Source organism: Triticum urartu, chromosome 7 (genome assembly GCF_003073215.2).
Source record: "Triticum urartu cultivar G1812 chromosome 7, Tu2.1, whole genome shotgun sequence".
Taxonomy (NCBI): Eukaryota; Viridiplantae; Streptophyta; class Magnoliopsida; order Poales; family Poaceae; genus Triticum; species Triticum urartu.
Genome location: NC_053028.1, coordinates 538,731,516 through 538,803,052, shown reverse-complemented (window position 1 = coordinate 538,803,052; position 71,537 = coordinate 538,731,516). Strand labels below are relative to the sequence as shown.

The 71,537-nt window shown below is 47.1% G+C and overlaps 4 protein-coding genes across 4 annotated transcripts; 1 reads left to right on the top strand and 3 right to left on the bottom strand.

Moving 5' to 3' along the window:
- Positions 1–40,185: 40,185 nt before the first annotated feature.
- LOC125522861 (4-hydroxyphenylacetaldehyde oxime monooxygenase-like) lies at positions 40,186–42,254 on the bottom strand. The gene is made up of 3 exons (XM_048687900.1): positions 41,751–42,254; positions 41,037–41,623; positions 40,186–40,945 (listed from the first exon to the last, which is right to left on the bottom strand). Exons 1-3 carry the CDS (start codon positions 42,109–42,111, stop codon positions 40,340–40,342), a joined length of 1,554 nt encoding a protein of 517 aa, XP_048543857.1. The 5' UTR covers positions 42,112–42,254; the 3' UTR covers positions 40,186–40,339.
- A 6,324-nt stretch (positions 42,255–48,578) lies between these two features.
- Positions 48,579–49,465, bottom strand: LOC125518498 (MAPK kinase substrate protein At1g80180-like). Its single transcript, XM_048683322.1, has one exon. The coding sequence runs from the start codon at positions 49,261–49,263 to the stop codon at positions 48,826–48,828; it is 438 nt and encodes a 145-aa protein (XP_048539279.1). The 5' UTR covers positions 49,264–49,465; the 3' UTR covers positions 48,579–48,825.
- A 1,923-nt stretch (positions 49,466–51,388) lies between these two features.
- LOC125518497 (protein OVEREXPRESSOR OF CATIONIC PEROXIDASE 3) lies at positions 51,389–53,172 on the bottom strand. The gene is made up of 4 exons (XM_048683321.1): positions 52,926–53,172; positions 52,228–52,599; positions 51,766–52,080; positions 51,389–51,653 (listed from the first exon to the last, which is right to left on the bottom strand). Exons 1-4 carry the CDS (start codon positions 53,085–53,087, stop codon positions 51,507–51,509), a joined length of 996 nt encoding a protein of 331 aa, XP_048539278.1. The 5' UTR covers positions 53,088–53,172; the 3' UTR covers positions 51,389–51,506.
- A 4,963-nt stretch (positions 53,173–58,135) lies between these two features.
- Positions 58,136–60,225, top strand: LOC125520600. Its single transcript, XM_048685555.1, has 2 exons — positions 58,136–58,594; positions 59,749–60,225. The coding sequence occupies exons 1-2, from the start codon at positions 58,360–58,362 to the stop codon at positions 59,751–59,753; spliced, it is 240 nt and encodes a 79-aa protein (XP_048541512.1). The 5' UTR covers positions 58,136–58,359; the 3' UTR covers positions 59,754–60,225.
- Positions 60,226–71,537: the final 11,312 nt, after the last annotated feature.

Genomic DNA, 71,537 nt, shown 5'->3' with positions numbered 1-71,537 from the left:
CTGATCTTCAACACCTCCTTCTCTTCAAAGGACTCGACGTTCCCCTCGACCACATCATCTCCAGATTCATACTGCACACATTAATGACTGACATTAATACATTATGCATTCAAAAACTATAAACATGTAATACTAACTCAATGCACAAATAACATTTCAACTAGGCCTTACCTCGTACGGCTCATCTTCATCAGAGTCATCTGGGTAGAACCCAGTCTTGTCCCACTTCCTCTTGTTGCCCACAAGATCCTCCTCCTGCTGCTATATTGTCAAACAAGCACATCAATTACAATGAATTGAATTACAGTTCATAGAATGTCATTACAAACAAAATTGTGAATGTGAACCACATTGGTATGTTGCAAGTGACCAAATGCTTTCCTTATAAATACAGAATCTAAGCAATCAATCAATAGACAAATGATTTCCTTCATAAATGCTAATGAAAATGCAAGTCGGATTCTTGACATTCCCTGGATTAACCCAACACTTTTCTTTGAGGGAATTCCCCCGCCCCCACACTACTTAATGGAAACATATAGTATATTTTGTTGCTAGGATCCTGCCTTGGAATGTTTACATCACACTTTACATATAGTATATACTAATTACAGAAGCCAACTACAAATTTTAATATGCACAAATTACTGTTTTTGGGATAATGCAACAAAGCTCCTACACATATTAACATAATGCAGTAGTTAATTAGGTACAACTTCAACTATAAATGCATACATCTCCAACAAAAATCTAAAATTTCATTACTTACCTAAACAACAACAAATTATACTATAGATGAATCTTGTATCATCTAAATCAATTCATTGGCACATCAAAATTAATGCATTCCAAATCAAATATGTTTCCATCCAGTATCATTGAACCACAGATCAAATCAAATAATCATAAATGTCAGTAGCATAGAAATACAGATCTAATAATCATATGACATCTATCTTGAAGGAAATATGCCCTAGAGGCAATAATAAAGTTATTATTTATTTCCTTGTATCATGATAAATGTTTATTGTATTAACCGGAAACATAATACATGTGTGAATACATAGACAAACAGAGTGTCACTAGTATGCCTCTACTTGACTAGCTCGTTGATCAAAGATGGTTATGTTTCCTAACCATAGACATGAGTTGTTATTTGGTTAACGGGATCACATCATTAGGAGAATGATGTGATTGACTTGTTGTAACGCCCCGAGACCGATGTGCCAGGTGTCGTCCAGTTATTCGCTGTTGTTGCCTTGTCATTACTTCCCTGTCATGCATTGCATATCATGTCATCATGTGCATTTCATTTGCATACATGTTCGTCTCATGCATCCGAGCATTTCCCCGTTGTCCGTTTTGCATTCCGGCGCTCCTATCTCCTCCGGTGGTCCTTTCTACTTTCTTTTCGCGTGTGGGCATTAAACATTTCCGGATTGGACCGAGACTTGCCAAGCAGCCTTGGTTTACTACCGGTAGACCGCCTGTCTAGTTTCGTATCATTTGGACTTCGTTTGATACTCCAACGGTTAACCGAGGGACCGAAAAGGCCTCGTGTGTGTTGCAGCCCAACACCCTTCCAATTTGGCCCAAAACCCACCAAAACCTCCTCCATCATCTCAGTCGTTCGATCGCGATCGCATGGCCGAAAACCGCACCTCATTTGGACTCTCCTAGCTCCCTCTATGCCTATATATAGCCCCTCCTTCGAAATCTCGGGTCCATTTCGCCCCTAACCCTAAAAATCCGCTCGCGCCGCCGCCGGACACGTCCATCCGCGCACCGGACGCGTCCGCCCGCTGCGCCCAGCCAGCCACACGCCGCCATGTGGCATCCCGGCGCCCGCCACCGCCGTGGCCCGCGGAAGCCCGGAGCCAGCCCTCCCGCCGTCCGACCGGGCCCCGAGGCCATCGCCTCTCCTCCGTCGTGCATCGCCTCTCCTCCCGCGCCGGCGACGAGCCCAGCCGCCACCGCGCCGACCTACGCCTCCAGCGCCGCCCCGTCACCTTGAACTCCGGCGCCGCCACCGACCGTCGCATCGCCGCCGCTCGTGGTCACCTCGCCGCCCCGACGCCACCACGCCCCCGCGCCGCCACGTCTCGCCATCCCCGAACCCCGGCGAACTCCCCCGGCCACCACGACGTCCGGCGGCCGTCGCCATGAACTCCAGCGAGCCTCGGAGTGCGCGCTGCTACAGTACTCCGGCCAGATCCGCCGCCGCTTTGAAAACCATGCAAACCCTAGATCTGTAACATTGCATCCGTAGCTGCGTTTTGTGCGTATAGCATATCAAAATGTTCGCCTCAGAGAGTAGATCATTTCATCTCATTGCATCATTTTCATTTGATCTCATCTTGATGCCCTAAATGCTCTTGGAAGAGTGCTATTTGAGTTAATTGTCAGATCTGCTGCACCAAATAGCTATTTGTTATTTTTGCCATGATTATTGTGTGCATGATATGCTCCTGAGCTCTACATGTGTTTTGTTATATGCTTTGCCATCTTTCCAGAGGTGCTATCCATGTATTTTTGTGATGTGTGTAGTGACTAGCACAAGCTTGCAAAGTGGTGCATTCGTTAATGCTGATTTCAGGGACTTAGTAATTCCACCAAGTCCTTAGACTGTTTTTATCAATATGCCATATGTTCGTCTACGTCTGTTTGTCTTCTTCATGGACTCGTTCTTCTTCCTTGCGGGATCTCAGGCAAGATGACCATACCCTCGAAATCACTTCTATCTTTGCTTGCTAGATGCTTGCTCTTTTGCTATGCCTATGCTGCGATACCTACCACTTGCTTATCATGCCTCCCATATTGTTAAGCCAAGCCTCTAACCCACCTTGTCCTAGCAAACCGTTGTTTGGCTATGTTACCGCTTTGCTCAGCCCATCTTATAGCGTTGTTAGTTGCAGGTGAAGATTGAAGTTTGTTCCTTGTTGGAACATGTTTACTTGTTGGGATATCACAATATTTCTTATTTAATTAATGCATCTATATACTTGGTAAAGGGTGGAAGGCTCGGCCTTATGCCTGGTGTTTTGTTCCACTCTTGCCGCCCTAGTTTCCGTCATATCGGTGTTATGTTTCCGGATTTTGTGTTCCTTACGCGGTTGGGTTATAATGGGAACCCCTTGACAGTTCGCTTTGAATAAAACTCCTCCAGCAAGGCCCAACCTTGGTTTTAGCATTCGCCATTCGCCACCTAGCCTTTTCCCCTTGGGTTTCGCGGACTCAAGGGTCATCTTTATTTTTAAACCCCCGGGCCAGTGCTTCTCTAAGTGTTGGTCCAACCCAGAGCACCGTGCGGGGCCGTCCCTTGGCAACTTGGGTTACGTTGGCTCCCGTACGCTTAGCTTATCCGGTGTGCCCTGAGAACGAGATATGTGCAGCTCCTATCGGAGATTTGTCGGCACATCGGGTGGTCTTGCTGGACTTGTTTTACCATTGTCGAGGATGTCTTGTAACCGATTCCGAGTCTGATCGGGTCTTCCCGCTAGAAGAATATCCTTCGTTGACCGTGAGAGCTTGTGATGGGCTAAGTTGGGACACCCCTGCAGGGATTTGAACTTTCGAAAGCCGTGCCCGCGGTTATGGGCAGATGGGAATTTGTTAATGTCCGGTTGTAGAAAACCTGAAGTTGACCTTAATTAAAATACATCAACCGCGTGTGTAACCGTGATGGTCTCTTTCCGGCGGAGTCCGGGAAGTGAACACGGTGTTGGAGTTATGCTTGACGTAGGTTGTTCTAGGATCATCTTGATCATACTTTTATCGACCGTGCCTTGCCTTCTCTTGTCGCTCTCATTTGCCTATGTTAGCCACCATAAATGCTAGTCACTTGCTGCAGCTCCACCTCATACCTTTACCTTACCCATAAGCTTAAATAGTCTTGATCGCGAGGGTGCGAGATTGTTGAGTCCCCGTGGCTCATAGATACTTCTAAAACCAGTTTGCAGGTGCCGTTGAGACCGTGCAGGAGACTCAACCAAGCTCAAGGAGGAGCTCGATGAAGATCTTGTCCTTTGTCTTGTTTCTTTTTCAGTTGATCATTAGTGGAGCCCAGTTGGGGTCGATCAAGGGACCTTGTCGCATTTGGGGTTGTTCTTTTATTTTGTTCCGTAGTCGGACCTTGATTTGTATTGTATTTGGATGTTGTAATGCTTTATTCATGTAATTGTGTGAAGTGGCGATTGTAAGCCAACTATGTATCTCTTTCCCTTATGTATTACATGGGTTGTGTGAAGATTACCTCACTTGCGACATTGCTTTCAATGCGGTTATGCCTCTAAGTCGTGCTTCGACACATGGGAGATATAGCCGCATCGAGGGCATCAGAAGTTGGTATCAGAGCCTTCCCCGACCTTAGGAGCCCCCACTGCTTGATCGTTTTTAGCAGCCGTTATTGAGTCGAGAAAAATGTTTTGAGTCATTTAGGAATTATATATCAGAGAGTTTAGGAATTCTTTTTACTCCTCAGTCCCTTCATCGCTCTGGTAAGGCATCCCGACGTAGAGTTTTGACTCTTCTCTTCTCAAATTTCACTAAAAAAATTTTAGGATCACGCGGGTATCTTGGAATCGTTCCAATCGATTTGTGATGAGAACATTGTTCTTGGTGCCTCCTGTCATTTAGGGGTTGTGGCAGTGTCCCGGGGAGTTGAGCTCCGAGGTGTTGTCGTCACAATTTTATCGTTGCAGTTCTGGAATACCTGAGTTTAGGTTCCCCGACATCGAAAATCTCTTTTATGCAGTTGTTGGTGAGATAACCTCGACACCACCTAGTACTGGGGCGGGAGTTCGGGAGTATTGCCATAACTCGTATAACGGATGCTTTTCGAAGGTTGAGGTAGACGATTTCCGAAGGTTTCTTGGTTATGTGTTGAAGGATGGATACACCTGGATGTAGGATTTGCTAGTTTTGGGTGAGATATTATGCTTCCCCTGTATCCCCAACACCTGATTGCATAACCGGAAAGTTTCGGGAGTTTATAAGTGGGAATTCAAGTAGCTCTTAGGAAATCTTTCCGACAAATGTATGATATGAAATTGGGGTTCGACGTCTAGTGGTCCGCCTATTCACGGTTGGTTTTACAGTGGTCTCGTTGTGTCTTAAAGAGTCCTTGGCTATGCCGACTCGGGGACGCTTCATATGTCATGTGCACTACCTTGTACATGATGGTGTTGTACGATCGAGCCCGTGTAGGCCCCACCACGAAAACTTCGGACGAAATCTCTATCATATGTTTATTCTGGCTTATTCTGCAAGCCAATCCTTTGTTTTTGTTTTGAGTTGTGGTATTCGAGTTGCTTCGAAGTCAAATGTTGATTCCATACCTTTCCTAAGCGGTGTTCTCATACTCCTATGTTAATACTAATCCTTCTTGATAATCGAGATTGTCATGTCAATCCTTTTTTCCAACCGATGCGCTTCTCTTCGAGATGATCCCATCTTTCTCCCCATCAGCAAGATCAATTATCATTTCTTCTCAACGTTGTTTGTTTCATTCCTCCCAAGCTACCTTTGTTTTCCCGCCCACCCACCCCTTTTTCTTCGAGGACTCGGAATTCTTAATCAAGTATCCTTTTATTCATATGAAGTCTCTCCATTATTTTCCATCAATGTTCTTATCCGGTGATTCTTAGGAAGATGCTAACGGAGCTTCTAGTTCATCATTCTTCGTTCTCTTTTATCCGATGAATTCAATTCAAGCTTTGCCAATTATATCCTTTCCTCGTTGCAAATACCTTCTCATGCCGGTGTACCTCATATTCAGTCATTTCTCGCTATTCAATTGTTTCGGAGTGCTCAAGATATCTCGAAGATTCGTGTTTCCACTCTGCTTTCATTCAAGCTATTTCGAGGTCCTATCGTATTCAAGCTTCTTAATTCAACTGGTGCTTTCTCTCTTTTAAATTGTTCAACGGTGTTTCTTTTGAGTAGGCCCTAACCCACAGGTCTTTTCCCAGGATCTTACCTGACTCTTCTTATTTTCCCGGCGTTACTCTCAAATTCTTTTCCAAGTTTGACGTAAGAATGAGTTATCATCAGTCAAATGCCTTTCTCCAAGATCGGTTAAATTATTTTCATCGTTGGCTCAACTTTTCCATTTTTCATCCCGGAGTATCTCAACAATTTGGTGGTGTTTCTCATCATCATTCTCAGATTTTGAAGACCGAAGAAGAGTTTCTTTTAAATATTGCCCCATTCTCTACCATCCTCTCATAATTGTTTGATTGTGAGAATTCTTTTTATCCATCCAGAGTAATTCAGGAGCCTTTTCAGTTTGTTCATCCGGATCCCATCATCTAAGATTTATTCATTCCAGCTTTCAGCCCTCATACTCTAAATCTTACCGGTGTCTAAATCAAGGATTCTCTAATCAGCTCGTAATCTTTTCGTCCTCATGGGTCTAAATTCTCTCAAGCATCTTTGTTTAAATTGCTAATTCTTCTCGGTGTGTCTTCATGTTTTAATCGTTCATTTCCAATTCTTACGGTGTTTTGATCAAGATTCTTCTTCCTTCGTTATCATATCAATTCTTTCGTTCTTTCAAATCCTACCGGTGGATCATTGAAGGCCTCTTCAAGTTTGCGTTATATCTCTCTTAATCCTTTCTACGAGAATAAGTAGTGTGCCAAATCCTTTATTTGTCATCAATTTAAATTGATGAAGGATACGCATAACGTAATTCTTATTATTGTTTCATCCAAGGGATTAATTCCTTATTCCGGAGGCTCACTAAATTCTCGGTTTCATTTGTTTCAGCTTTTCTTTTCCCGGAGTTTCAAGATCTCTCCTTTATATTGTCGCAAAGCTTCATTCAATCATTGCAAGGCTTCAACATTATTATTTTCATCTTTCTTTGCATTATCCTTTTGTTTACCGGATTTCTTCATGGAGGCGCTACATGATGGTTCATAAAGGATTTAATTCCTTCTCGAAGTGTTCATCAAGTTTCTTTTCAGAGGTGCTCAAGCATTCTTCATCTTGCAATCCGGAGTGCAATTTCTTTCTACCGTATCTTTGGAGGTGGTATTATGTCATTTTCGATAATTTGAGTTCATGTTTCATGATTCACATGTTATTAAGAATGATGTATTCTAAATCCATCAACCTATTCGTTGGAATTATCTTGGGTTATATTTCACCTAAAGCCTTCCCTAAGGATTGTTGCTATTTATGGTGCTTATAAATGATCCAAGTTCTTTTTTTATCCTCCCGGTGAAATAGTTTTATCGTCTCCTTGTTCTTATCAATCCAATTTTTTTCCCATGAGTGGCAGGTTGTCACCTCATAATTTGAGATGTTTTCCATAAGCCCACTTCAAGCCTATCTTTTCATTGTTGGGTTTCCAACAACTCCGTTCGACCCCTCTCCTAAGGATGCTTTCCAAGTTCATTTGTGGTAGGAGTTGTCATTTTCTTCTCCGTTCTTTTGTTTCGATGATCTACCTTTGATTCTTTCATCCGGAGGCATTGTGATGTTGCTCTTTTCAACCCATCATCTCGTTTCGTCAAAGATCATGTTCTTTTCATGCTTATCCTATTTAACCGGAGTGTTGTGTCCTTTTGCTCAAGCTCTTTCATTTTATCAAGTCTTTCATCTCTTTTCAACCGAAGTGTTGTCCAAATTTGTAATTCCTTGTTTCCTCTTCCCTACCGGAGTGCTTTCAACTTCATTTATCTCCATTGTATTCTTTTCTCGATATGGCTTAACCTTTTCAAGGTTTGTGGTTTCACTCGTTTGTCAAAGAAGCAACTTAGCTTTACCTCTCTTCTTTCTCTTTCGTTGTCCCTCCGGTGCCATTCTAGATCTCGGGACGAGATCCTCTTGTAGTGGTGGAGTGTTGTAACGCCCCGATACCGATGTGCCAGGTGTCGTCCAGTTATTCGCTGTTGTTGCCTTGTCATTGCTTCCGTGTCATGCATTGCATATCATGTCATCATGTGCATTTCATTTGCATACATGTTCGTCTCATGCATCCGAGCATTTTCCCCGTTGTCCGTTTTGCATTCCGGCGCTCCTATCTCCTCCGGTGGTCCTTTCTACCTTCTTTTCGCGTGTGGGCATTAAATGTTTTCGGATTGGACCGAGACTTGCCAAGCGGCCTTGGTTTACTACCGGTAGACCGCCTGTCTAGTTTCGTATCATTTGGACTTCGTTTGATACTCCAACGGTTAACCGAGGGACCGAAAAGGCCTCGTGTGTGTTGCAGCCCAACACCCTTCCAATTTGGCCCAAAACCCACCAAAACCTCCTCCATCATCTCGGTCATTCGATCACGATCGCGTGGCCGAAAACCGCATCTCATTTGGACTCTCCTAGCTCCCTCTATACCTATATATAGCCCCTCCTCCGAAATCTCGAGTCCATTTCGCCCCTAACCCTAAAAATCCGCTCGCGCCGCCGCCGGACACGTCCATCCGCGCACCGGACGCGTCCGCCCGCCGCGCCCAGCCAGCCCCACGCCGCCACGTGGCATCTCGGCGCCCGCCGCTGCCGCGGCCCGTGGAAGCCCGGAGTCGGCCCTCCCGCCGTCCGACCGGGCCCCGAGGCCATCGCCTCTCCTCCGTCGCGCATCGCCTCTCCTCCCGCGCCGGCGACGAGCCCGGCCGCCACCGCGCCGACCTACGCCTCCAGCGCCGCCCCGTCGCCTTGAACTCCGGCGCCGCCACCGACCGTCGCGCCGCCGCCGCTCGCGGTCACCTCGCCACCCCGACGCCACCACGCCCCCGCGCCGCCACGTCTCGCCGTCCCCGAACCCCGGCGAGCTCCCCCGGCCACCACGACGTCCGGCCGCCATCGCCATGAACTCCGGCAAGCCTCGGAGTGCGCGCTGCTACAGTACTCCGGCCAGATCCGCCGCCGCTTTGAAAACCGTGCAAACCCGAGATTTCCAGTTTCAAATGCCCATGTTCATCATGTTGTAACGTTGCATCCGTAGCTGCGTTTTGCGCGTATAGCATATCAAAATGTTCGCCTCGGAGAGTAGATCATTTCATCTCATTGCATCATTTTTCATTTGATCTCATCTTGATGCCCTAAATGCTATTGGAAGAGTGCTATTTGAGTTAATTGTCAGATCTGCTGCACCAAATAGCTATTTGTTATTTTTGCCATGATTATTGTGTGCATGATATGCTCCTGAGCTCTACATGTGTTTTGTTATATGCTTTGCCATCTTTCCAGAGGTGCTATCCAGGTATTTTTGTGATGTGTGTGGTGACTAGCACAAGGTTGCAAAGTGGTGCATTCGTTAATGCTGATTTCAGGGACTTAGTAATTCCACCAAGTCCTTAGACTTTTTTTATCAATATGCCATATGTTCATGTTGTTTCCTAGTGATCCGTGCCTCTTTTGATGATGATCAGTAAGGATGTTTTGTTAATCTTGTAGTGCTCTATCCATCCATGTCTTTGTGTGCAATTATGGAGCACCCTAGCTTGAGTCAATCGAGCTCTACTTTTGCTATTTCGTGAATCTGGGCAGATTGTCTACTTGTTAGCGATTTTGCCGAGGATGTTGTAGTTGATCCGTGCATGCTATGTTGTTGTTCTTGCCATGACTAGCTTGTATAATGTGTATTCTTGATGGGTGTATGCTTAGTTTGTCATGCCTTGCTCTGTAGTGAGTGCATCGAGCTCGTAAACATGCCTACTTGATATCTGATTTGCATGCTCCAGTTTTTCACTAAGTCTGTAATCTGATTATGTTTTTGCCATGTTCACATGCTTGCAATTGTATTCTCTGATCCCTTTTGGCTCAAGGTCACTAAGAGACTTTTGTTAAGCTCTTTGAGTAGCTCCGTGCCATGCCTTGCTTTTCCATGTTAAGTTCCTGTAGCATATAGTTTTCATGCTCCAAAGTGTGCTACCTGATTTGAAATTCCAGGCTTGTGTTAATTTCACTAAGTCTGAAACCTGTTTATCAATTGCACTCTTGCCATGATTCTTTGAACCTGTTAATGGATGAATTGGCCGTAGCTCAGTGTTCATCTTTTGTCAAGCATCATGAGTGGATCCCTGCCATGTATTTTGTTGCCATGTTTGAGTGTTGTAGCATGTTTAACTTGTTGCATTTAGATGGCTACTTGCTGTTTATCGCAGACCGGTGCCATATTTGTTTTGCTTGCCATTTCCAAACCGTGCATCCGATTCCGGCGATCTTTATATCAATTTCAACCGAAATCATCCCCCCTTTCCGGTGGCACTCTTGGATTTCCAAGTTGAGGACAGGTTCATTCATTCCTTTGCAAATCATGCATATGCATCGCATCCCGCATCCCGCATATCATATCATGTTCATGTGTTGGTTGTTTTACTATGTTGTGTGCTTCTTTTCCGGTGTTTGCTTTTTCGGGTTGGTTTCGGTAACGTCGCGTTTGTGAGGACCCGTTCGTCTACGTCTGTTTGTCTTCTTCATGGACTCGTTCTTCTTCCTTGCGGGATCTCAGGCAAGATGACCATACCCTCGAAATCACTTCTATCTTTGCTTGCTAGATGCTCGCTCTTTTGCTATGCCTATGCTGCGATACCTACCACTCGCTTATCATGCCTCCCATATTGTTAAGCCAAGCCTCTAACCCACCTTGTCCTAGCAAACCGTTGTTTGTCTATGTTACCGCTTTGCTCAGCCCCTCTTATAGCGTTGTTAGTTGCAGGTGAAGATTGAAGTTTGTTCCTTGTTGGAACATGTTTACTTGTTGGGATATCACAATATTTCTTATTTAATTAATGCATCTAGATACTTGGTAAAGGGTGGAAGGCTCGGCCTTATGCCTGGTGTTTTGTTCCACTCTGGCCGCCCTAGTTTCCGTCATATCGGTGTTATGTTTCCGGATTTTGCGTTCCTTACGCGGTTGGGTTATAATGGGAACCCCTTGACAGTTCGCTTTGAATAAAACTCCTCCAGCAAGGCCCAACCTTGGTTTTAGCATTCGCCACCTAGCCTTTTTCCCTTGGGAGTCGTGCATCCCGAGGGTCATCTTTATTTTTAAACCCCCGGGCCAGTGCTTGTCTAAATGTTGGTCCAACCCAGAGCATCGTGCGGAGCCGTCCCTTGGTAACTTGGGTTACGTTGGCTCCCGTACGCTTAGCTTATCCGGTGTGCCCTGAGAACGAGATATGTGCAACTCCTATCGGGATTTGTCGGCACAGCGGGTGGTCTTGCTAGACTTGTTTTACCATTTTCGAGGATGTCTTGTAACCGGGATTCCGAGTCTGATCGGGTCTTCCTGCTAGAAGGAATATCCTTCGTTGACCGTGAGAGCTTGTGATGGGCTAAGTTGGGACACCCCTGCAGGGATTTGAACTTTTGAAAGTCGTGCCCGCGGTTATGGGCAGATGGGAATTTGTTAATGTCCGGTTGTAGAAAACCTGAAGTTGACCTTAATTAAAATACATCAACCGCGTGTGTAACCGTGATGGTCTCTTTCCGGCGGAGTCCGGGAAGTGAACACGGTGTTGGAGTTATGCTTGACATAGGTTGTTCTAGGATCACTTCTTGATCATACTTTTATCGACCGTGCCTTGCCTTCTCTTCTCGCTCTCATTTGCGTATGTTAGCCACCATAAATGCTAGTCGCTTGCTGCAGCTCCACCTCATACCTTTACCTTACCCATAAGCTTAAATAGTCTTGATCGCGAGGGTGCGAGATTGCTGAGTCCCCGTGGCTCACAAATACTTCTAAAACCAGTTTGCAGGTGCCGTTGAGACCGTGCAGGAGACTCAACCAAGCTCAAGGAGGAGCTCGATGAAGATCTTGTCCTTTGTCTTGTTTCGTTTTCAGTTGATCAGTAGTGGAGCCCAGTTGGGGTCGATCGGGGGACCTTGTCGCATTTGGGGTTCTTCTTTTATTTTGGTTCCATAGTCAGACCTTGATTGTATTTGGATGTTGTGCTTTATTCATGTAATTGTGTGAAGTGGCGATTGTAAGCCAACTATGTATCTCTTTCCCTTATGTATTACATGGGTTGTGTGAAGATTACCTCACTTGCGACATTGCTTTCAATGCGGTTATGCCTCTAAGTCATGCTTCGACACTTGGGAGATATAGCCGCATCGAGGGCGTCACACTTGACCCATTCCATTAGCTTAGCACTTGATCGTTTAGTTTGTTGCTATTGCTTTCTTCATAACTTATATATGTTCCTATGACTATGAGATTATGCAACTCCCGTTTACCGGAGGAACACTTTGTGTGCTAACAAACGTCACAACGTAACTGGGTGATTATAAAGGTGCTCTACAGGTGTCTCCGCAGGTATTTGTTGGGTTGGTGTATTTCGAGATTAGGATTTGTCACTCCAATTGTCGGAAAGGTATCTCTGGGCCCTCTCGGTAATGCACATCACTCAAGCCTAGCAAGAATTGCAACTAATAAGTTAGTTGCGGGATGATGTATTATGGAACGAGTAAAGAGACTTGCCGGTAACGAGATTGAACTAGGTATTGAGATATCGACGATCGAATCTGACCGATGACAAAGAGAACAACGTATATCCTTATGCGGTCTGACCGATAAAGATCTTCATAGAATATGTAGGAGCCAATATGAGCATCCAGGTTCCGCTATTGGTTATTGACCGGAGACGTGTCTCGGTCACGTCTACATAGTTCTCGAACCCGTAGGGTCCGCATGCTTAAAGTTCAGTGACGATCGTAATTAGGGTTTTTGTGTTTTGATGTACCGAAGATTGTTCAGTGTCCTGGATGTGATCACGGACATGACGAGGAGTCTCGAAATGGTCGAGACATAAAGATTGATATATTGGAAGCCTATATTTGGATATCGGAAACGTTCCAGGTGAAATCGGGATTTTACCGGAGTACCGGGGGGTTACCGGAACCCCCCCCCCCCCCCGGGGGTTATTGGGCCTACATGGGCCCCAAGGGAGAAGAGGAGGGCCGGCCAGGGCAGGCCGCGCGCCCCCTCCCTAGTCCGAATAGGACAAGGAAGGGGGGGCGGTGCCCCCCTTTCCTCTTTCTCCCTTCCCCCTTCCTTTTCCAACAAGGCAAGAGGGGGGAGTCCTACTCCCGGTGGGAGTAGGACTCCTCCAGGCGCACCCCTTGGGCCGGCCGCACCTCCCCCTCTCCCTCCTTTATATACGGGGGCAAGGGGGCACCCCATGACACACAAGTTGATCTTCGTGATCGTTCCTTAGCCGTGTGCGGTGCCCCCTTCCACCATATTCCACCTTGGTCATATCGTAGCGGTGCTTAGGCGAAGCCCTGCGTCGGTAGAACATCATCACCGTCATCACGCCGTCGTGCTGACGAAACTCTCCCTCAACACTTTGCTGGATCGGAGCTCGAGGGACGTCACCGAGTTGAACGTGTGCAGAACTCGGAGGTGTCGTACATTCGGTACTTGGATCGATCGGATCGGGAAGACGTACAACTACTTCCTCTATGTTGTGTCAACGCTTCCGTTGCCGGTGTACGAGGGTACGTAGACAACACTCTCCCCTCTCCTTGCTATGCATCACCATGATTTTGTGTGTGCGTAGGAATTTTTTGAAATTACTACGTTCCCCAACAGTGGCATCCGAGCCTAGGTTTTATGCGTTGATGTTATGCACGAGTAGAACACAAGTGAGTTGTGGGCGATATAAGTCATACTGCTTACCAGCATGTCATACTTTGGTTCGGCGGTATTGTTGGATTAAGCGGCCCGGACCGACATTACGCGTACGCTTACGCGAGACTGGTTCTACCGACGTGCTTTGCACACAGGTGGCTGGCGGGTGTCAGTTTCTCCAACTTTAGTTGAACCAAGTGTGGCTACGCCCGGTCCTTGCGAAGGTTAAAACAGCACCAACTTGACAAACTATCGTTGTGGTTTTGATGAGTAGGTAAGAACGGTTCTTGCTAAGCCGTAGCAGCCACGTAAAACTTGCAACAACAAAGTAGAGGACGTCTAACTTGTTTTTGCAGGGCATGTTGTGATGTGATATGGTCAAGACATGATGCTAAATTTTATTGTATGAGATGATCATGTTTTGTAACCGAGTTATCGGCAACTGGCAGGAGCCATATGGTTGTCGCTTTATTGTATGCAATACAATCACGCTGTAATGCTTTACTTTATCACTAAGCGGTAGCGATAGTCATGGAAGCATAAGATTGGCGAGACGACAACGATGCTACGATGGAGATCAAGGTGTCACGCCGGCGACGGTGGTGATCATTACGGTACTTCGGAGATGGAGATCACAAGTACAAGATGATGATGGCAATATCATATCACTTATATTGATTGCATGTGATGTTTATCTTTTATGCATCTTATCTTGCTTTGATTGACGGTAGAATTATAAGATGATCCCTCACTAAATTATCAAAGTATAAGTGTTCTCCCTGAGTATGCACCGTTGCGAAAGTTCTTCGTGCTGAGACACCACGTGATGATCGGGTGTGATAGGCTCTACGTTCAAATACAACGGGTGCAAAACAGTTGCACACGCGGAATACTCAGGTTAAACTTGACGAGCCTAGCATATAACAGATATGGCCTCGGAACACAGAGACCGAAAGATCGAGCGTGAATCATATAGTAGATATGATCAACATATTGATGTTCACCATTGATACTACTCCACCTCACGTGATGATCGGACATGGTTTAGTTGATTTGGATCACGTGATCACTTAGAGGATTAGAGGGATATGTTTCTAAGTGGGAGTTCTTAAGTAATATGATTAATTGAACTTAAATTTATCATGAATTTAGTACCAGATAGTATCTTGCTTGTCTATGTTTGATTGTCAATAGATGGCTCGTGATGTTGTTCCGTTGAATTTTAATGCGTTCCTTGAGAAAGCAAAGTTGAAAGATGATGGTAGCAATTACACGGACTGGGTCCGTAACTTGAGGATTATCGTAATTGCTGCACAGAAGAATTACGTCCTGGAAGCACCACTAAGTGCCAAGCCTGCTGCAGGAGCAACACCAGATGTTATGAACGTCTGGCAGAGCAAAGCTGATGACTACTCGATAGTTCAGTGTGCCATGCTTTACGGCTTAGAAACGGGTCTTCAACGACATTTTGAACGTCATGGAGCATATGAGATGTGCCAGGAGTTGAAGTTAATATTTCAAGCAAATGCCCGGATTGAGAGATATGAAGTCTCCAATAAGTTCTATAGCCGCAAGATGGAGGAGAATAGTTCTGTCAGTGAACATATACTTAAAATGTCTGGGTATCATAATCACTTGACTCAACTGGGGGTTAATCTTCCTGTTGATAGTGTCATTGACAGAGTTCTTCAATCACTGCCACCAAGCTACAAAAGCTTCATGATGAACTATAATATGCAAGGGATGAATAAGACTATTCCCGAGCTCTTCGCGATGCTAAAAGCCGCGGAGGTAGAAATCAAGAAGGAGCATCAAGTGTTGATGGTCAATAAGACCACCAGTTTCAAGAAAAAGGGCAAAGGGAAGAAGAAAGGGAACTTCAAGAAGAACAACAAACAAGTTGCTGCCCAGGAGAAGAAACCCAAGTCTGGACCTAAGCCTGAGACTAAGTTCTTCTACTGCAAGCAGACTGGTCACTGGAAGCGGAACTGCCCCAAGTATTTGGCGGATAAGAAGGATGGCAAAGTGAACAAAGGTATATGTGAAATACATGTTATTGATGTGTACCTTACTAATGCTCGCAGTAGCACCTGGGTATTTGATACTGGTTCTGTTGCTAACATTTGCAACTCGAAACAGGGGCTACGGATTAAACGAAGATTGGCTAAGGACGAGGTGATGATGCGCGTGGGAAATGGTTCCAAAGTCGATGTGATCGCGGTCGGCACGCTACCTCTACATCTACCTTCGGGATTAGTATTAGACCTAAATAATTGTTATTTGGTGCCAGCGTTGAGCATGAACATTATATCTGGATCTTGTTTGATGCGAGACGGTTATTCATTCAAATCAGAGAATAATGGTTGTTCTATTTATATGAGTAATATCTTTTATGGTCATGCACCCTTGAAGAGTGGTCTATTTTTGATGAATCTCGATAGTAGTGATACACATATTCATAATGTTGAAATCAAAAGATGCAGAGTTGATAATGATAGTGCAACTTATTTGTGGCACTGCCGTTTAGGTCATATCGGTGTAAAGCGCATGAAGAAACTCCATACTGATGGACTTTTGGAACCACTTGATTATGAATCACTTGGTACTTGCGAACCGTGCCTCATGGGTAAGATGACTAAAACGCCGTTCTCTGGTACTATGGAGAGAGCAACGGATTTGTTGGAAATCATACATACAAATGTATGTGGTCCAATGAATGTTGAGGCTCGTGGCGGATATCGTTATTTTCTCACCTTCACAGATGATTTAAGCAGATATGGGTATATCTACTTAATGAAACATGTCTGAAACATTTGAAAAGTTCAAAGAATTTCAGAGTGAAGTTGAAAATCATCATAATAAGAAAATAAAGTTTCTACGATCTGATCGTGGAGGAGAATATTTGAGTTACGAGTTTGGTCTACATTTGAAACAATGCGGAATAGTTTCGCAACTCACGCCACCCGGAACACCACAGCGTAATGGTGTGTCCGAACGTCGTAATCGTACTTTATTAGATATGGTGCGATCTATGATGTCTCTTACTGATATACCGCTATCGTTTTGGGGTTATGCTTTAGAGACGGCTGCATTCACGTTAAATAGGACACCATCAAAATTCGTTGAGACGACGCCTTATGAACTGTGGTTTGGCAAGAAACCAAAGTTGTCGTTTATGAAAGTTTGGGGCTGCGATGCTTATGTGAAAAAGCTTCAACCTGATAAGCTCGAACCCAAACCGGAGAAATGTGTCTTCATAGGATACCCAAAGGAGACTATTGGGTACACCTTCTATCACGGATCCGAAGGCAAGACTTTTGTTGCTAAATTCAGAGTTTTTCTAGAGAAGGAGTTTCTCTCAAAAGAAGTTAGTGGGAGAAAAGTAGAACTTGATGAGGTAACTGTACCTGCTCCCTTATTGGAAAGTACTACATCACAGAAACCGGTTTCTGTGACACCTACACCAATTAGTGAGGAAGATAATGATAATGATCATGAAACTTCAGATCAAGTTACTACCGAACCTCGTAGATCAACCAGAGTAAGATCCGCACCAGAGTGGTACGGTAATCCTGTTCTGGAAGTCATGCTACTAGATCATGATGAACCTACGAACTATGAAGAAGTGATGGTGAGCCCAGATTCCGCAAAATGGCTAGAAGCCATGAAATCTGAGATGGGATCCATGTATGAGAACAAAGTGTGGACTTTGGTTGACTTGCCCATTGATCGGCAAGCAATTGAGAATAAATGGATCTTCAAGAAGAGGACTGACGCTGACGGTAATGTTACTATCTACAAAGCTCGACTTGTTGCGAAAGGTTTTCGACAAGTTCAAGGGATTGACTACGATGAGACCTTCTCACCCATAGCGATGCTTAAGTCTATCTGAATCATGTTAGCAATTGCCGCATTTTATGATTATAAAATTTGGCAAATGGATGTCAAAACTGCATTCCTGAATGGATTTCTGGAAGAAGAGTTGTATATGATGCAACCAGAAGGTTTTGTCGATCCAAAGGGAGCTAACAAAGTGTGCAAGCTCCAGCGATCCATTTATGGATTGTTGCAAGCCTCTCGGAGTTGGAATAAACGCTTTGATAGTGAGATCAAAGCATTTGGTTTTATACAGAGTTTTGGAGAAGCCTGTATTTACAAGAAAGTTTGTGGGAGCTCTGTAGCATTTCTGATATTATATGTGGATGACATATTATTGATTGGAAATAATATAGAATTTTTGGATAGCATAAAGGGATACTTGAATAAGAGTTTTTCAATGAAAGACCTCGGTGAAGCTGCTTACATATTGGGCATTAAGATCTATAGAGATAGATCAAGACGCTTAATTGGACTTTCACAAAGCACATACCTTGACAAAGTTTTGAAGAAGTTCAAAATGGATCAAGCAAAGAAAGGGTTCTTGCCTGTGTTACAAGGTGTGAAGTTGAGTAAGACTCAATGTCCGACCACTGCAGAAGATAGAGAGAAAATGAAAGATGTTCCCTATGCTTCAGTCATAGGCTCTATCATGTATGCAATGCTGTGTACCAGACCTGATGTGTGCCTTGCTATAAGTCTAGCAGGGAGGTACCAAAGTAATCCAGGAGTGGATCACTGGACAGCGGTCAAGAACATCCTGAAGTACCTGAAAAGAACTAAGGATATGTTTCTCGTATATGGAGGTGACAAAGAGCTCATTGTAAATGGTTACGTTGATGCAAGCTTTGACACTGATCTGGACGATTCTAAATCGCAAACCGGATACGTGTTTACATTAAACGGTGGAGCTGTCAGTTGGTGCAGTTCTAAACAAAGCGTCGTGGCGGGATCTACATGTGAAGCGGAGTACATAGCTGCTTCGGAAGCAGCAAATGAAGGAGTCTGAATGAAGGAGTTCATATCCGATCTAGGTGTCATACCTAGTGCATCGGGTCCAATGAAAATCTTTTGTGACAATACTGGTGCAATTACCTTGGCAAAGGAATCCAGATTTCACAAGAGAACCAAGCACATCAAGAGACGCTTCAATTCCATTCGAGATTTAGTCCAAGTGGGAGACATAGAAATTTGCAAGATACATACGGATCTGAATTTTGCAGACCCGCTGACTAAGCCTCTTCCACGAGCAAAACATGATCAGCACCAAGGCTCCATGGGTGTTAGAATCATTACTGTGTAATCTAGATTATTGACTCTAGTGCAAGTGGGAGACTAAAGGAAATATGCCCTAGAGGCAATAATAAAGTTATTATTTATTTCCTTGTATCATGATAAATGTTTATTGTATTAACTGAAAACATAATACATGTGTGAATACATAGACAAACAGAGTGTCACTAGTATGCCTCTACTTGACTAGCTCGTTGATCAAAGATGGTTATGTTTCCTAACCATAGACATGAGTTGTTATTTGGTTAACGGGATCACATCATTAGGAGAATGATGTGATTGACTTGACCCATTCCATTAGCTTAGCACTTGATCGTTTACTTTGTTGCTATTGCTTTCTTCATAACTTATATATGTTCCTATGACTATGAGATTATGCAACTCCCGTTTACCGGAGGAACACTTTGTGTGCTACCGAACGTCACAACGTAACTGGGTGATTATAAAGGTGCTCTACAGGTGTCTCCGAAGGTATTTGTTGGGTAGGCGTATGTCGAGATTAGGATTTGTTACTCCGATTGTCGGAGAGGTATCTCTGGGCCCTCTCGATAATGCACATCACTCAAGCCTTGCAAGCATTGCAACTAATAAGTTAGTTGTGGGATGATGTATTACGGAACGAGTAAAGAGACTTGCCGGTAACGAGATTGAACTAGGTATTGAGATATCGATGATCGAATCTGACCGATGACAAAGGGAACAACGTATATCCTTATGCGGTCTGACCGATAAAGAACTTCGTAGAATATGTAGGAGCCAATATGAGCATCCAGGTTCCGCTATTGGTTATTGACCGGAGACGTGTCTCGGTCATGTCTACATAGTTCTCGAACCCGTAGGGTCCGCACGCTTAAAGTTCGGTAACGATCATAATTAGGGTTTTTGTGTTTTGATGTACCGAAGATTGTTCGGTGTCCTGGATGTGATAACGGACATGACGAGGAGTCTCGAAATGGTCGATACATAAATATTGATATATTGGAAGCCTATATTTGGATATCGGAAACGTTCCGGGTGAAATCGGGATTTTACCGGAGTACCGGGGGGTTACCGGAACCCCCCCCCCCGGGGGGGGGGGGGGGGGTTATTGGGCCTATATGGGCCCTAAGGGAGAAGAGGAGGGCCGGCCAGGGCAGGCCGCGCGCCCCCTCCCCCCTAGTCCAAATAGGACAAGGAAGGGGGGGTGGCGCCCCCCTTTCCTCTTTCTCCCTTCCCCCTTCCTTTTCCAACAAGGCAAGAGGGGGGAGTCCTACTCCCGGTGGGAGTGGGACTCCTCCAAGCGCACCCCTTGGGCCGGACGCACCTCCCCCTCTCCCTCCTTTATATACGGGGGCAAGGGGGCACCCCATGACACAAGTTGATCTTCGTGATCGTTCCTTAGCCGTGTGCGGTGCCCCCTTCCACCATATTCCACCTCGATCATATCGTAGCGGTGCTTAGGCGAAGCCCTGCGTCGGTAGAACATCATCACCGTCATCATGCCGTCGTGATGATGAAACTCTCCCTCAACACTTTGCTGGATCGGAGCTCGAGGGACGTCACTGAGTTGAACATGTGCAGAACTCGGAGGTGCCGTACGTTCCTTACTTGGATCGGTCGGATCGGGAAGACGTACGACTACTTCCTCTACGTTGTGTCAACGCTTCCATTGCCGGTCTACGAGGGTACGTAGACAACACTCTCCCCTCTCGTTGCTATGCATCACCATGATCTTGCGTGTGCGTACGAATTTTTTTGAAATTACTATGTTCCCCAACATATCTGACCTTAAATTCCCCCTTAAATAAGGTATTCAACCTCATACTAATTAAAATCTAACAAGCAAAAATTCCACTACTAATCTAATAAGCATCTGAAAAAACCCCAAGATGCTCTTATCTCTGAAGCAACGACATTGCAGAGGATGTTCAATGCTGTAAATATCTCTGAAGCAACGACAAAATTCCACTACTAACCCAAACTAAATAAGCATAGACTGCCCCTTCCCCTCGAGCACGCTTCCCCTCTCCTTCAGAAGCCCCAATCCAACACAAAAAAATCCAGCCCTTGAGAAGCTCTTTTTGATTAACATGACAACACCCATTACATGAGCACATCCTTCACTATATTTACAACCAAACTAATGCACCATCTAATCACCTCGGGTAGACAATTTCCAAAAACACAAGGCCATGCACAACCCATCTCATAGCCTCTGCCTGACAGGCATCAATCAAGCATCAAATAACTGCAACTATGACAACATGCATCAATCAAGCATCTAAGAATTGCAACTATGACAGGCATAATCCCTAGAACTAGGCATCCATTTAATTAATCATCAAGCCAAAGAACTAAAGCAGGCACCAACCCAAACCAATAGAGAAGTATATATTTGACTAATCCATCGTCTAATCCTCAAGCCAAACACCTAAAGAATTGCAAAAATTCCACTACTAATCTAATAAGCATCTGAAAAAAAACCATCCCTCAATCCGGCTACTTCTAACCTAATCTAATAATCATATGTGGTCCACCGTTCTTGCACGAATCAAATATAGAAAAACCCTAATGCAGAGAAAACCCTACCTCCAACTAATCTAACCAAACAAAGTTCTGGCCACAAACCCTACAATCTAAAAACTACCAACTAAATGTGATAAGCAGATACCTTCTGCTCCGCCTCCTCCTCGCTGGAGCCGGCCTCCACCTTCTCCACCTTGTGCGCCTCGCCAGAGCCTGCCCCCACCTTCTGCGCCTCGCCAGAGCCCACCTCCACCTTCTGCGTCTCGCTGGAGATCGCCAGAGCGGGCGCATCTGGCTGGACCGCGCCGTTGCAGCCCGCCCCCGCCTTCTCCAGATCTCCAGCAGAGGGAGCACCGCGCTGGACGCCGGCACGCCCCCTCACAAAGGTGCCCGCAGCGACCTGCCGCGCCTGCTCCACCAGATCTGTGCCCCAATCGGGGCGCTCGCCTCCTGCATCCGCCATGGCGATGGAGAGGATGCGGTGAGGGAGACGAGGAGGTTGGAGAGGAGAGGGAGTGGGGAGTGGGGAGTGGAGAGAGGGAGACAATGCGGCGGGGGGAAATGGTGGGCGATGCGCCCGGAGGTGGTTGCCGTCCACATTTATATGATGGGACATTTTTGGCAACTACCCGTGACACGTGCTGCCCCACGCGCGGGCGGCTTCACGCGTGCACGAAAGGCCGCCGTATACAAACAAATACGTATACGGCCGGGCATACGATCTAATCGGGCCCATACGGGCCTCCCAGGGCTCCTCGACGGCTATACACGGGGGCAACAAAGACGATTGTGCCCCTCATTATGAACCTTTTTTGTTCATCCTGGCCGTCGATGTGTTTTTCCACCTCGCGTTCAGCCCAGGAGGGGAGCACCAGAGCAGAAATGTCATATTTGATGGTTGGAGTAGGCGATATAGTGCACCCTCTGTCCGCCCAAATATTTGGCGCCGCGGTCATTTCATGAAGCGCACCCCCTTTCACTGTCGTTTGCTGCTATCTCCATTGCATGGACCGCAGCTATTTAGCCCTGGTCGCCTGCGCTGAGCCGTTCATGGACCTCCCATGCTTCGCCACAACCCGCGCATGCTTCCCGCCGTCTGGCCGTGCCACCCCTTCCCTGCACGACCTTAAAGTTTTTGACGACTTGCCAGTGGTATTTTTTTCAGCTTTGTTTTTGTTGATTTATTCCAGTGTAGCTTTGTTTTTGTTGGGTGTTCGGATCTCCAGATCCGTCATCTAGTACCGGCTGCGAGTCGGGGTGACATAGTTGCCGGTGAAACTGAGCCGACGGTGGACGATGGCAGCATTCTGCGTTGTTACCTTGATGAAGACATCGTCATGTAACTACTGTCGACCCAGTCGTACTGCTCCGGGGGAAAGGTCTTCTAGATCAGACGGTGGCGGCACTGTGGTCTCGTTTCTCTCTTGGGAGCATCGTTTGTGGAGTAGCGCTGGAAGTCAGAGGCAGGAGGTGGAGCGGCTTCGTCTTGCACGGAGCTTCGGTGGAGATGTCAAGTCATGCCTGGCCGACAGGTGCTACCACGACAGATCTTACAGAGACTTCAAGCTGTGTCGGCTGGTGGTACTTGATGGCATGATGCTGAGCTGTACCGGTGGCGACCAACAGTTCGCACGCAGGGAGGTGGTGCCGTTGGGCGCCGTGGCGGCGTCGACGGGAGCTAGACCAGGCAAGGTTGATGCGTCAGTACAGCTCTGAAGATGGAGTGGTGGCAGTTGGCGGCGGCGGCGGCTGAGAGCGCGCCAGACCGATGTGTGCCCTATACCCAGCAACTGGCTTGGTTGGGGCCTCAGGCCTTAGATGTTAGGGTTGGCTGTGAGGTCTGTGGTATTAGGTCTGGACTATCAGCATCCCTTCATCAACTGAATAGGAGTAGCGACATATGTTGCCTAGACGGTGGCTTCAGACTTCCTGTTGTATTTCTTTGCAAGGTCTTTTGTGAATGATTAATAAAGTGGTTGCATGCATTGTCCAGATGATGCAGGAGGCCGGGAGTCTTCCTCCTTTTCTAAAAAAAAGATGAATCCAATGATAGAGTTTTTTAATGTTATGATTCAGATTCGAGCTCTGAGTCCGAGAGTGAAATCATAGATGTCGAAAGAGATGAGGTAATATTGATGGTTTCATGTGATGCTTTTGCATGACTGAACGGTTGTTCCGTTGAATTGCCGATGACATGGATGCCAATAAAGTTTTCCTCCAACAACGGATAAATGATGCAAGTCTCTTGGGTTTTCTCTCCTAAATGGTAGTCTGATACGGGACCAAGATTTTATTTTCGTTCCTAAAGGTTTTAATCTGGCAGAAAAAGTACCCCAGATATGTAATCATGATGAAATTTATTTTTGTTTAATTCCTTCTATAAAAATATTATGTCACATGACATGCACAAAACATAGTAAAAATGGAGGTCAAGCCAAATAAAACACACATAGAATTAGTCTTAGAAATGTGCAATTACCTTAAGTTTATATAATTAGAACCACCCTTTACGTGATGGTCGTCGGATTGGAAGTTGTGTTCTCTTTTGTTCCTCCATTTTGTTGTACTAGTCGTTTTGCTTTAGTATGTTGTCTATTTTCCCTGAATGTGTATGGATGCATAATGTTGTTTATTTTCCCTTTAGTCGTTTTACTTCTCTGTTGGTTTCATTAATGAAACCTAGGTGGTGGTGTTGGGGAGGGGGCAGATTCCCCTTATCTTTCTGAAAAAAATAGGACCACCCATCATAATAACCATTGTACGAGAGGTGATGCAAGACAAAATAGAACCCAACCCGAACATGGAACAACAAAACTCACAATGCCTCCTCCCTTTGCTAGACCCACAGTTTTTACCTGGTTTTCTACTAATTAATCAGGCAACTCTCTTCTACTTAATTAATGGAAGAGGCAAATATTTTTTCTCCGTTTCGAAAAAATAGATGGAAAGCAAAACAAAGTAGAAAAGGTAAGCAAAAGAGGTATGCTGGCCCTACACTTATATTAACAAGAAACAACTAGTAAATGTAAATATTACACGCATCATGATGTTTCAGATCTAACAATTGAAGAGGTGACTGAGGTTTAAATTATTCTTAGACAGTCTAGAATTGCAGAATAAAAACAAATGCAACACAAACGAAGCACGATACATCCACGCTTATGTAGTTGACATAGATTAACTATATTTTTTTTAACATTTGACATAGATTAACTAAATATGATCTCACTAAGAATTAGTTAAAAAGTGTTTACATATTCTTATAGTCACAAAAAGTTGAAAGGAGAAAAAGATATAAAGAAGAAAAAAACAAAATGGGAAAGTAAACAAAGAATATAGAGAAAAAGGAGAAAAATGGCGAAGAAGCAAGAGTAACCTTCCAACATCCCAGTCCCCCTCCTCCGGCCCAGGCAAAAAGAAAAGAAACAGAACGTGAGCAATGAAAAGGCCCACACCAAAGGAAAATAAAATAAAAATGTCGTGACAATGAATGGGAATCAACTAACCCTCGCGGGGATCTCTAGGGGTCACTTTTGGTGGTTTAGAAGCACGCCAAGTGATGAGTCCAACCGCCACCATCGTGTGCTGGGCGCTTCCTCTGGTTTTCATTTTTTTGTATGCATGTCAAGGTTTTAGATGTTTTTGTTTTTCCTCGGGTTTTCCTAGGTTTCAGAGCTAAAATTTTGTGATTTTTTTAAGGGAAGAAAGACTCGTGCTTCGGCGAGAAGCACTGATTTGTTTCTCGTGAAGGCACTGATTTGCTCCCGCGAGAAGCATAACTGTACGTTTCGAAAAGAGAAAAAAAATTATGTTTCCACAAGAAGCACAGATTTTCTTTCACAAGAGGCACAGAGAAAAAAAAATGTGCTTCTTTTTTTCTTATGGAAGCATAGATTTGCTTCCGCAAGAAGCATTGTTGTGTTTCTCGGAAAGAGGAAAATGTGCTTCCAAATTCTTTTACCTTTTAAAATTGGCAACCTTTTCGTTTTGCTGTTTATCCTTTTTTCCATTCTCAGGTTGTTTTTTATTTTCTTAATTTTCAAAAAAAAAATCCAAATCCTCGCACCATTTTGAAATTGGCAAACCTTTTTAAAATTCACCAACTTTCTTAAAATTCATGCCCGTTTTAAATTCAAGAAATTCTTGAATCGTGAACTTTTTCATATCCACAGACCTTTTTTCAAAACCGGTGAACTTCTTTTCAAATACGATAACTTATTTTTGAATCTGTGAACAAATCCATGAGTGTTTTAAAAGTCGAAAACTCTTTTCAAATCAGTGGATGTTTATTTTAATCCATGATTTTTCTAAATTCGAGAATTTTTTTCAGTTGAGCAAACTTTTTCCAAATTTGCGAACCTTTTTAAAAAAATGCAAACTCTTTTTTCTACTTGGTTAAATCTATGATTTTTTTTAGAATCCACAAGATGCGTGAACTTGTCCTAAAATCTTGACAGAAATCAAATTCATGAACTTTTTTAAATTTGTGAACCTTTTTCATTTTGCAAACTTTTTAAAATTATGAACTTTTCCAAGTTGTGCACTTTTTAAAAATTCATGAACTTTTCTCAAATTTATGATTTTTTTTCCAAATTCGTGAGATTTTCTCAATTTACAAACATGTTTCAAAAAATTATTTTTTGAATTCGTGAACCTTTGTTTTGAATTTTTATTTTTGAATTTGTGAACTTTTTTGAATACTTTAACTTTTCATGATTTTTTTGAATTTGCAACCTTTTTATTTCAGGAACTTTTTGTAAAATCCATTAGTCAACTGCCTTTGTCATTGGTCAGTGATCAACCAACAAACCTTTTTTCAGGTGAAACATCAACCAGCAAACCTAGGATCGAGGGATTCCGAGCAGCGGGGAGCAACTTCGGCGCCTTAAGCGCCCGAACAGGTAGCTGGCACACACGTGCCGCACCTCATGGGCCGGCCCACCACACGCAGTAGAAGGAAAAACGTGTCGTGAGACAACTTGGAGAAAAGGGAAGGTACTGGGACTCGAACTCGCTCCTTGCCGCTACAACAAAGACACTGCTTTGCTACAGCCGGAGAGTGCCAACGAGTACATGGAACATGAAATCTTTAAGAACCAATGTATCCGCGCTATTTATTAGATTTGCGAATTATTCAAAAACAATCTGGAAAAGTTAATTTGTTATGACGAAAAACAGTTCATCGATTTTGAAACAAGTTTACGGATTTTAAAAAATAGTTCATTGATGTTTAAAAAAAGTTTGGTAAATTTTAAAAAAGTTCCTCGAATTTGAAAGAAAAGGTCATCAATTTAAAAAAAGTTCATCCATCTTTTTCAAAAACATTTGTCGGATTCGAAAAAAGTTAATCGATTATGCAAAAAGTTCATCGAATCTAAAAAAAGTTCATCGCATTTGGAAAAAATCATCAGATTTCAAAAAAGTTCGTCGATTCTAAAAGAAGTTCATAAAATCTGAAAAAGATCATTGGATTTGAAAAAAAAAAGAGAATAGAAAAAAGTTAGTCGAATCTGAAGAAAAGTTCATTGATTTGAAAAAAGTTCATCAAAACTGAAAGCGTTCATCGTACTTGAAAAAAAAGTTCATCGATTTTTAAAAAAAGTTCAGCGAAATTGTTTAAAATTTCATTGAATCTGAAAAAAATCATCAAATTCGAAAAAATAGTTCATAGGTTTTAAGAAAAGTTCACTGAATTTTAAAAATTTGTGCATTTTGTAAAAAGAGAAAGAAAAAGAATAGAAACAGAAAAACAAGGGAAAATCGAAAATACAAACAAGAAAGAGATAAAGGAAGAAGAAAAGAAAAATTAAATCACGATTCACAGCGAACTTAAACCAGAATAGAAAGTAAAAGAAAGAGGATAGTAGCCACCAGTGTGAAGGTGGTCGAGTGTTTGGTGCCGCACCATTTTTTGCTTTTAGCAGGAAAAGAAAAATATGGGCCGGCCCATCTAGACGCGCAAGAAACCTGCTGCAGGCGCCGGTTTGCGAAAAACGGAAGAAACTGGTGCATGTAGCGCTGTCCGAGCAGCGAGCGAACTTGTTTTTAGCGGCGAGCGAACCTGCGATCGAATTTTGGTGCTCGTCGTTTAATGGGCTGGGCCAACTACCATGGGCAGGAGCGCCAGGTGGTAAACTGGCTCTTAAGGTGTTGGTTAGGATGGCATTTCCTAAACGGCGCCCGTAGCGCCCGTTATAGCCTTAACCGTACGGGGCGCACACCCCCTTTCTCCGCGCTGGGCCGGCCCACGTTACTTTCTTTTTCCTGTTTAAAGACGCAAAAACACAGCAAATACGGGGTATCGAACACGCGATCTACTGGCTCGACGTTCTATGACACACCCAACCAGCCAACCGACATCACGTGTGTACTTTTAGCGTTTCTCTTCTTATAATCTGTTTTGTTTTCTGGAATGCTTTTGTTTGGTTTTCTTCTTTCTTTCTTTTTGGAATGGTTTTTTTGCTAAACTTTTTTTTAAATACAAGAATTTCCTTCTCAAATTCGTGAACGTTTTTTGAATTCGATGAACTTTTTAAAAGTTTATTGAACTTTTTCCAATTTGATGAACTATTTTTCAAATTCGATGAACTTTTTACAACTTTGATGAACTTTTTTCAAAACCGATGGACTTTTTTAAAATTCAATGAACTTTTTTCCAAAATCAGTGAACTTTTTTTTAGATTGTGAACTTTTTTAAAAAAATCGATGAACTTTTTACAAAGTTAGTGAACTTTTTTTCAAAATCTATGAACTACTTTCAAATTTTTGAACCTTTTTGAAAATCGATAAACTATTTTTCAAATTCGATGAACTTTCTAGGACTTTGATGAACTTTTTTTAAAAGGGAAAACTTTGTTTTTGCCACTCTAGGTTTTGCCAATTTTGCTTATGCCACTCTGTAATTTGACATCTCACTTTTTCCACTCTTAACTTTTGACAATACATCACAAATGCCATTCCGTGGCAAAAACGATAAATTTTCATTTCACTTTTGCCACTCTTAGCTTTTGACAATGTATCACAATTGCCACTCTAAATTTTTTGCTTTTGCCACTGAATGGTAAAAGAGATATATTGTCAAAAGCTAAGAGTGAAAAAAGTAAAATGTCAAATTCTAGAGTGGCATAAGCAAAGTGGGCAAAAACTAGAGTGGGAAAAACAAAGTTTTCCCTTTTTAAAACCGATGAACTTTTTTCAAATTCAATGAACTTTTTTACAAAATCAGTGAACTTTTCTTTAAATTGTGAACTTTTTTAAAAAATCGATGAACTTTTTACAAAGTCAGTGAACATTTTTTTTCAAAATCTATGAACTATTTTCAAATTTGTGAACCTTTTTGAAAACCGATGAACTATTTTTCACTTTTATGAACTTTTTGATTGCATGAACTTTTTTCTATTTCTGTGGACATTCAATTTAAAAAATAAAATCAAAAGGAATCACAGTTTTTTATATAGCGCGGAAATGGTTCAGTTCTTAAAAGTTTCGCGTTACAATCTTTCACGTGGGCGTAGTTGGTCTAGTGGTTAGCTAGCATGCACTACAGCTAGTTGGCTCGGCTCGAATACTCCCAAGAGGGAGTTTTGGGTTGAATTTTTTGCGCCCTAAATATATTTTTGACAGTGTGCTGCGTGTTCATGGGCCGGCCCACTAATATGCTGCAGTGGGCGCCCGGATCCTCAACCAGCGCATCAAGCGCCCGTTAGGAGCTCCCGGTTAGGATTGCCTCAAAAAAAAGGTGTTGGTTAGGAGGTCTCAATGTGAATCTATGGGTACCCTTTTTTTTGAACTAATCTATGGGTACTTTTATCAAATGGATAACTGAGATTTTACTAATTCTCAGCTTTTTGTAGAAAAAAAATCTACTTATCATCTATCAAGACAGTATAGAGAACATTAGAAATAAAAAAGATTACATCCATGTCCCTAGATCATCTACCGACGACTACAAACATTTGAGCGAGCCACCGTCAATCACCCCTTCCTCGCCGGAGCTGGACAAGCCTAGTTGTAGTACTCAGCCGAAAAGTCATCGTGCTAAGACCTCACAGGACCGACGCACTAGAACAACCGCCCGATAAAGAGAAGCGTAGGTCAGAAGAATCAAACCTGTAGACACATGATCGAAGACATATGAAGACTATATCCAAATAGATCCACCGAATGCCAACACCGATCAAATCCCTCGAGACGGAGATACATCACCCCACACCCTCCGAAAGCGCTAGACACACCATCAAGACCATATTGGGTTTTCATTTATTTTTTTGCAGAAACGGAAACGAATACGGAAACAGATTGATGCGGAGCATACCAAGGCCATCCCCATGGACCCAACTACATCTCCTTCGACACCTCTTGGACCCATGACACGAACACGTGCAAGAGCTCTTGAAACCGAGGTGACATCTCTCCTCTCACATTTCCACTTTGATACACATGAGACACGGCTACTACCTCATACGGACACTTTGTGCATTCTCAGGTATCATGGAGAAGCTAAGGAGCATGGAGAAGAGGAAGAGGGAGATGGTCGGGAAGACGGAGACGAAGAAGAAGAGGAGACCAAAGTCTCCAGGCTCCGGACGACCGACGAACCCCGGACGTCCGACGACCTCCAGGCTCCGGACGTCTGGCCTCCTCCGGACGACCGACACTGCCACACCCGAGCCAAAACTGACGGACGTCCGACGCCACCAGGACGACCGACGACCCTCGGACGACCGACCCCGACCGGGCGTCCGACCGAAGACCACCCGAGAAGAATCTACGGACGTCCGACAGGCACTGGACGTCCGGACCCTCGCGAGCCTCCGGACGACCGGTGACCCCCGGACGTCCGACGCCTGAGCACCGTTTCAAGTTGGGCTGCAGCCCAGTACCCCTTCGCCCCCTCTTTTGCACTAAGACTATAAATACTCCGCCCCGTACAACTTTCTAGGGTTAGCGTTGTGATAGCTCATTTGAGAGATAGAGATACGCTCATCCATATCGGATCTCCTTCTTGCGAGAGACCGCGGCCTCTTCGGAGAAGATCCCTTTGGATTCAAGCCGCCTTTCTAAGGGAAGATCCCCCCGTGGATTCAAGACCTCCTCACGGAGAAGACCGGTTACCGTGTATCGTCCCTAGTTGATCGTGTATCGTGTATCGTTCCATGTATCCGAGGATCTAGCACCATTGTGACTTGTTCTTTTTAGTTTGAGTGTTCCTCTTGTGTTTCCCCTTTGTGTTCTTCGTGTTCTTCTCGGGATTCCGCTCCTTTCGTGAAAGATCGGGCGATATGGTTCCTACCCTACATCATCTTGGTATCATGAGCCATGTTGATCACGATTTCGGAGCCTCCCCGTTGTGTTGCTAGCCTTGTTTTGTTGTTTTTCGTCCTAATTCGAAAAATTTCCCCACAAAAATAGCCCCATTTTTTTTGTGATTTGTTAGTGTGTTGAGATTTTGTTGGTTTGGATCCGTGTATTTGCTTTGTTTTGAGTGGATCTAGCTTTTCCCCCCTTTCCCCACCCTTCCCATCCACAAATCCGCCCGGAATCGACGAATTGCAACTCCACCACCTCGCCCTTGTGCTGTTCATCCCGTGCCCGAAAATCGCCCAGGCACCGGACGTCCGACGATGACTGGCCCAGCCAGGACGTCCGACCGACCCTGACAACTGATTTTTTTTCAGCATAGTCAACACCATCGCCCCACATTTCCGCAAACGCACTCCTACCACTATACACCATCCCCATTTCCGCATAGCACCACCATTTTGGACCGTTTCGCACTCCGACACGTGTTGCCACTTCGCGCTTTGTGAATTTGAGTTGCGGCATCGTATCCTTTTGTGTTTCGGCTATCTAGGTACGGTTCGACATCGACATCACCGCCGCTCATATTCGCCACGGAGGTGTCCTACATCATCACCGCCCTCCTACATCGTCATCAACAACGACCACCTCGACTACACATTGGTATTCGTGCCACCCATTTGATCATCGTCATCCGGTCTTGCTTACGAACGTGGAACCAAGACCGGTAACCTCGTCTTGGTATTGGACATAGCACTCTTGCCATTACACTGATAGCCATCATAGCCTTACTCCTTTGTGTTGCTTACCCATCGAGACTAGCCATTGAGTATTGTCGGCAACAAGACTTGTGCACATTAGTGATCATACTTCCCATAGCATACATACATCATTGTTGCATATATTGGTATCATCTCTTGTGTCACAAAGTTGTCATCGCATACACAATTGCTATCTTGGTTCGTCAAGCATCGCATAAGAAAAGAGCTCCAACATCAAAGAGCCAAACAAGCTTTTAAGCAAAGAGGAAAGATAAGCAAAGAGCTTTTAAGCAAGAACCATAGCATCATACAACATTAAGATTGTCATACTCGATCATCTTGGATCATATCATAGAAACACCTTGCATAAAGCATACTTGGGATAGAAGTCGTTGCATTTTTGCTAAGTAGGTTGTGCACAAGTTCTTGTATCCGCCTATTGTGCAATCGTGCTAGCGTCTCTCTAGTGTTGTGCAACAAGAGCATTTTTGTGGATTCCACATTTTGGCTCATCCTTGGTTGCCCAACCCCACTTATCTTTTTGCGTGTGTGTTTCCGTGTACCTTATATGCTTGGTCTACTTGTTACATTGCATCTTGCGAATCTTTTCCAACATTACTGAAGCTCACTTACAATTGCATCAAATTTTGTGCCACCATCCTAACCAAGCTCCACCATAAGCTTTTACTTGTGTAGGTGTGAGAAACCGACAAGAGCTAGTAGCACTTGTGCTATTTCCTTGTCCTACATTGGAGTGATCCTCGATCCACTTTCAATTTCGGTCAAGGTACATTTGGTATTCGTTCTTCTCTTTCTACCACTCACATTTGTCTTGGAATAATGGATAGGCCTAGTGCTTCTACAAACCCACTTTTCATGGAGCAAGACGACGTCATGAACTCCTTCGTCACCAAGAGTCACCTCTTTGGTGCACAACGTGCTTTGCATCAAGAGCAACAAGCTATGAGTGAACACATCGACAACCTCGCCGCCGACTTGCGACTCTCCGAGCAACGTACAAGGGACTACTTCGACCACAAGCTCGACGATCACAAGCAAGAGAATGATGCAAGAATGGACGAAATTCGCGCTTTGTTGCTCAACCGCTCTTCTTCCACTTCAAGAAGGAGCCGTTCAAGTCGCCACTCCGACTTTACCCTCTCCGGCTCAAGTACACCGACATCGAACACTCTTCGCCGTGCCACGCGCAACGAGCATCAAGCAAGCCTCAATCCTCTACGTGACACCGACTCTCAAGAGCACCGACGACGACAAAACCAAGAGGGCTTTGCGCTAGCACGAGAACGGCAAAGACAACGCCAACATGAAGAGGAAGGGCGAGCGCGTCTACACCTAGTTGCACAAGATGCCGAGGCACAACGACAAGACGAACAAATCCGGGACACTCAAGCACTTGCGGCGCAACAAGCTCTACGCGATTCAAGTCGAGCTGTAGCCGACCGAGGCCGACGGGCCCATGAACAAGAGGAAGCATTTCTCGAAGAAATTCAAGAACAAATATTTCAAGCTCGCGTGCACCGTCAAGTCCCTCACGTTCCTCCTCGAGCTCGACAAGCTCCTCCACAAGCACGTCAAGAACAACAAGTTCCTCAAGATCAGGAAGACAATGGAGATCCTCCACGACAAGAGCAACATGAGGTTGACAACCCTCCTCATCACGAGCGACACAAGCTTAATAATCATCAACAACATGGACGTCATCATCCTCGACCCCAACACAATAAGGAACAACGCTATGGAAAGCTCAAGTTCACCATGCCCAAGTTCAATGGAAGCAACGATCCCGAAGAGTACCTTTCATGGGCATTGAAAGTTGACAAAATCTTCCGTTTGCACAACTATGAAGAAGAGAAGAAGATCGCGATGGCATCCCTTGAATTCCAAGACTATGTCCTTATTTGGTGGGAACAAGTTATCGAGCGCCGAGAGGCAAGAGGTGAACCACCCATCACTACTTGGGCGCAAATGAAGGATGTCATGAGAGCACGCTTTGTGCCTACCTACTACACCGCGACCTCTTCAAGAAACTCCAACTACTCAAGCAAGGAACCAAGAGCGTTGAAGAGTACTACAAGGAGATGGAGATTGCCATGATATGAGCCAATGTCACAGAAGATGATGAGCAAACAATGGCACGTTTCTTGAATAGACTCAACCATCCTATCAAGAAGATCGCTGACTTCCAACCATACTCGAACCTCATCGAGCTAGTGCATCAAGCTACCAAAGCGGAACGCCAAGTGCAAGATGATTTCAAGTATGCCAAGTACTCATCCAAGTCCTACGGCTTCTCCAACAACCAAGCTTCAACGACTCCAACACCGACTACCAAGCCTTCTACTAGCACCATCGACAAGTCGAGTTCCAAGAAAGCTTCGTCAACTCCAAGTCATCCTCCTACTACGAGCAACTCCAAGCCGAGAGCTTCATCATCATCAACTCCAACCGATGAGACCGTCAAGACGAGTTCCTTCAAGTGTTTCACTTGCGGAGGCCGATGCCACAAGTCCTATGAGTGCACCAACAAGCGCACCGTGATCCTCAACGACAACGGCACCTACGGTTCCATGAGTGAAGAAGAAATGGACGCCATCGAGCAAGTCGCCATGCACCGGCAAGTGAATGATGAAGAGGAACAAGTCTTTTGCGATGAAGATTCAAGTCCCGCCCTTGTTGTCTCCAAGGTCTTGACTCTCCAACATCATCAAGATGAAGACCAAACATGCCATATCTTTCATACCAAGGCCGGGATCAATGGACGATTCGTCAAGGTCATCATCGATGGAGGAAGTTGTCATAATCTCGCAAGTGAAGAACTTTTCTCCAAGCTCCAATTGCACAAGACGAAGCATCCACATCCATATAAAGTGCAATGGCTTAGCGACTCCGGCACTATCCAAGTCGAGCACCGAGTACAAGTCTCCTTCAAAATTGGCGCCTACGAAGACACCTTGGAGTGCGACGTCATTCCAATGACAGTTTGCTATCTTCTCCTTGGACGCCCATGGCAATTCGATAGAGGAGTCATCCACAATGGCCGAACGGACCACTACATCTTCAAGATGAAGGGCAAGGAGTACGTCCTCCGTCCAATGTCGCCAAGTCAAGTGATCGCCGACAAGCAAGCCACCCATCATGGAGATCATAGTGAGAGAGCGAGCCACCAAAAAGAGAGTGAGCGCCGCAAGACCAAATCGAGTGCCTCCACAATGAGCGAAAAGAAGAACCTCGTTCTATTTGCCACCAAACGTGACATAAGAGAAGTGTGTGAGAACCCATCTAGTGTGATACACTATGTCCTCTTGTGCAAGGACAACACACCAAAAACTAACACCTCTCACACTCTACCTTTAGTCTTGTCTTCTCTTTTGCGGGAATTTCAAGATGTTTCCCCCGATGAGCTACCTCCAGGTCTACCTCCTCTACAAGGCATTGAGCACCGAATCGACCTCATCCCCGGAGCACCTCTTCCGAACAAAGCTCCCTACCGCGTCAACCCCGAAGAAACCAAAGAAATGCAAAGGCAAGTAAAGCATCTCATAGACCATGGACATGTGCGTGAAAGTTTGAGCCCTTGTGCCGTCCCGGTCATTCTTGTGCCAAAACGTGACGGTAGATTTCGCATGTGCTCCGATTGTAGACCTATCAATGCTATCACCGTTCGCTATAGGTATCTCATTCCACGCCTAGATGATATGCTTGATGAGCTTAGTGGTGCCACTATATTTTCGAAAATTGATCTTAAGAGTGGTTACTATCAAATCCGCATACAAGAGGGTGATGAATGGAAAACCGCTTTCAAAACCAAGTTTGGCTTGTATGAGTGGTTAGTCATGCCTATGGGTCTCTCGGAAGCACCGGGAACTTTTATGCATCTTATGAATCATCTCTTTCGCCCTTACATTGGTATATTTGTTGTGGTCTACTTTGATGATATCCTTGTTTTTAGCAAATCTCTTAAAGATCATGTCACCAATGTTTGAACCGTTTTGCAAACTCTTCGAAAAGAGCAACTCTATGCTAATATGGAGAAATGCCTTTTTGGCGTTGATAAGCTCGTTTTCTTGGGTTTTGTTGTTTCTTCTAAGGGTGTTCATGTTGACGCGTCCAAGATCACTGCTATTAAGACTTGGCCACAACCAACCAACTTGCATCAAGTGCGTAGTTTTCTTGGCCTTGCGGGTTTCTATCGTCGCTTTGTGAAGGATTTTAGCACCATTGCTTCGCCTTTGCATGCTTTGAGCAAGAAGAATGCACCTTTTGTTTGGGGACAATCCCAAGATACCGCATTCAATGATCTTAAGAATTTGCTTACTCATGCTCCCGTGCTTGTTTTACCCAACTTCGATAAGACTTTTGAGATTCATTGCGACGCTAGTGCTAATGGCATAGGAGGTGTGTTAACGCAAGAGAAGCGCCCCATAGCTTATTTTAGTGAGAAACTTTCCGGCGCGCAACTCAATTACCCCATCTATGACAAAGAGCTATATGCTTTAGTCCGCGTTTTGCATGAATGAGAACATTACCTTCGTCCCCATGAGTTTATCATTCATACCGATCATGAGACTCTCAAATATCTTAAGGGTCAAACCAAGTTGAACAAGCGTCATGCTAAATGGAGTGAATTTATTGAGTCTTTTCCTTATGTCATCAAATACATTAGGGGCAAAGAAAACATTGTAGCGGATGCTCTTTCCCGCATATGCATGCTTGTTACACAACTTGAGTTAGATGTCATTGGCTTTGAGCATATCAAAGACTTGTATGAGCATGATGCAACTTTTGCTACTCCTTATGCCAAGTGTTTGTCGCATACATCTTGGGGACGCTATTACATCAAAGATGGATATCTTATGAGAGCTAACAAACTTTGCATCCCCGAGTCTTCTCTTCGTTTGTTGCTTTTACAGGAATCTCATGGAGGAGGCTTAATGGGACACTTCGGACGCGACAAGACGTTCGCTACGCTCTCGAAGAACTACTTTTGGCCCAAGATGTTTCGTGATGTCAATCGCTTCACCAACCGATGCTCTACATGTCGCAAAGCTAAGTCCAAAGCTCAATCTCACGGCCTCTATATGCATCTACCAATTCCATACCAACCATGGGAAGACATTAGCATGGACTTTGTACTTGGTTTGCCTAGGACTCGAAATGGGAAAGATTCGATATTTGTCGTTGTGGACCGTTTCTCCAAAATGGCACATTTTATTCCTTGCAACAAGATAGACGATGCTTCACATGTTGCTAATCTCTTTTGTAGGAAAATATTGCGTCTACATGGAGTGCCAAAGACGATCGTCTCGGACCGCAACGTCAAGTTCCTAAGCTTCTTTTGGAAGACCCTATGCGCCAAGCTCGGAATCAAGCTACTATTCTCCACGGCTTACCACCCTCAAACCGACGGCCAAACGGAGGTGACCAACCGCACACTCTCCGCTCTACTTCGAGTACTCATCAAGAAGAATATCAAGGAGTGGGAGAAGTGCCTACCTATCGCCGAGTTCGCCTACAACCGAGCAAGACACTCAACTACCGGCAAGTCCCCCTTCGAGGTCGTCTACGGATTCAACCCATTATCACCATTGGACATTCTTCCTCTACCACTCCAAGAACGCATCAATTTGGACGCAAGTGCACGAGCGACACATCTCAAGAAGGTGCATGAAGATACAAGAACCACCATCGAGCGCCAAGTCCAACGCCTTGCGACCAAGCTCAACTTCAACAAGCAACCTATCGTCTTCAACATTGGTGATCTCGTGTGGCTACACCTTCGCAAGGATCGCTTTCCACAAGAACGCAGGTCCAAGCTTCGACCACGAGCGGATGGACCTTTCAAGGTGCTCGCACGCTACAACGACAACGCTTACAAGATCGACCTCCCACGCGACAAGTACAACGTGAGCGACATCTTCAACGTCAAAGATCTCTCTCCCTTCCATGGTGATGAAGAACTTGACCCGACGACGGATCTTCGCCAAGGGAGGGGAGATGATGCAGAGCATCCCAAGGCCATCCCCATGGACCCAACTACATCTCCTTCGACACCTCTTGGACCCATGACACGAGCACGTGCAAGAGCTCTTGAAACCGAGGTGACATCTCTCCTCTCACATTTCCACTTTGATACACATGAGACACGACTACTACCTCATACGGACACTTTGTGCATTCTCAGGTATCATGGAGAAGCTAAGGAGCAAGGAGAACAGGAAGAGGGAGATGGTCGGGAAGGCGGAGATGAAGAAGAAGAGGAGACCAAAGTCTCCAGGCTCCGGACGACCGACGAACCCCAGACGTCCGACGACCTCCAGGCTCCGGACGACCGACACTGCCACACCTGAGCCAAAATAGACGGACGTCCGACGCCACCCGGACGATCGACGACCCTCGGACGACCGACCCCAAGCGGACGTCCGACCGAAGACCACCCGAGAAGAATCTATGGATGTCCGACAGGCACCGGACGTCCGGACCCTCGCGAGCCTCCGGACGACCGATGACCCCCGGACGTCCGACGCCTGAGCACCGTTTCGAGTTGGGCCGCAGCCCATGTACCCCTTCGCCCCCTCTTTTGCACTAAGACTATAAATACTCCGCCCCGTACAACTTTCTAGGGTTAGCGTTGTGATAGCTCATTTGAGAGATAGAGCTACGCTAATCCATATCGGATCTCATCCTTGCGAGAGACCGAGGCCTCTTCGGAGAAGATCCCTTTGGATTCAAGCCGCCTTTCTAAGGGAAGATCCCCCCGTGGATTCAAGACCTCCTCACGGAGAAGACCGGTTACCGTGTATCGTCCCTAGTTGACCGTGTACCGTGTATCGTTTCATGTATCCGAGGATCTAGCACTATTGTGACTTGTTCTTGTTAGTTTGAGTGTTCCTCTTGTGTTTCCCCTTTGTGTTCTTCGTGTTCTTCTCGGGAATCCGCTCCTTTCGTGAAAGATCGGTCGACAGGGTTCCTACCCTACATCACAGATAGTACCGAAAACAGACACGGAGCGAATACAGAGCGGACACAAAAACAAAATTGCATGTTGACCGGAACGTAAAACCCTCCTTGAATCATAGAGAAATATAAACAAAAAGCAAACAAATTTATGGAATTGTTAACAGGGCTACAAAATAATATGATTGTGTTTGCAACATAGGGTAGCATTGTAGTAATACATGACAATTCCGTACAAGATCTAGTTGAGTATATGTGTGGTAGTAAAAGTTGGTCCTCATATGATCCATTCTGCTCATTATACTCATTGTGTCATTGTGTGTTGTTTGGTAATTGGGCTACAAAGCAGCCATGGGTCTATAGTAGAAATAAAAATTCCATATCCACGAAAATGGAAAGTTCCTTTCCACGTCTGTTCCACCGAAAAACACCATTCTGTTTTATTTCCGTTTCCGCATAAAAAATTCCATTTCCATCTCCGTTTTGCAAATTTCCGTTTTCGTTTTCATATTTCCTCTCCGTTTCCATTTTGCCTCCGGAAAACGAAAATTTTCCACTTCATCTTCATCCCTACATGAGAGTCGCTTCTTGATGAGAGAGTAACTAATTCTTAGTCAGCCTCCCGGGTCGCTTCCAGCGACTCCGGAGGCGCCGCCGCAGCTACCTTCGGAGGCCCTTCCACGCAGCCCCGTTTACCTTGCCGCCGCCGGAGGAGGCCGGCCGCCCGGTGGATGGTGGCGGCGGGGTGTCCCAGCCCATTTTTTTTCTATTCTTTCCCCAGGTGATTGCCTTTCGATCTGGCTGTCGTTGTCCCATGCCGCTCGCTTCCTGATCTGTCCATGGCATGGTGTCTCCCGATCTGGCCGTCGTCGTCCCATGTTGCTAGTTTCCCGATCTTTTCAGATCTGGCAGCTAACTGGTGATTCAGGCTGCGATCTGGATGATCTCTATGGCTTGGAGTATGATCAGAGGAAGCACACGGGGCTGGTGCATGGAGGCAATATGCATACACATGCATGGACATGCATGCACATGATCGGCGGTCCCCCAGGTTGCCGGCTAGCTACAACCCATGGTGCTGGCTGTTGGTGTCCACCTAGGACTATGTCATGGGAGACTGGATCTGGGACGGCGGCGGCCTCGCCGTGGATTATGGCCTCCATCAAAAGTTTATGAGAGTTCCATCTCTGCAGATGTGATGGCTGACTTCGGCGGCAAAATGCAAACTGTGGACGATGTCTTGATGCAGAGGGATTGTTGTGCGGTGGCGGCGGGCATATCGCCTGTAGCTACTGGGATCGTCGAAAAGTGGTGGCGACAACACATGAATGACTTCGATGGTGGTGCTACTTGAGCACCCAGTCTAGAGCTCCGGGGTGAAAGCCTTGGCCTCGCCCGTGTTGGGTATACCTGACAATGGCGATGTTTTTACATCGTTACCTTATTGAAGGTATTGTTCGGAATGCTCGGACTGATTCTTCAGGGTGAAAACCTAGATTCTAGTCTTGGATGGCTGGATCCGGTGACGGTGACACTTGAGTGTCGCTCCCTTCCTTAAGGCGTTGCTGTTGAAGAACGTCGTCGTCCGCGTGGTGTCATGATATTGTCGGTGCAGATATGGTCATTGTTATAGTTTGCCGATCGTGATCTGATCGCTTTGGGGCTTTTTTCTTTTTTCCTCGCCTACGCATAGCTTTGGTCTAGTATGACTTCGCTATTTGTCAGTGTGTTTTGTGTGCGTGCGTTGGTGTTGGCTGTGTGCATCTTAGTTATGTAGAGGCCGGGTGTGTACTCATTTGTTTGTATCCTCTTGATGCTTCACTTTGAGTCAATAAAATCCACCCTTTATCGAAAAACTAATTCTCAGTTAGACTATGAGTTAGTAGATGCATATTTTGTTACTCACGCAAGACCAACTGGAAGGTTGTTCTTATATTTGAGATTTAAACTACTGTTTAGTTTATTGAGGAAGCACTAGGTGGCATTTGAAACATATGAGATATCACTAGAATCTCAAAAAAAAGATATCACTAAAAAAAAGATATCACTACCGCTTAACTGGCACAAGCTCAAGAGCCACCTTCTTGCTGAAAACAAGCTGCCCTGTTTCCTCCATATCGACGTCGTCCTCCTTCACGCCCTCGGGAAGCTCCCAGTCGAAGCAGTACAACAGGTTGGCCAGCACGACCTCCACATTGGCCACGCCCATGGCGACGGCAGGGCAGGCCCTTCGTCCCGACCCGAACGGAAGGAGCTCGAAGTGCAGCCCCCTGAAATCAACCTGCGCGTCCTCGAACCGCTCGGGGAAGAACTCCTCCGGCCTGTCCCATATCTCCGGGTCTCTCCCCATGGCCCAGACGTTGACGTGTATCCTGGTGCCCGCGGGCACGCTGTAGCCGGCGACCTCGCAGCTCTGCATGGTCTCTCTTGGGATCAGCAGAGGCCCCGGCGGGTGGAGCCTGAAGTTCTCCTTCACTATCATCTTGAGGTACTTGAGGCCCTGGGCGTCTTCTTCGTACACTCTGGATTTGTTCCCCACCGCGGCGCGTACCTCCGACTGCGCCTTCCGCATCACCCTTGGGTTCCTCATCAGCTCCGCCATGATCCAGATCGTCGTCACAGCGCAAGTGTCGATCCCACCGGCGAATGTATCCTGAAATGAAAATTAACATGATGAATTCTGTGACATCGGTTGTCCAATATTAGCAGTAACTGAATGTAGATTGTGGTCGAACGAACCGCACCATCAGGATTCCCTTGATGTTATCACGCGTCAGCGCCAGAGCCCCATCTTGATCCCTCCACATCTTCACCAGCGCGTCGACCATGTCCTCCTGCACCCCGGCCGCCAGCCTCCCCGGCTCGAGGTGCTTGTCGATGACCGCGTCGAAGAACCTATCGATCCTGAGGAAGACCCTCCGCCGCCGCGACGCCACGCCGGTGAGGGCGTCCGCCCACCGTGCGAGCGCCGACGACGGGAAGAAGTCCTCGAACGTGAAGCTGCCGAGCACCCGCAGCGTCTCGTCCATCATCCGCTGGAAGCTGGTTCTCTCGAACGACTCCGACCCGTACATCTTCCCGAAGGCCACCGTGCCGATGATGCCGTCCGAGAGCGCGTACAGCTGCTCGCTGAGGTCGACGGGGGTGCCCGGAGGGGTGCCGGCGAGGGAGGAGACAAGGCGGTCCACCTCTGCGGCCCGGGCGTAGGCGAAGGACTGGACGCGCCTCACGCTCAGCAGCTCCAGCACGAGGAGCTTCCGCATCTCGCGCCAGTAGTCGCTGTAGGGGCCGAAAGCCACGTCGAGGAAGTTGTAGCTCAGCATCCTCGCACCTGCGTGGTGATAGCAACATCCAAGTACGTTCATATCCGATACAAATTTTGAACTAAAAATTGAGGACTTGTGAGTGGATGTAGAGCTAGAGAAGTACAGAACTACAGATTCGAACTACACACTTGCCTGGTGAATTTGGGCGGCTGCAGCAGTGCAGGTCGTTCGTCCGGAGAACCTCCTTGGCCGCCTCAGGCGACGCGACGACGACCATCCGCACGCGGCCGAGCTGCACCTGCACCACCGGCCCGTACTTCTGGGTGAGCGACTGGAAGTACCGGTGTGGCCGGCCGCCGAGCTGCAGGAGGTTGCCGAGCACGGGAAGCTGTTTCGGCGGCCCGGGAGCGTTTCTTGCTCCCTGTGTCGATCGTCCCTTGCTACCGCCCCTGAAGAACAAGTAGAGGAGAGGTAGGAGAAAGAGTGCTAATACGAGCGGCGGAAGAGGCCCCATAGTGATGGGTTGGGACTTGGGAGGAGAAGAGGCAGCCATGGTGACGGTCTGGAGTTCTTAATGGGAGGCGGATGATGGCTGCCGGTGCTCAAGTAAGACAAGATGAGGGAGAGTGGGCGAGTGCCCTGCCATGGCTTTGAACGATCGCTTTGAATCCGCGGATCTCCAGTCTACGGACCGCAGCGGAAGCTATCCAACGCGATTCTGTATCGATACGTGGCGTAATTCGGATATATTTTCTCTCATAAATCAGAGATAAATGCAGAGACTTTGTGAGACTCTGGATCGCTCACATGCATGCTTCTCATCTCCCTAGCCCACCAAAACCCCTTCTTTCCTCGCGCTCGTGCTTTTCGTCCGAAATAGTCAGCGACACTCTAGATCATTTGTGCCCACATTCATGCCCGGTCAGAACAGACGCGACCGCTTACTCACGCCGACATTGAAGCGGCGCACCGGCCGATAGAGCGCCGCCCGCGCCGCTTCCCAGTGCAGGCGACTGCTGCTCGTTCAAACGACATGACGGCCGCCTGTTCGTTCGTCTACCGCCCACATTTGATGGCACGTGGTTGCCGAGGCGTCTCCTCCGGCGTCACCCGTCCGTCCCTCTGCCACCCGCCATTACTATATAAACCACAGCCCCGACCATAACCGTTGTCGTCCACCTCTGATCCCTCTTCGCACAACTCCCTCCATGGATTTCTCCCCTGTCAAAGCTCTCTGGGACGGGCTGATGCTGGACCAGAAGAAGGAGATGGCCACTATTGCTGTCCGGCAGGCAACTGGAGGACGACGAAGTCCCAATGGAGGACGTTGCCGCCGACGAGCCGGCGCCACCCCCTCCTCCGCGCCACCATCGCCGATGCATTGCATCATGACCATCGGCGAGGTCTGTGCCCATTACATGGACATGGTGCGAGAGGAGCAGTTCTGGGAGGCGTAGGCCGACACCGCCTACAACAACCACCTCCTCCAGGAGCACCTGCAGGCGAAGGAGCGGCTCGCCGCTGACAGGGCGGTCATGCCGGACACGGACCTGGCGGAGCAGGAGGCACTGTTCAATTCCTACCGCTCCGCCCCCGAGATCCACCTTGCCCGTTGGCGCTACCGCCAGCGGGTGGCGGCCCCCTACAAGGAGTGCGATGAGGCGAGCGAGGCAGTGTTTAGTGAGACTGACGACGAGGAGGATGACGTCGCCAAGGTCATGGCCCACCGCCACGACCACAAAGCCGGCACGTCCGTGGGCGTCGCCAGCAGCAAGGAAGAGTAGTGCACTATAGGTCGCCGCCACTCTAGGCCCAGAAAGGCCACCACTCCTCCCCTCCCGTCGACACCAAGCTTGATGGGCTCAAGATCGGCGACCGATTAACCGTTTGACGGCGACATGGTAGAGAGAGTATGTCATGTCAAGATCACATACAACCATTATATTATATTATATTAGTGCATTCTAAATAGGGTATACATCTTATCCCATGTAATTGTGGCATGTTTAAACTTTATGTTCATATATTAGTTTTCAATTCCAAATAGCATATTTTCTTTGACATATAACTCATATTATCTTGACCAAAATCACAAGTCAAAAATTGAAGAAAAAAAATGAAATGGCTTCATATACATAAATAGAGGAAGTATCATTTGTCGGAGATGCTCCTATGATGTGCACATCAACACCCTTAAACTTGTCCTAGCCACCTTGGTAGCTCCATGATTGCTCGACATAGCCGGAAAAAACCGAGACCATCCAAGCACCATGGGTCACTCTGTGACTCGAACCGGTTGGGCTAGATAGCGTGTTATCCTGACCAACAGGATGACACCCTTAAACTTGTCCTATAGCCACCTTGGCAGCTCCATGAATGCTCGACATAGCCGAAAAAAACCAAGACCATCCAAACACCATTGGTTACTCCGTGACTCGAACTGGATGGGCTAGATAGTGTGCTATCCTAACCAACAGGGTGACACCCTGTTCTATCAACATAACTGTTGTACAACATGCAGATATGTTTTTTCTATATGTGCAATAAAGTGATGCCCATGCACGTCAATCCTGCGTAGCCTTTCTTGTGTATGTGTCGCCTAATGAAAAGCGAGTTGTTTTCTTCCCCGGAAAGTCCACAACAGCGCATGTGCAAACTTTGCGTGCATTGCTTCTTCTCCGTTCCGAAGCACCGCATGCCGCCATTCCCCTCGGTTCCTCGGAATCATGACTTTGTTCCAAACCTTTTCTTTTTCTTAACAATATAGAATCTGCCTGCTGTTTTTCTTTCTGACAGCCGTGGGAATTTCCTACTCTTGCCCACGTTTTTTTAGCGGTATCTTGCCCACGTACAAATTCTGCACCCCGTCCCTGTTGGACCGGCCCAGTTCGGGCTATTTTCTCAATCTTTCGGTACAACTGGGTTTGAGCTGCCCCACAAAAAAGCGTTTGAGCTTTTGTTTTTTCCCTGGTTTATTTATATGAAGGGTTTTCGGTTTTCTTCTGCCTTTTTGTCTTTGTTTTCTTTTCCTATTTGGTTTTCTGTTTATAGGTTTTCGTTCGGCTTTTGTTGGTGTTCTGTTTGTTATGTCTTTTTTTCTTCCAATGTATGGTTTCATTTTTCTAAATGCATGAACATCTTTAAATAGTCATATTAAAAGAACCAGTGAATATTTCTCAAAAATTATGCTTTTTTAAATTCAGAAGGATTTTTCATTTTTCAGTATTTTATAAGGTGTTAATATTTCAATTTTTATGAATATTTTCTTTAATTTTGTAAATATTAAAAATCCATTAACATTTTTTAATCCGTGAACAATATTTTGATTCACGAACAAATGTGTCAAAAGATGGTAGTCTATTTTTCCTCGAGCTAGGAGCTGCCATTTTTACTTAGGGCATAAAGCATCAAAAGCGAAACTAAAATAGAGCAGGTGGAAACACCGGAGGAGCAACCAAGGGCTACTTGAGACAGCCCAACTGCATGTTATAGCTCATATCTATAGAGATACCAAGATCCCACGATTTGAAGCACTCTGGTGCTTCGGGGTTTGTGGGATCGTTGTAGGACTTGCATGTAAGGTTGTCTGTTGCTTAGTTTTATTTCCTCTTCTCTCTTTATTTTCTTACATGTTTTAATTATGAGCGCTTATTAAAATTTGCGAACATTAAAAAATTTATATTTTTAGCTTCATTAATATTTATTACATTCATGTGTATTTTTAAGTTCACGGGTATTTTTAAAGTTCGCGAACAATTTTTAAATTTGAAACTTGTTTCATTTGCAAATGTTTTTAATCCATGAATATATTTTAAACTCATAAATATTTTATGCAATTCATGGTTTGTAAATTCACATATTTTTGAAAAATCCTTGAACATATTTTAATGAAACTAACCTTTTTTAAATAGTCCATTTTTCTGAGCGAGCAGTGGGGTGAGCGGAAAAAAGCTAACCGACTTAGAGGAATGGGGAGTCAAACTAAGCGAGCGAGAGCTCGTGGGCCGATCCATGTGCGTGTTATAGCAGAAATTCCATGATTTTAGCGTGGATAGGACCTCTCAAGAGGCTCAAACGACCACCACCAACTGGCACCGAGACCGACATGTGTAAATACACCACAACGACACTCCAAAAAACTCCATTCTCCTTTAGGAAATATTGTCTCGAACAAAAACCCGACACGATATACAAATGAAAAAACACCTTCATACTGTAATTAAAACACAAGACAACATTGATAAAATCCAAACAAAACAACCGACCGTGACACTACTAGATATAAAAGAATTAATCCCACTAGTGAAGAACGGCGCGGCGAAGCGCGTGTTAGCCTCTAGTCCTTCACTATAAGCGAAGAATAGGAGGCCCCTCACCCCCTCACCCACCCCTCACGTGTTCAAATGACCTAGACACCTTTCCATTAGTGTGGTTGCCACACAAGGCTGGCCTTTTCTAGGGTGTTAGCGAAAGTCGGGGCGATGAGTCAATGTGATGATGAAAGCCAGGTGGTGAGCATCGAAGGCGGTACAACGATAGCTCTATGAGAAGGGGCTACGGTTTCCATGACTTGGTTGACAATTTTGTGCCACATGTGTGGTGAGGTGGTCATTTTGGATTTATGTTGGGGCAAGGACTCTGTATTCTAGTGCGGTGGCTATGGACCACAAATAGTTATTTTGTGTTGTGGTGCCTTTTGACGCTCATGTCGTGCAGGGATGTAGCTTGCAACACATGTCAGGGTCACAACTTTGGAGGGTGATGATGGTAGTTTGCCCATGCTCTTTGGAGTGGCTAGAAGTCGGGATGGTTGCCTCAGAAATGTATGTTTGGTCGTGGTGCTCGGTTTTGGCCGTGTTGGTGTTCGAAGCCTCGACCTTCTTTATGGTTTCCTGCCTTATATGTTGTTGCGGAAGCGACTTGATCTACTCGCCCCATGGTAGATCTAGTTTGGTGTCGGTGGTGGCAGCAGCTAGTTGGTGGAGCATCTCGACGTAAGTCGGAATCAATGGGTTAATGTTGTTTAGGTGATATCCTTTGCTCTTCATGCTATTGACGTACCAGAAAAAAGATGCAGTATCAACGAGTATACTGGGTCATATGTGCTGCCTGCGTGTGTGTGTGCTGCGTGTGTGTTGCTGCGTGTGCGCGCGCGTGTGCATGCGTGTCGTTGCGTGTGTGTGCGCGCGTGCATGTGTGTTGCTGCGTGTGTGTGCGTGTGTGCACGTGTGTGTTGTTGCGTGTGTGTTGGTGCATGTGTATGTGTTGTCGCGTGTGTGCTCCTGCCCTCACACTGGTGCTGCGTGTGTGCGCTATTGCCCCCCACACACATACCACATGAGGGGTAAAAGAGTCTTTTCAGGTGTCATTTAGTCTCAAAATGAACGGAAATGTCATATAGGAAATAAAATTTAGAACTTGTGTCAAATAGGGAAGAAATTTTTTCCAGTGTCAAATAAAGAAGCAGATTTTAAGATGGTGTCAAATAAGGAATTTTCTCTAGTTAAAATGCGGGTTGAATGTAAGCGGCCAGCCTCTCGCATCCGTGTCCGTGAACATATACGAGAGAAAATTTATGGGTTGCCGTTAAAGATGTCCTAATAATACTAACAAAAACTTGCGCTGTCATGCCGGACTAGTAAGTACTCCATACAGCTCGAAAGTGCCCCATATATAACATAACATTTTAGTAGCACTACTCCATAATAATCAATCTAGTTGGTAGGTTTGAACCAAATTAAGTGACCGGTTCATACCACAATCGATCTTTACATCACGGTCGTCCAAACATGTGTGTTTAAAGGGAAAAGTGTGGACAACGGCTGGGAACAATTGGTGGTCAAACAGATAATTTTTTTGACCATTAACGAATCGCATGCACGCGTTGACCATAAACGTCGTCACAGCTGAACGACCAAACCATCTAAGGACCAGCATCGGTTGTATGACCAGCAAATGAAAAAAAGCTCGAGATCGAATACCCACCAAATGTTCACCAACCCAACAAAGACTTTTGTTCTTGGCAAGGTCAAAATTATGTTATCGACCTAGCATAAGCTCGCTATTTTTTTCATTTTTAAATTCCTAAGTACTCCCTCTCTTTTAGTAATCTAAATGCTTTTATATTTTTTTACGGAGAAAGTACGACATAGATATATACACAGCACAGTAGAAACTCGCGTGCGTACATCGGAGAAAACGTCGCCAGTCGCCATGCTACAGATACGGCGGTGTCGGCTGCATGGATCCAAGGCCTGAGAAGAGGAATGCGGCATGTCGGTGTCGGCGCGGGTGGCCGGAACGGACGGCGGTCCACGTCCAACTCGGCGAGCAGACGGGACGGGACCCGGGGACAGGGTCATGAAACGGAGGAGATCATCATGTGGCCGGCCCATGTGATGTTTCTATTTTCTGCTGGCTGTTACTTGGGACCTTCATGTGCCTGTCTTGCCCCTGCCACGCGCAATTATGAATCGGATCGAGCCTTCTTGATTCTTCTTTTCGTGCTAGGAGGAGGCACGCCGTTCCAACTTTTCTCTCTCGCCATGATTCATGTTTCTGCCAGTTTGGGCTATGAAAAAGGAAGAGGTGCAGAACTCTTTTTGGTCTAGCACAAAGTAAAAATAGACTTCATATCAAGATGTTTACTTCTGGTGAGTCAAAAACTTCCCCAAATAGGAAATAAGCTCTTGCGTGTTATTTGCTACTCCCGTCGTCTAGAATTATTTGTTTTAGATTTGTCTATGTACCGATGTATTTAGGCATGTTTTAGTGTCAGATATATCCGTGTCTGAACAAATCATTTGCGATGGAGGTAATACAAAAGAAAAGATTCCAAAGCAAGGACGAGGAAATTCGCCATAGCTTGGGCAGCATGAACACACATGCCCCACGCCCAAATGTTTTGCCGCCCAATCGATTGTTTATGGTTGCAACTCCATACATGCAACACGGCAGCAACAGTAGCAACACCTCACACTCACATGCAACCAATCAAGCAACCAACGCCCAGCGGCTCCAGAGGGGAAAGGCCATGCACCAGATCAAGAGAGAACACCACAGATCTCAACAGCAGCTGCTCAGCTCACGGATCTGAATCCAGAAACTGACCCAAAAAAGAGGAACTAACCTGACACGTATGGACTACTAGCTACGCGGTAACGCAGAGCGGAGTACAATACAAACCAACCAATATCAGTAGTATACCATCATCATCACTCCAGTATAAACACAGCTCGCATGGCACCCACCATGGCCCGATCAAGCTTCACGCCGCCGGCCGTTGCTTCCTCTTCGGCTTGGCGCGGCCTCGGCGCGCCGCGGGGCTGGAGCCGGAGCCGGAGCCGGAGCCCCCGAAGATGGCGCAGAGGATGCAGCCGGACACCCTCGGCGACGGCGGGTCCACGTCCGGGGCCACCTCCTTGGTCCGGAACACCTGGGGATCGCGCTCCTCGTCCTTCTTCTTCTGGCCTTGTTGCTCCTTCTTTTTCTGCTGCTGCTGCTTCTTGTCGTCGCCGCCCCGGCGCAGCATCATCCCGACGCCGCCGGTGCTCCGGGAGCGCCGCATCTCCGGCTGGGCGTCATCGGCGCCGCCCTCGCTGGCGGCCTGCGCCTCGGCGCCCTCGGTCAGGAACCGCTCGTCCCACACCAGGCCCGACGAGCCGGACCGTCTGAAAGTCGAGGACGATCTCTGCAACCCTTCCATCCGCACCTGTCCACCTCCCCTCCCCGCGCAACGGACAAGCTTTGCTTATCTGCAAGCTATGGAGAAGAGAACACAAGAGGCAAGGAGGATGTGTCTCCTGAGGTTGGTGCTTTGCCTTCCCAGGCCTCCTGTGCGTATGTATATATGTGAAGGGAAAGGGACGGCCATTAACGTACAGACAGGAGAGCAGTCAACAGCCGGTGGCACTGAGGGCTACCAGGGCCTGTCTCCTCCCATAACCTACTACTACTACTAACAAACCTATGGAGAGATTAGTCTACGTTCAGTTAAAACAGGACAAGAGCTGTCAGATTAAACTACTATTCTGATCCACATGCGCCGGTAATACTTTTCCATCACGGGCATGTGGAGGGAAGAGAGCCCAACTGTGCCCATGAGCAACCGGTAAGCATCACCAAACCCACTACAGGGCCAAGATAATTCGCAGAGAGCGACCTGCGCAAATGGATGCACTAGTTGGCCCTGATCTGATGTGAAGTGCAAGTGATGTGTCAACACAAGAGGATCCACAAAGAGGTTTATGGTGTATGTATGATATGCGTCGGCATAATAAAGATGATGAACATAGCAGAGAAAATAGTGTAGCAGGAATCTTACCTTTCATATGGACGGCGATCGCCACCATAACTCTGTCGATGAAGAAACGGTGCGTCTGAATAAGAAGTGCAGAGGGCCCAAGAGAAAGCAAAGCCAGCCAAGGGAAAATGCAATTGTATTTCGGCTCCAGTCAGCATCAGCGAACAACCAATCATCATTACGCTGGGTAGAGTGGAAGGTGGCCGGAAGATTGTCAATAAAGAGATGTGTACAATCCACTGGCTATATCATCTAAGAATAGATGATACAGACTGCCAACATTTTTCTTCCAATTTCTTTCACCCCTATATCCGGCTATCCGCTCATGTCTTTGTCCCTGGTAGCATTTCTCTATTACATAAACTCCAGGCTCTCCTTCCTTTCCATCCTCATTATCCCCAGTTGTTACCTCCCCATTCTTTCTCTTTCCACATGATTTCTTTCTGATGAGTGATAGGCTACTTGATTTCTCCAGCTGCCCCAACGCCAATAAATATGTGGCGTGTGCTCGCTGATACCAAGCACAGCTGCTATGAAATATGAATGGTGTGTGCTCGTTGATGCCAAGCACATCTGCTATGAATGGTGAAAACTCCAGAACATAACTCATCAGAGTTGCAACTTGCAAGGATTAATAACACCGATAGTTATGGGTATGTGAAGCTAAATCTGAAGTCCTGGATTTTTCTGTTAAAGGTGTAAAAATATACTCCCCCCGTTCCGAATTATATAGACGCATTTTAGTGTGTTTGTTCGCTCATTTCAGTCCGTATGTAGTCCATATTGAAATATCCAAAACATCTTATAATTCTGAACGGAGGTAATAGTTCTAAAGAAGTGTCAAGAGGTGCGCTCGGTGCATACACTTAGTTGTCTGTACCACGGACAATAATGCCTACCATCTGAGCCTGTGATGACCCCATGACCAGTGAAGAGTGAGGACAGCTGAACTGACTCATCAGTCCAAAGCCCAAAATGCATGTACTTGATTATAGTAGGTGCAAAGATGCATGTACTTGATCTACCTGGTAGTTCGTTAAAATTAGCCTACCAAGATTGCAGAGATTCAGCTCATAATGTGAAAAATCAAATACTCCGTACTTCACGCTGCCAATGCGCAGGTGTTAGCTACGCTGTCAGGACCTTCTTCAAACATGTGGCATTCAATGTCAGAAAACTTTATATTAAAGCACCACACCAGAGTACCTAATAGTCTAATACTGTTGAAAGTCTTGCATCAAGTGGGTAACATAACCAGAAAAATTACTGTCCACTTGTCCCAAGTAAACCGGGCTAGGACATGGGTCATGTGAAATGCCAGGCTTCCACACCAGGAAATTCATCAACAAGAAAGTGAAAGGATCCATGGTCCTTACCGTAAGGAAAATTGGTGTCCGGTCAACTGACCATGAACTAACTGCCACTGAAATGAATAGACAAAATGGTGGTCCATAGTGAAGCCAATAATAATGGGATGATGACAGTTGGGAGTTGTACCTGTCACATTGGCCGATCTCAGAGCAAGCAATAAAAGATACGCCGTGTTGGCCTTATGAAACTGGTTGCATTTCACAGTTTGAATTTACAAATTCCTACGTAGTTCAGACCTAAAAGAGAACACTATAACACAAGCTTATCTGAAGTTATCAACTAGCCACCGTCTCAGATAGGGATCTCATGTATGCGGCGCGACGGTCTGGTACACCATCTTGCTCCCTTCTATCCTCAAACCACTTAATAATGGTCTTTCGTGGAAGGCTTGTAACTTGAACTATGCTACTGATCATAGTATTCTGTAATAATGCAACAGCAAAGTAAGTGATGATACATTTACAAAAACCAAGCTGGGAATTTAAGCAATAGAAAATATATAGTGAACGTGGTCTTCACGTAAAAAATACTTACAGTGGGGCGTTTGGATTTGAAGTAAACTTTTTCCAGTGTTTCCAGTTGCGCCTTTTTCAGCCTTTTCTGCGCAGACCATTCTGTGCTCATGACATGAACCGGGAGGTCCATCTGTGGATTGGCTTCAGTGGCATCAATCTCATCAACTACAACCTCATCAGCTACTGGAGAGGGCTCTATTTCCTTAGTTTCAGGTTTAGAGGGTGCTTCATCAGGCAAAGAATCAGACATAAGTAGAAGTTCTGGAGGCGGATTGCGGAGCAATTCAATGACCAAACCCCTATCCAGGCCAAGCTCCCCTGCAAGATTCTTTATCTGCAAGGAAATCAATTCAAGGCACAAGGGTGGAAATCAGTTTTGAATTACATATGTATGTCAAGGAGCCCTTTCAAAGTAAGAGAAATGGTGCTGATTTAAAAACTGAAACTGAAACGAAACTCAAGCGGATATTTATCTGCTTACACTAGTTTTACGCCGACCGATTTGCATTGCACGAGCCAATCTCCGGAGCTGCCAGCTTTTGAGCTCTGGCCGTTCGACTGGATCTGCTGCCTCATCATTACCAGCAACTTCGGAGCCTGACACCAAATCTACTGCAGATTCATCAGCAACATCGACATCTCCAATGGCTTCTGCCAATACCTGTTCAAACCTGGCCATGTCTTCCTCTGATATTTCATCATCATCATCATCCTCGACAGACAAATCGTCGTTCTTCAGATCTTCTTCCAGCTGCTTGAAAAGCGCTTCCAACCCACCCTCGTCGTCGTCGTCGTTCTCGTCACCGCCATCAATGTCATCCTCTGCTACCACCACCTCGTTCTTAATTTTATTCTGGAATACAGAAGATTTTGTTAATTATGGCCACATAACAAACCCCCCCTATAGTTGCCACACAGCCTGTACAACAAATGCCACGACAATTACTGTCATTCAAATCCCCCAACGCTGGGAGTATATACAGTTCATCAATCACCACAAGGTTATCCACACGGCTAGGCTTTTACATAAACAAGGTCTCATCAATTCCCGACAGGTGTATCGCCATCTAAATTGCTCCCAAGTGTGCCTAACTACTCCCAACCTAATCCTTCCTGCCACATAACTACGCACCAACCGCAAAACGGTGGGGAGATGGAGCTGCTTGTGAGGCGAAGTACCTTGTACTTGGAAGGTCGGCGAAGGGCGCAGGCGACGCCGCGCGGAGAGCGGCAGAGGAGCGGGCGGATCCCGAGGAACGGGGAGAGGTCTGGGGCGCCCCGGAGGCGAGACCTTGGAGCGGCGGCCATGGCCGCGGCGAGCGGCACCACCGTCGTCGCCATTTCCACGAGCTCGTTGCGGATATTTCGCCGTCTTCTAACCCTCTCCGTGGGTTTATTGTCTGAAATCCAAATAGGCAAATAGGCCCTGATGATTTATTTTTTTTGAGACAAATAGGCCCTGCTGAGTAGGCTGAGCTGGATCATTGTATTCTTTCATGGGCCGAATAATATTTAGGCCCTCGGGCCTAAACCTGGTAATAGTTTCAAAACCAAACTGAAGCCAACCCAAACCATACGACTCTATCTCTTCCATCCAAACCAATCCAATCCAAAATTTCACTATCATTATCCAGACCAAACCAAACTATGTACGTTTTCTAACCAAACCCATCCAAATTATATTTCGTTTTTGGACTGAATTTGCGGTCTGAAACCGTGGACACAAGAAGCGGGCGTGCTCGCGCTACCCATGCTCGTGAGGATCGACGTGCTTGCCCACCCATCCGAGGGAGAGGATGCGAGGAGCCAAGGCGCGAGCACGCTGATGTGCACTCGTAAGCTTTTGTTGACATGGACGTACACGGGCGAGTGCCCGGCGAGCGTGCGTTGTCCGCAGCCGGAGCCGGCGGGGAGCAGCGCGTCGATGAGGTCCGCCGGGATGCCACGGCCGGCCACATGCATGACGCAGCCGCGGGCACGTCGGACACGCAGGTGACATTGAAGGGAGAGTCCGGGTTGGTGGCGTCGAAACCAGCCACGTCGACGACATCTTCAGACCGCACGTACTGCATCGGAATCACGGACAGACCACTCATGCTCAATGCCTCCATGCACGCCATTGATGGATGGACTGAATTGAGTTAAATACGTGCGTGTGTATTGTGTGAAGCGAACTGGAAGATGGCCGTCTTGTACTATTTAGTCGAGAAACTGAATTCTGTCCACAGATTGAAACGGTTTGAGACCAAATCGTCTGTGTCCAGACCAAACCAGTCCAATCCAGTAGTTGACATAATCCAAACTACACCAGATTGTTTTAGATTCTCAGCCATTTAAACTAACCAAACACAATCCAATAGAGAAACCAAACTGAAATTAAAGTTTCAGTCCAAACTATTCCGAGGGTTACTCGGGCCATTGTAGCTAGCTGTGTGGCTGGGATAGGATGATAAATAATTTCGGTTCTGACTCCACATCCGTGTCCATTTTAAAGACAATGTATGCATTTTCACAAATTTGATAATTGGATATCCAGTGGATATGGTAGCGGATACAGTATCGGTAATATCCAACAAATGTGGATTATTCGGTATTTTTTCCTGGATTAGTCAAGGTTATCAAATAGGATTATTCGATAAATTTAGTCCAATCAACAAAGCCAAATACTCGACTGCACCACGAACTAGAATCACTACATATAAATACTCGCTCCGTTTACAAATATAAGATGTTCTAATTTTTCTGTTAATGTGATCCGCTGGAGGCAGCCAAAGTTACCGTGATCCGCTGGAGGCAGCTAACGTGAGATACTACCGATTATGCTATTATAATCGAATACCCCACCAATTATGCTATAATAACCAGACCTTCTTCTCTACGCTCGTGCAAACATGTTATACACGTAACGTAATGGGAATGAGGGGAGTATAACTCCATGGCGTCGCGGTGCACGACTCGCTAATGAAAACGTGACGACGGAGGAGAATCGGCGTGTACCGTCAAAGTTTGCACGACCATACACAGAAGATTCTCAAAAAACTAGAAGCGATGAAGTGCACAGAGGAAACCCCCCATTTCCAGCAAAAAAAACCCATCTCAACTCCTTTCCAGCAAAAAAAACATTTTTGATCTTTCTCGTTCTAAGTCAGCTTCCTCCTGTAACGAGCCAGCCCATGGCTTATACTAATGGCGTTGTGGCGAGCGCAGCGGCTGGGTCAAATATGGACTGTGGGCTGCAATAGCTCCACGGTAGCAGCTGAATGGCACAAATACCAACCCGGTAGTAAAAAAATCGCCCCACGAACTAATAAAGGTTTGAACCTTCCCCAAACAGTTCTCCATCCACCGTGTTGCTTCTCGAGACGGTGGTCCTGTCCTGTGGACTGCCATAATGGCAGCCTAGTGCCTGCATGGTCCCTCCTATTGCATGTGGTGTGGTCCAACCCTTGGCTATAAGAGGAAAAGAACATAAAATGAATAAAACCAGAAAAAAGCAAATGGGGTAAGAGCAGGGACCAGATCCCAACACCAACGAATATATATATATATATATATATATATATATATATATATACTATTCATCACCCAGGGTGCAGAATAAGTTATTCTTCATCCGAGGTAATCTTACGATCATTACATAATTAAATTACGTTTGGAATTCAAATAGTTACATTTCTATTTTGATTCACTACGTAAAATTTGGCATAAGAAAATAAAAATATAGGTCATAAGGCAAGAAAATTTGCAGTTTATGCATATTTTACACTATGTTTTTATATTTGTAATTTTACATAAGATAAAATATTTTTTATGACGATTATATATTTTCTTACGGTCTCTTTTTACGTTGGAAATAAGACAAAACTTACGGAACGTAAAATTACGGTGCATTCATGGTAAAATAGAGGAGGTGAAGAATAACTATTCCTCACTCAGGGTGACGAATAGCGCGACCCTATATATATATATATATACATATATATATATATAGACACGTTTAATGTGTTTATTCACTCATTTTCAGTCCATATGTAGTATATATTGAAATATTCAAAACATTTTATATTTGTGAATGAAGAGAGTAGGATATAACCCTAACCCTAGTAACATTGTAATACGACTGAACGACTACAATCACAATAGTGACCATCGTCTTTTCTTTCTGTGAACTTGGGGAGGTTTATTGATTCAGAGAATCCCGCTACAATCTCCTTTGAGGCTACTTACAAGAAAAGAAAGGCACTCCTAGAGCCAACACTCTGAAACCGAGAGGTTACAAGCATCCTTGGCACAGAGGACCACTGAAATATTAGCATCCCTTGGGACATGCCTAACCGAGAACGAAACAAAACTTGACGGCTTTTCCCCTGTTTCATCTAAGATGTGCGCCATAATCTGTCTCGAATTATGATGTGAAGACCAGAGGTTTGCAACCAACCTATAAACAATCCACTTCCATCACCACATGTGCGAAGCCCTAGAGCTGTGCAAAGATGGTACCTTCTCGCATAGCCATTGCTCCAACAATGAATTGGTCAATCACCCCAGTGAAGGGCTTACTCCCTGTCCCAAAGAAGGACATGTGGGATCTGGTGACACCACCTCCTCCTCCAAGCTGGGCATCAATGCTGATGGCACCGTTAGTATTAATCTTTACCAAGTCCACGTCCAGTGGTCTACAACAATGACCATCTGGAATGTTGCGGTTGGATCAAGGCATATTACAAGAAAATCACCCCAGACGACCTTCACCGCTTGGGCAGGGTCATATGAATCTTGATCATGAGTCCAACGGTTACGCGTTGACCATGTAGCATGCATGACTGTAACCAGCTTGCATCTGTCCTGAACAGAGATGTGTTTATCCAGCACTATGTCCTTAACCCATGTATTCGGCGTAGACGAGGGTGCTTCAGGTTTAGAATGTCCCAAGCAGCCGCCCAATATTGCTTGGCGTGAGAGCTGAACATAAGTGCATGCTGTAGATTTTCATTTGTAGCCTTGCAGAGATCCTGATCAGCAATACTTCTCATATGGCGATGTTGCAGCGTGGCATAGTCTGGAAGTATACCTCAGAGAGTCCGCCACCAAAAGACCCGAACTCTCGGGACAACTTTGAGCTTCCATAAAGCGGTCCATAAGTGCCTATCATTGAAGGTTCCGCTATTGTCCCTTCCCCTAGAGTTGATCACTTGTTATGGGTCACGAGAGCACGGCATGTCGTTTCCACAGTATAAACACTTGACCTTTCTAGAGATCCCAAGCAAAGAAATCTTTACCGCCTGATGACCTTAACGGTATGTACAGAATTGCTTCGAGATCCAGGGCAAGAAAGTTGCGACAAATCACCTCCACATCCCAAGAACCTAAGTGAGAATGGATCAGATGTGAGACTTTTTCCAGCGGATCAATCCCTAACGCCCCATAGGTTTGAGGGTGGATGTGATAGGAATCCAGTAGTCCTGCCAAATCAAGATTGAATCTCCACTACCGACCAACTTGACCAGGTCTTTCTCCAAAGCAGCAAGTCCGAATATGATAGCTTTCCAAGTTGCGAACTACAACTGTGGAGCCTGGGCTTGGAAAAAAATCACAAGAAGGGAAATATTTCCCTTTGAAAACTGCGAAACATGGTTGAGTCCGGATGTGTCATCAGCCGCCAAACGTGCTTGGAGAGCAGCACCAAATTAAATTGTTCAAAATCCTGGAACCCCATCCTGCCCTTCACCTTGGGTGCAGCTAGCTTATCCCATGACAACCAATGGAGAGGCCGATTGTCAATGGAGGTGCTCCATGAAAATTTCCCCATGCACGATGTTAATTGCCTGCAAACTTTCTTTGTCAATTGGAAACAACTCATAATGGAAGTGGGGATGGCCCGAATAACCGATTTCAACAAGATCCACCGCCCTACACAAGCTAAAGTCCTCTCTGACCAACACTACATTTTACCTTAAGTCCTTTCTACTATATGATCAAATTTCTGCTCATATCTTGCCAACCGCAATTGGCAGACCAAGATATCTCTCGATAAAAGCTTGCCAACCACAAGATATTTATCCCCCCCCCCCCCCCCCCGGCCGGCTGGAGGGCGATAAAGGTTATCCGTGTATTTTTAAAGGTCATTTTATGTTAGTTGATTTTCTTTATACTTGTTGCTCTTTTCTTTAATGAATATCAGTCATAGGTGTTTTTTAGGGTTAGCTATTTTTTAATACTACCCCGTCCCAAACTAAATGTTTCAATTTTGTAATGTCGTACCAAATTTGAGACACTCATTTTAGAATGAAGGGAGTAGAAAAATTGCTTTTAGTTGTCGCTTCTTCTAAAATAAAGTCGACGAGGTCGTAGAAAAATGCTGACAGTCTGGGAGGAGCGGTGGAGCGTCACGCTCGTGGAGGGAGTCGTAGTGGAGGGAAGCGTACCAACCTGGTCAAAATCCGATTCCAACCACCACCAACCACACCGCAGAAGTGCGAATCCGCCCGCCCAACGCCGACACGGCACCACAACACCCCGTCACAGCGGCGCGCCTCCGCCTCCGAGCCACCCCCCGCGCGGCGGCCACCCGCAGCCACCCCGTCCTCATCCTCGTTGCGCGGCCGAGGGAGAGATGCGGCGGTCGTCGAGCGGGGCGCGCGTGTCGGAGGGCGGCGACGCGTCCTCGTCGGGCCACCGCGGCGACGGCACGGCGCTCCCGACGTTCGACCCGCAGTCGGCGGCGGGCCGGCGGGAGGCGGCGCGGACCCGGGCGCTGGGGCGCGCCGTGCACTGCATCCCGCTGTTGCTGCTGCTCTGCGCCCTCGTGCTCTGGCTCTCCGCCGCCTCCACCTCCCCGGCTCACCTCGGTAAGGTTCCTGCCGAGTGCCAGCCCTTCCCCTCTCCTCGATCCCGATCCTGTCGCCAACTTCGTCACGCGTCCCTGGAGAAATCGTCGATAAGACCATACGGTTCCGATGCAGAATATTAGTACCTGCGCCTTTCTGAATCCGATCACAATGCTTTTGGCCTATCTGTTGGACGAATGCATTCATAAATGAGTCAAATGTCTATGCCCCCATTTGCTTGTACGTGAGGCCTTTGTTAGGACCTGATGAATTTCGTGTTTAGCATAATGCTGCAAAGCTATTTTGCGAATAAAGAAAATGTCCCAAGTAGTTGGCAGCACATTAGGGTGGGGGGATTGAGCCACGGTCACCCCCATCGCATGAATTAGCATAAATACTACTCCCTCTGTTCGGAATTACTTGTCGCAGAAATGGATGTATCTATACGTATTTTAATTCTAGATACATCCATATCCGAAACAAGTAATTCCGAACGGAGGGAGTAGTTAGCACATGCTGCCCTAATATCCTCAGGCCAGTGCCAATCCTCCTTGCAGCAGGCAAGTTATTGCCCTGTTTCCGGCATCCAGGCGCCAATCTTGGTTCCTATGCCTTATGGCCACTGAAACTGTTTGATACTCTCAATCAGGATATGTGAGATAGCACCTGTGTGCATCTTGCTTTATAGCTGCAGAATAAGTACCTACCTCTCTGGTAGTTAACTACATCAGCCTATCAGGGGATGGAATGCACTTGCTCTTAGAGCAATCTTGTTTCGCTGCACAACTGAAATGCAGTATCGCATTTTTGCTATTCGCCCTCTCAGGACTCATGAGCCAATTATCAGAAAAACCTTCGGTTGTTTTCAGTTGCTTTGGGATCTGTCTCCAGCTTAAAGTGTACTTTTCAATGAGCCGAATCATCATATGGTTTAGCTGGCAATGTGCAAGTGAGTAGGATAAAAAGGTGTCCATGTGCTCACCCTCTCTGCAATTTTCCTGTGTCCCAAGTTCTGTTATGCATTTTATTGCCCCGGATAGATGCTACACTTTGTTGATCATTCGCTTCCTGTGTAATTTTGAATTTGCTAGTGCATTGTATCTATGTATTATATTAATTTTTTGTTTTGTCCCTAAAATGCTTTCTGATGATCATAATTTTGCTGCTCTATGCAGACTGATAATACAAGGGTCTGGCAAAAGGATATAAAATCAGGTTTCCACAGAGTTCCCCCAAATGGTCAAAAGGGTACAGTGAAGTAGATCAGGAATGATCAGGTAGTACAGGAGGCCTTAAGTTGGTGGTTCGAAGGTTTAGTACAGCAACAAGCTCACCTACTAGGTGACTATTTTGGAGTATTCTTTTCACTCCAGATTGGAGTTCGGTGTGATTTGGCCCACCATTACAATTTGTATACAAAAAATTGAGTATGTATTCTTTTCAAACACTAACACATGTATACATATTATGAGATTGTTTTTATACTACTGTTATCACCGGTTTAGCTTATAACCGGAGGAGGCCCACCGGGCATTAGTTAGGGGCTTGGCCCACAAGTTATCTTAGGATTAATTCTTATGCAAGTTATTTAGGTTATAAATATAGGTTGTAAGACTCTTTGAGAATTAAGCAATAAAGATATTATCATCTTCTGTTGCCCGGCTCCCTGAGGAGTCGGAACCCTAGCCGCCACCAGCCAACCGCCGCCGCACCTAAACCCTAGCCGCGACGGCGCCCACTCGCCGGCGCGCCCACTCCAGCCCTCGTCCTCCTCCACCTTGTCCCTATAACCTGCGTAGTCGCACCGGTAGGAACCCTAGTCCTATCAATTTGGTAATCAGAGACCACGTTGCGATCATGTCGCTGCCGCCACCAGAGCCGCCGCTGCCCGTTGGTACCACCGCGCCCATGACGACGGCGCCGATCATCACCGTGCCGACCACATCCGCCGGGACCTCGCTGGCGAGTCCCGTCTCCACCTCGGCGCCGCCTGCACCGCCGTCCCCGGGCGCATCTGCACCACCGCCGGTGGCCACCTTGTCTCCGGAGCAACTCGCCGCCACGCTGCATCACCTCGTCACCGCCGTCCACGGTCTTCAGCTCCAACAGCAATATGGGGCCGGGGCCTACACTCACCTGCCGTCGGCCCCGATCGCTGCCCCTGGCCTTCTCCTACAGCAGCAGCCGCAGTACGGGGGCGGGGCGGGCCCCTTTGCGCCACCACCAGGGTCGTACCAGGGCGCGCCCGCGTACAGCGGGTCCCCGTTCTGGCCGATCCAGGCGGGATTGGCGCCCGTGCTAGCGCCCTCCGCGGCGCCCCTCTGGCCCTTGCCGCCGGCAGCCTCGGTCGCATCCTGGTTGCAGCAGCCGCCGTCCACCGCATGGCCGGTGCAGCAGTCGCCATCCACTGCAGGGCCGGTCCAGTAGCCGCCGCAGACGACGTCCCAGGGCCTGCTTCCATCGCCGTTCTCCGCACCCTCATCATCCGGGAACAGCTCGGGCGCGGCCTTGACTACCGGGTTACCGATCCATCAGGTCTGGTTTCCCCCGTCCCCGTCCCCACTGCCAGTGTGGGCGGCGGGGTCTTCGCCTTCACCGGTCTACACCACGACTCCGGTCGAGCCGGCTCCGTTCCCGCAGTTCGGCGGGCCATCCGGCCCCGCCAGCTAGTACCCGGACTACTCCGATCAGGCACCCCCCGCTTCACTGTTTCGAGCCTCTGAGCCTGCTCGGCACGGCGGGCCGCAGCAGACACCGCCGCGGTTCGCCAAACTCGACTTCGCCACCTATGACGGCACAAAGAATCCCCTTAACTGGCTCAACCAGTATGACCAGTTCTTTCGCGGGCAGCGCACCCTCGCGTCGGAGCGGACGTGGCTCGCGTCTTACCACCTCCGTGGCACGGCCCAGACCTGGTATTACACCCTCGAGCAGGACGAGGGTGCCATGCCTGCTTGGGAGCGTTTCCGCGAGCTCTGCCTCCTTCGCTTCGGGCCTCCGGTTCACGGGAGCCGCCTGGCGGAGCTCGGTCGCCTTCCCTTCACCTCCATGGTGCAGGACTTCGCCGACCGTTTTCAGGCCCTAGCCTGCCACGTGACGGGCGTTACGGCCTAGCAGCGGCCGACCTCTTCGTCGGTAGCCTTTCGGACCACATCCGCGTGGACGTGGAGCTCCGCGGACCTCAGGATCTCCAGCAGGCCATGTACTATGCCCGCGCCTTCGAGAGTCGGGCCCAGGCCATGCAGCCTGCCGCGCCATCGTGGGGAGGCCGCCCGACCACACATCCAGGCCCGGCGCCCGGCCGCCCACCTCAGGCCGCGCCTGCACCCCCAGCGACGACGCGGCCCTTCCGTCGCCTTTCTCCGGCGGAGCAGATGGAGCGGCGGCGCCAAGGCCTCTGCTTTAACTGCGATAAGCCCTATACGCCGACCCATGTCTATCCGCGACTCTTCTACTTGGAGACGGTCGACTACACCGAGGAGGACGCCTCGATCGACGAAACCCCGCCACCTGCGGCGGCTGCGGACACCCCCGCGGACCCCACAGTGACGGCCTTCGTCGTCTCCCTCCACGCCCTCGCCGGCATCCGTAACGAGCGGACCATGCTGTTGCCGGTGATCATCCAGGGCGAGCGGCTCGTGGCTTTGGTGGATACCGGCTCCACCCATAACTTCCTGCCCACGGCGTCCATGCGTCGTCTCGCACTTCCGTCGACGGGCGGGGAGCGCCTTCGGGTCACCGTGGCGAACAACGATCGCCTCAGTGTCATGGGCTAGCACGCGACGTACCCATCTCCATCGACGGCAAACACTTCTCCATTACCTGTGTCGGGATCGACCTGGGCTGCTTCGACTTCATCATTGGCGTGGATTTTCTATGGACCCTCGGTCCCATCCTTTGGGACTTCGACGCGCTGACGATGACGTTCTGGCGGATGGACCGCCGTATCCGGTGGGACGACCTTGGGGGCGCCGCGGCCGCCGCGCCACAGCTCCAGCTGGCCACCGCGTCCGCGGAGGCCGCCCACCCCCTCCTGGATTCCCTTCTGCAGCAACACCACGTCATCTTTGATGAGCCGCGGGGCCTTCCTCCCGCCCGGGTGTACGACCATCGGATCCACCTCTTGCCGGGCTCCACCCCGGTGGCGGTTCGGCTCTACCGCTACCCTCAGCTGCAGAAGGATGAGTTGGAGCACCAGTGTGCACTTATGTTGGCCGCCGGCATTATCCGGATATCCACGTCACCCTTCACCGCGCCGGTGCTTCTCGTCCGCAAGGCGGACGTCACGTGGCGCTTCTGTATCGACTACCGCGCCCTGAACGCGCTTACACTCAAGGACAAGTTCCCTATACCGGTGGCCGACGAGCTCCTGGATGAGCTCCATGGGGCGCGCTTCTTCACCAAACTCGATCTCCGGCCAGGCTACCATCAGGTGCGCATGCATCCGGACGACATCGCCAAGACGGCATTTCGCACTCATCATGGCCACTTCGAGTTCTTGGTGATGCCCTTCGGCCTCGCCAACGCCCCGGCAACCTTTCAGGCCCTAATGAACGACGTCCTCCGACCCTACTTACGGCAGTTTGTGCTTGTTTTCTTTGATGACATTCTTATCTACAGTGCCACATGGGCCGAGCACCTCCAGCACGTCGCCATCGTCTTCAACGAGCTTCAGGCGCACCAACTCCATCTTCAGCGCTCGAAATGCTCGTTCGGGACGCCTTCCGTCGCCTACCTCGGCTACGTCATCTCGGCCGATGGGGTGGCTATGGACGCCGACAAGGCGGCAGCCGTCGCCGCATGGCCGACGCCTCACTCACCGCGGGCTCTTCGCGGGTTCCTCAGCCTCGCGGGCTACTATCGGAAGTTTATCCGGGAGTTCGGGCTCATCGCGACGCCCCTCACGCGGTTACTACGCCGCGACGCCTTCGCCTGGGACGACGAGGCGACGACGACCTTCGAGGCCCTCAAGGGGGCCCTCACGACAGGCCCTGTTCTCCAGATGCCCGACTTTGACCGCCCATTTGTGGTGGACTGTGACGCCTCGGGTGCGGGCTTCGGCGCAGTGTTGCATCAGGGCGATGGGGCCCTCGCCTTCTTCAGCCGGCCTTTCGCCCCGCGCCATCTTAAGCTGGCGACATACGAGCGGGAGCTCATTGGCTTGGTGCAGGACGTTCGCCATTGGCGGCCTTACTTGTGGGGGCGGTCGTTCCACATTCGCACGGACCATTACAACCTCAAGTTCTTGCTGGACCAATGGTTGTCGACCGTGCCTCAGCACCAGTGGATCAGCAAGCTCTTCGGCTTCGACTTCTCCATTGAGTATCGGTCGGGTCGCCTTAACACCGTGGCCGATGCGCTGTCCCATCGCAACTCCGACCTCGTGCCCTCCGCCGGCGATTCCGAGGGGGCGACCCTGTGCATCCGCTCCGGGCCGACTTTCGGCCTCTGCACCGACATTCGCCAGGCGACCGTGACCGCCGCCGACGTCGTCCTTCTTCAACAGCAGCTGGCGGCCGGTGACCTAGAGGAGCCGTGGCGCTTCTCCAACGGACTGCTCCTCCATGGGCGCCGGATCTTTGTTCCGGCGCATGATGATCTCCGTCACCAGGTGTTGCTGCTCGCCCACTCAGCTGGTCATGAGGGTGTGCAGAAAACCCTCCATCGTCTCCGCGCCGACTTCTACATCCCTGGCGATCGAGCCCTGGTCCGCGATTGGTTTCGGTCTTGTCAGATATGCCAGCGCAACAAGACGGAGACCCTGCGGCCGGCCGGCTTGCTTCAGCCCTTGTCTGGCGCGACCTCTTCAGGATGGCGGGCGTCAAGCTCCGCTTGAGCACGGCATTCCACCCTCAGATGGACGGCCAGTCTGAGGTGGTTAACAAGGTCATTGCCATGTACTTACGTTGTGTTACAGGTGATCGACCTCGAGCTTGGGTGGATTGGTTCTCTTGGGCGGAGTACTGCTACAACACCTCATTCCACTCCACCCTGCGTGCTACGCCGTTTGAGGTGGTCTATGGCCGGCCACCCCCGCCTATCGTGTCGGTGGACCCGGCGACGGCTCGGACGGAGGTTGTGGCCGATCTTATCCGCACCCGTGACGAGATGCTTGCTGAGGTTCGTCAGCGTCTCCTTCAGGCCCAGCAGCTGGCCAAGCACTACGACGACGACCACCATCGCGAGGCGGAGTACGCGGTGGGAGATTGGGTGTGGCTGCGTCTTCTTCATCGCTCCACGCAATCACTAGACCCGCGCGCGAAGCGCAAGCTCGACCCTCACTACGCCGGGCCCTTCGTCATCCTGGAGCGCATCGGGCAGGTGGCCTATCGTCTTCAGCTTCCAGCCGGCGCTCGCATCCACGACGTCTTCCATGTGGGGCTGCTTAAGCCTTTCCGCGGCGAGCCACCGGCCGGCCCTCCGGCGCTTCCTCCGACCGCCGATGGCCGTCTTCTTCCGGAGCCAGAGAAGGTGTTGCAGGCGCAGCTTCGTCGCGGGGTGTGGTTCGTCTTGGTCCAGTGGGCGGGTCTTCCGAAGGAGGAGGCTACTTGGGAGCAGCGTGATGACTTCCGCCAACACTATCCAGACTTTCAGCTCGAGGATGAGTTGTTTGCGCAGGCGGGGAGAGATGTTATGACAGGTTTAGCTTATAACCGGAGGAGGCCCACCGGCATTAGTTAGGGGCTTGGCCCACAAGTTATCTTAGGATTAATTCTTATGCAAGTTATTTAGGTTATAAATATAGGTTGTAAGACTCTTTGAGAATTAAGCAATAAAGATATTATCATCTTCTGTTGCCCGGCTCCCTGAGAAGCCGGAACCCTAGCCGGCACCAGCCAACTGACGTCGCACCTAAACCCTAGCCGCGACGGCGCCCACTCGCCGGCGCGCCCACTCCAGCCCTCGTCCTCCTCCACCTTGTCCCTATAACCTGCGTAGCCGCACCGGTAGGAACCCTAGTCCTACCAACTACATTTTCGGATGTTTTCACAAAAACACAATCAATACTAGTGAATATGTGATAGCCAACACAATCAAATTACCATCTGGTTGTTTTCAGCGAGAAAATCAGGTGTCCTTCCCCTGTTCTATTTCAGCAGAAACAGAACCCAATCCTTAAATCATTTTAGGCCCTTGGACCAGAAACTTGTTGTCATCAACAGTGTATGTCTTCTGGGTTGATATGTGCTTTGCTATATGCCCCAAGGCTCCCCTGGAATCTGGACAGATAAAATTGCATCCAGGAAGTGGTAGGGAAACTTCCATAGTTTTTTCTTCGAGAAATCGGCATGGACACTGCCTTTCATATAGAAGAATAGAAGGTGTTACAAATGTTTACACGAGGCTTTTTTGAGATGAGGTAAGCAGTAGAAAACCCCTCAATACGACATGCGGACTAGTCGACCTATGAGCCACCTCGCGGTACGCCATCCTCCTTCCAGTGAAGACCCTAAAGTTTCACTCCTTCCAAATGTTCCAAAGCGAGTAAATCAAATTGCCGTTGCGCTCCAATGCCTTGTGTCTGAGTTGGTTGCGAGAAAGTCATCCCACCACCGGTTGATAGAGTTACCAAGGTCAGGGGGTCTCCAAGTGGGCATCCTTTCGACAACATTAACCACGTTTCAGGCTTGAGAAAGGATAGTCCCGACAAAGATGCGAAATTGTCTCAAGAGCCTCCAAACATAGGTGGCAGATGGGGTCGTGCAGCCAACCTTTGGTCACCAAGTTTTCCGACGTGAGGATCCTACCATGGACACTGCCTTTCATATAGAAGAATAGAAGGTGTTACAAATGTTTACACGAGGCTTTTTTGAGATGAGGTAAGCAGTAGAAAACCCCTCAATACGACATGCGGACTAGTCGACCTATGAGCCACCTCGCGGTACGCCATCCTCCTTCCAGTGAAGACCCTAAAGTTTCACTCCTTCCAAATGTTCCAAAGCGAGTAAATCAAATTGCCGTTGCGCTCCAATGCCTTGTGTCTGAGTTGGTTGCGAGAAAGTCATCCCACCACCGGTTGATAGAGTTACCAAGGTCAGGGGGTCTCCAAGTGGGCATCCTTTCGACAACATTAACCACGTTTCAGGCTTGAGAAAGGATAGTCCCGACAAAGATGCGAAATTGTCTCAAGAGCCTCCAAACATAGGTGGCAGATGGGGTCGTGCAGCCAACCTTTGGTCACCAAGTTTTCCGACGTGAGGATCCTACCATGCATGACTAGCCAAGCGAAGAACTTGCACTTGGGGGTGCCCCTGGCTTTCCAAACCTTGGCAGGGTAGAAAGGCTGCAGGCGGCCATTGAATTGCATTAGGTAGGCCAACTTGGTGAAGAATTCATTAGAGTTGGTCCAGTTCGAGCGAATGGTGTCGAGGTGGTTCGGATCGATGCCGGGCTCTCAGAGAAGCTGCCGAATATTAGTGAATTAGCAAAGCTAGGCAGCGGTGTCGAGACGGACGACTGCAGTTATCCACCTATCCGCTTCAAGGTCATCGTGCATGGTCATGTTCTTACTAGTTGCAATCTTGACGAGCTCTAGGGCACGATAACAAAGGGTGGAGTCCCCAAACCACCAGTCCTTATAAAAACTTGTACATCTTCCATCGCCGATAGTGATCATGGTGGAGGCTCGGAAAGGAGCCATATCAGACTCACTGCAAGAGAGCTCAGTACCACCCAAGGCCGGTCAGGGTCGGTCCATATAGGAACCAAGGCCACCTAAGCCGAAGAGCCCGGCCAAAGGATTCCAAGTTAGCGACGACCCTAGACAACCTAGATTTTTCGAAGAGCGAACACAACCTTCCAGTTGACAAGGGAGTGGCCTTCGTTGACGTTCTCACCGTCAACAACGTTCCAGATGACACCCCTTGCCATCTTGTCCATCTTCTTGAGGGCCTACTTGGGGAGCGGAATGACTGCCGAATGGTATGTGGCGGTTGCAGTTAGGATGGACTTTGTCAAGGTGACCCCAAAGAAGGTAACAGAAGGATAGCTAACAACCCCTGAAGAGCAGAAGACTTTCCAGGATCACCATCACCATTCCTAGAAACCTTAGTCGTCGCCATCTCCACCTCCATAGCCATTTCCCCATACTTTAGTCATACTTGTAATTCATCGTGTATGGCCACATTGTAAGAGTCTATACAATCATTCACCTTTCATCAATGTCATCTATAATGTTCCATCTATAATATGATTGCGATGTGTGAGTAATCCCCTCAAGGCCATGGGCTGAGGCACAACTTGGCAACCTACGTACTTGTGCACGGGAACATTGGTATTGACTTTGCTTAATTGAACATTATTTGTATGTGTTATTCATAATGGATTTGTCTCTTGTCTTCTTCTCGTTCTAAGACTTCGCAGGTACCCGAAATCCCTTAGATGGATCCAAGAGGACGTAAAGTGCAGGGACGTGTGGAAGGCTACACTGAACAACGCTGATAATAAGGATTAGCACGGTAGCCGAAAACAACTCATTGGATCATGAGATGCAACCATTAAATGCCCAATGCGTTGGTTTGGAGAAATCCTTAATAATCAAGATAACCCCGCGGTGGTAAGTGCCTTGGTTGGACAATAGACTCATAGTGCAGGTTGCTAGTCAGTCGTGACATTATTTGGACGCATCCTCCACATTTACATGTTGAGAACACATCATAATAGTGTCTACTAGGACTATGTTAGAAATCAAGAAGAGATCCTAAGTGCAAGTATAAGGTTGTAAGTATATTTTGCATGCCCATGCCTAGTTCCATCTCTCTCTCTCTCTCTCTCTCTCTCTCGCCATCTCTCTCTACAATCATGGTTTATTTGGTACAGGAACTGAAACATCTTATGAGAACAATAGCTTGTTTGAATCCCTGCCTATTAGCAGAACTTTCCATGGGCTCGATACCCATGATCACCCTTGGGAAAGAGTTGAGGACTATCTACATCCAAAACCGAATAAAAACTACACAATCTTTTTTCTGACAATGTTGCCGGGGAAGCATCTTGGCTATCTAAGCCAGGTAACTAAAGGCACCGTTTTGCCAGGTAACTAAAGGTACCGTTTTAGCTTTTATTCGGTTGTAGTTTTTTTCTAGTTGTCGAAAAAACCCAAAAAATTGTTACGTCTAAAAAACTTGGGGAGTTTGCAACTCCCAGTATAAACTTTATGCGTGCACCTACCGCTTTACCCGATGCTGCTCCAAGCAGATTGAGATTAAACCTCACCTTGTTACGATGGTTCAACATAGCCAATTCGGAGGTTCCGCTTCCGAAGATGCCGGCATGCATAAACATGACACTCTAAAGTTGCATCTATTTCCTTTCTCCCTAAGGGAAAGAGCTAAGGAATGGATTCTAGCCTTGCCTAGAGAATCATTAACTCATTTTATGTTGCAGCGCGTGTATGACAAAGTTTGGCCCACGTGCGAAAAAATGCAATTGTGATATAATATTATTGTTTTTAAGCATGAAGACCACGAGCCACTAGTGCTCGCCTATAATATGATGAAAGAGGCAATTAGAAAATGTCTGAATCATGGAATGGAAGACTGGTTATGTCATGGATATAATCCTGATAATATTATAGGGACGTGTATGTAGAGGCAATCGTATCTACGATCAATACAAATGGGAGCATGCGTAAAGGTTTATACAGGTTCAGTCCCTCTCCTGTGGAGGTAATACCCTACTGCTATGGTGTTCTTAGCTCTTGGCGTAAGATACAATGTGAGAGAGTTGAACCCTTAGCCCGGTGCCCTCCATCCGGCTTATATAGAGTGCGCTAGGAGGGGTGTCATAACAGGCTGGTATTAATGTTGTTGATGGCGCATGCATGACCGACTGTTCATGGATATTACTACTAGTAACTGTCGTATTTAACTAGATTACTCTATCATTGGGTAACAACGGTAACTAAGACATCACGGGGATCGTGGTATCCTAGGTCGCAACAGACCGAAGTTCCGACTGCTGTCCATGAGGGTGTGTAGGATCCGACTGTTAGGACTTACCCTAATTGGGGGGGGGGGGGGGGGGGGGCTCTGGCCTTTGATGTCTTGGGTTGTAGCTTTACTGGGCCTGGTCGATAGCCCCTTGGCCCATCGTATTTTGGATTGTATTCTTGTTTGCCTTGGGCCTTATGCTGGGTCATATATATGTATGGGCCTATCCATTGGGTATAACCCCGTCAATATCCCCCGAGTTCGTTGAGGTCTCAATAGCTGAAATCGATTGTTCATCATCAGGCTTGACTCCAACTGTGTGCAGTCAGGTAAGATTTTGACTGTTTGATGGACTCATTTATACCGGTTGGTTAACCGAGAGGTCTCAACGAAATCTTTTGATCATACCTCTTGGAGGCGAAGATCGAGCAATCTGGGAAAAAAAATAGTGATACCCGTTTATCAATCACTGCGGAAGAGGAATGGCTTGTGGCCCGACTGTAGATGTATCATCAAATTACGAGTGGTGGTCCGAGACGCTTGGGCTTGATTGGATCAAGTTTTCCGATTGGGTGGATTGTCGACCAGACACCTTTCTCCAGAACCAAGTTTGCGCAACCATGCGTTCAATTTTTTCCTAAGGAAAATCCGACTCGAGCTACAGGGGATTTTTTTTCAAAAAAGGGGTTTACCCCAGTCTCTGCATCAGAAAGATGCATACGGCTCATATTATTAAAAATAAAGTCCAGTAACAAAGTTGCCAAGTATCGAGGTGCGAAGATAAACAAAAAGCTCGAAAGAGCTAAAACCCAAAGCCACAACCGGCTGGCAAACACAATAGGAGCACTACATGCCTATCCTATTACATGACCTCCATCCAAACCGGTTGAAAATATCCCGCGCTACCATTTCCCATCGGGTAGACGCAGTAACCAAACGCTCACTGGCCTCCGTCGGAGTGAGTAGCGACCACATACGGATGAATGCCGTGGCCCCGAAGATAACCTGCAAAAAGTGAATGTTTGTTGATCTGTTAAATACTAAATCATTTCTGCAGTTCCATACTGCCCAAAGTAAAGCACAAACGCCAACACGAATGTGTCTTGCAGTATCGGAATCAACCCCATCAAGCCATGTTCCAAATAACATGTTGATAGAGGTGGGCTGATTAATATTAAACGCAATATGAATCGACCGCCACAGAATCTTAGTCAACGGACAATCGAGAAAGAGGTGTTTGATGTTTTCGTTATGATCGCAAAAGCTACACCTAGATGAGCCCATCCAGTTGCGTTTTGCCAGGTTATCCTTAGTCAAAATGACTTGTTTATGCACAAATCACATAAACACTTTGATACGTAAGGGAACCTTTACTCTCCAAACGTGAATCGAGGAAGGGACAACGCTAGAGTTAATGACATCCAGATACATAGACTTAACCGAGAACACACCGTTCTTAGTAAGTTTCCAATACAGCTGATCTGGTTGCTGGGTCAGCCAGACCTCCATTAAACGTCTAACAAGGTGGAGCCAGGCCTCCCAACGATTTCCAACTAGCGTCCTCCGAAAACTAATATTGAGGGGAGTGAATTGTAGAACAGTTGCAACGTAGGCTTCTCTACGTCGCACAATGTTGTACAAAGTAGGATATTTAAGTGCAAGGGGAGTCTCCCCAAGCCACGCATCCTTCCAAACCTCGTAGTGGCACCATTCCCGACAATAAATTTTGACTTGTTGAAAAAAAGTTGTTTGACTCTCATCAAACCCTTCGAAAAAGTGAGTCGGAAGGCCTCACATTTACCTGAGCCAAGGTTTTAGCATAAAGATACTTATTACGCAAAATCTGTGCCCAAGTAGCTTCCGTCTCAGACGACAGTTTAAATAGCCACTTGCTAAGGAGACATATGTTTTTGACTTCCAAATTTTCAATACCTAGACCCCCTTGGTCCTTCGGCCTACAGATTATATCCCACTTAGCAAGCCTATACTTTCGTTTGAGCTCGTCATTCTGCCAAAAGAATCGAGATCGGTAG

Bases quoted from the DNA above. Each gene is read 5' to 3' on its own strand.
- LOC125522861 (XM_048687900.1), bottom strand. From the start codon at position 42,111: ATGGCTGCCTCTTCTCCTCCCAAGTCCCAACCCATCACTATGGGGCCT. The intron at 41,624-41,750 runs GCAAGTGTGTAG...ATCACCACGCAG, and splicing joins CAGCCGCCCAAATTCACCAG to GTGCGAGGATGCTGAGCTAC. The intron at 40,946-41,036 runs GTGCGGTTCGTT...TTTTCATTTCAG, and splicing joins ACATCAAGGGAATCCTGATG to GATACATTCGCCGGTGGGAT.
- LOC125518498 (XM_048683322.1), bottom strand. From the start codon at position 49,263: ATGGAAGGGTTGCAGAGATCGTCCTCGACTTTCAGACGGTCCGGCTCG.
- LOC125518497 (XM_048683321.1), bottom strand. From the start codon at position 53,087: ATGGCGACGACGGTGGTGCCGCTCGCCGCGGCCATGGCCGCCGCTCCA. The intron at 52,600-52,925 runs GTACTTCGCCTC...TCTGTATTCCAG, and splicing joins GCCGACCTTCCAAGTACAAG to AATAAAATTAAGAACGAGGT. The intron at 51,654-51,765 runs GTAAGTATTTTT...GCATTATTACAG, and splicing joins TCAAATCCAAACGCCCCACT to AATACTATGATCAGTAGCAT.
- LOC125520600 (XM_048685555.1), top strand. From the start codon at position 58,360: ATGCGGCGGTCGTCGAGCGGGGCGCGCGTGTCGGAGGGCGGCGACGCG.